This window comes from Giraffa tippelskirchi, chromosome 11 (assembly GCF_054371585.1).
Source record: "Giraffa tippelskirchi isolate mGirTip1 chromosome 11, T2T-mGirTip1v1.2.pri, whole genome shotgun sequence".
In the NCBI taxonomy this organism is placed as follows: domain Eukaryota; kingdom Metazoa; phylum Chordata; class Mammalia; order Artiodactyla; family Giraffidae; genus Giraffa; species Giraffa tippelskirchi.
In genome coordinates this window covers 93302383-93374471 of record NC_137285.1, presented here as the reverse complement: position 1 = coordinate 93374471, position 72089 = coordinate 93302383, and the positions used below count along the sequence as shown (strand labels likewise).

Sequence of the window (72089 nt, the reverse complement as noted above, 5' to 3'; positions counted from 1 at the left end):
CAGAACAGGCCTCAAAGCTGTCTGGGGAAGGCGAGGGGCTGGGATGTTTTTGGCAGGGACAAGCAGGGTGGTGGGAGGCTGGGGAATAGTAAAATGTGACTGGAAAGAGGAACGAGCCCAAGGAATTGTCATTCTCTGCTGGCGCCGCTGAGCTCCAGGTCCCTAGCAGGCAGTCTTCAGAAACGGTCAAGCACTTACTTTTCATTAAGCCAATTAAATAGAGCTCTTTAACACATTATCCTCAGTGATAATATCCAAAGACAAAGACACATACCGAGCCATACATATATCCAGTCATGGGAGATCTCATAGCTTCATTTTTCAAACTTAGTCTTGAATCAGATATCACAATATGAAACTCACTAGTTAAAAATAACAGTTGGAATGAGAAAGCAATTTTAAGGTTTTTTTTTCTCTTTTTGCTAATATTTATGGAAAACAAGTCAAGTTCAAGTTTACCCTCCTTTTAAAATTTGCATTTTAAAAAGACAGAGAAATGAGAGTTCCTGAGAAGACCAGATAGGATATTTGCATCTCAAAAATATGGGCAAGTTTCTCCTAAGATGACTTTGTTTCCCCTTTAATACTTACAAGCCTTTTAAGATAAACATGGAAGGTTTTGGGAGTGGTAAAAGGATTGGTGGGTGTAGGATTATTTTGGAACCATACTTCTGGTCCTGTAAAGACTACAACTATAAAACAAAGACAGTTTTGTTTTTCTTTTCTTTTTTTTTAAACAATTGAGTGGCTACCTCAGTCATATTTACCTATGTTGGAAAATTTTATTTTTCTTCATTTAGCCCATTTTGGTAAACTCTTTACAAATACTTTTGAGGTAATCAGTCATTTAAAATTTTCCAAGGGGCTCCCAGGTCAGGGTGGAATCTTAGAGGAAGCACTTCCCATTTTAGCTTGAGCAGTTAGTACCAGATGTCTGTATATTGCCAAAGTAACTAGATCAAACTAAAACCCCATCATCAGAAAGTCACACTCAAAGTCAAATGGCAAAAAGGCCTCACACATGACTTCCCAGTCGCATTAGTCCTGTGACCTTTGTCCAAAGAGCTGAATAAATGGGGTTTCCCTTCAGAGGAGAACTCCCCAAATTGGAACCAAAGCTCCCCAAATGGAACTGAAGTGCCCTCAAATTGGAGCAATAGTCAAAAATGCCCTGGTGGGACACTGATGTCAAACTCTTCTGGCAAAGACATTATTTGAGCATTTAATTTACAAAGGAGAGTGGTGTCAGAGAGTTAGTCATCTTATTTCCCACTGTCAAAGTTACCCGGGGCTCCTGTGGTGAAATTAGAATCAGACACCTCAAGTCTAGGGGAGACACCTGGCCTCATGCAGGATATCAGCACAAGAGAAATTGTCCTGTCATGGAAGTGGCTTCTGGTCCAAAGTGGGTGCCCTCTGACTTCTTTTCCTCCAGATGCAATAGCATAAATGTTTCTATGTATGAGATCTCATTTCCTTTTCCGGTTCTTTTGCAAAGCACTTCTAACTGTAAGATTGTATAATAACTGAGTAAGCCATTCAGGAGCCATTGTTCTTCTGATCTTAACATATGTAACATATGCCCCAAAGAGCTTTCCTTCAGGAGAGATGAAATATTTCCCATTTTTATAAGTTTGGTAACACCAAAATACAAAAGACACAAACAAATTCCAATACAAAAGGCACACATTTCAGCACTGATGCACACAAAACCAAGACAAAAACCAATGAACTAATTCCCAAATCAGTTTTGTAGGCTTACCCTATTAAAACCAATGAATTAGTTCCCAGTGAACCGGTTCCAACTCAGGTAGAGTCCAACAACAATTCCACTCTCCAACAGGGTGAGTGAGTGTGTGAGTAAAAGTTGCTCAGTTGGTCATGTCCAACTCTTTGTGACCCCATGGGCTATACAGGCCAGAATACTGGAGTGGGTAGCCTTTCCCTTCTCCAGGGAATCTTCTCAACCCAGGGACTGAACTCAGGTCTCCTGCATTATAGGTGGATTCTTTACCAGCTGAGCCACAAAAGAAGCCCCTCCAACAGGGTACGGCCAACTAAATTGGCTTGTTCCATAAAAAAAAAAAGTCCAAACTGAGGGACGAATATGTTCCTGGTATCCACTGGAGTGACTTATGCTACAAAATTGGGTCCATTGATTCACAAACCAAGACATAACACCAACAAACTGGCTGCTGAATTGGGTAGACATACTCTACAAAATTGAGTCCATTGACTTGCCAAAGTTTGTTGGTTCTTTGCTTCAACTGCCAAGTGCTGGGGCAGACAGTGCTGCTTTAGGGAATTTTGAAGGGGAGATCCACAGGACAAGTTGTTCCAGTACCTACTAGGGCCTTGTCCTAATACTCCCTGACTGCGGCTGGCTAGCCACAAGCAGCAAGTCTCCTGGTTGGCTCATCAGATTTGTTACTGATTTCAAACTTGCTCTGCTTGCTGCACGACAAGCCAGTGAATAAAAAACGAGGTGTTGAGGCAAGGAATACAACTTTATCTGGAAAGCCAGCAGTCCGAGAGAATGGCCAACTAGTGTCTTGAAAAAAACCCACCTTACTGGGGTCTGGATGCCACATTCTTTTACAGAACAGAGAGGGGGAGGAGATGCTCCTCTGTCCATAGAATTTTCCAGGCAAGAATATTGGAGTGGGTTGCCATTTCCTTCTCCAGGGAATCTTCCTGTCCCAGGGATCGAACCCAGGTCTCTTGCATCTCCTCCATTGGCAGGCAGATTCTTTACCAGCTGAGCCACCAGTGAAGCCCAACAAGATCATAAGTCTTGCAAATATCTCCTGGAATGACCAGCCTCAGGGAGGGAATGTGTTAATTTCTTCCTTCCTGTAGCCATCCACAGGTGGACAGGTTCCTGAACAAAGGCACTTTGGTTTAACATTGAGGCAGAGGCGCAGGGTTCTCTGCGGCAGGACATTATGTACAAACAGTATCCTATTAGTGAACAAAAGCAATGGCAAGTAAAGGTTAAAGTAAAAGAAACAGACCCAACATGGAGTCAGATTTTGTTCTTCCCTGAAACAGAAGCCATGTCCCCTGCATTGGCAGGGGGATTCTTAACCACTGGACCAGCAGGGTCCATCCTTTTTTCATGACTCCCTGAAGACTCACAAGTGGCTGTCTCATTTACCTGTGATAAGGCCAGACATAGACACTCAAAATTCACATGCTTGGTCTCATAAATGATAAGCTGAACTATTAGTCCTCTGTTGAAACTGTCTCTAGACACAGAGATAAACATTTTTTGTTTAGCTGACTGGCAGAGATTCCCAGATTATAAAAGCAACTCTAACTGTAAAATAGTTACTGAACCAAACTTGGGTCTGCTCACGCACACAGTCAAGACAATCTACTCACATCAGGTTGTGATGAAAGAAAGAGCAGCATTTATTGGGTTGGCAAAAAAAATTCATTTGAGCTTTCCAAAAGAGCTTTTTGGCCAACCCAGTATTTCAGGGCACCAAGCAAAGTGATAGGGACAGCCAGTGCTCAAAAAGCCCAAACTCCTGGATGAGTTTCAGCAAAGCATTTTTAAAGACAAAGTGGGGGAGGGGAATCCTAGGGTACGTGATCAGCTTATGCACAGCTCTCTCATTGGTTGATGGTAATGGGGTGGTGTCACAGGGGTTAATATTATCAATCCATAGCCACCAGTTGGTCTGGAGGCTACAGGCTCATAGTCATCAAATAGTTAACTTCTTCCACTTGGTGATGGTTTAGCATCTGTTAAACAACTCAGGAAATATGCATCGGACACTATTATCTACGTACTTCAGAGAGGAGCTAAAGCAGAGGATATGGGGGGAGAGGTCTCTTCTGGGAAGGTCTGATAGGGTTCTTCTTAGTTACAAAATCACCTCACGTATAGTTTGGCTGCTCTTTCAGGCAAAATCAACCTAAGAAACTACCTTAATCTTCGGGTTTGCAGTGCTCCCCGCATTGCAGTGGCCCCAGTAAAATCAACTACCTTATGTGGTCTTTTCACCTTGACAATATGGAAAATATAACTTCCAATCTTCTTTCTTCTCTAACAGCCATTACTATAACTTTTACTGGTCTATTTGTGTTTCTCTCTCATCTCCCCAAGGCTTTCCCATCTCAATTTATTTATTTTTATTTTTTTCAATTGAAGAATAATTGCTTTACAATGTTATATTGGTTTCTGTTGTACAACAACATGAATCAGGGGTATATATATATACCCCTTCCACCTGCCCACCTCACTCCCCTAGGTCATCACAGAGCACCAGGCTAAGTTCCCTGTGCTATACAGCTGCTTTCAGGTGGCTATTTTACATATGGTAGCATATATATGTCAATGTTACTCTCAGTTTGTCCCCTCCATCCTTCACCTGGTGTATTCACAAGTCCATTCTCTATGTCTGTGCCTCTATTCCTGCCCTGGAAATAGGTTCATCAGTACCATTTTTCTTGATTTCATATATATGTCATAATATGCAATATTTGTTTTTCTCTTTCTGACTTACTTCACTCTGTAAAATAGACTCTAGGTTCATCCACATCAGTTCAAATGACACAGATCCATTCCTTTTTATGGCTGAGTAATATTCCATTGTATATGTGTACCACAACTTCTTTATCTATTCATCTATCGATAGACACCTAGATTTCTTCCATGTCGTAACTATTGTAAATAGCGCTGCAATGAACATTGGAGGTACATGTGTCTTTTTGAATTATGATTTTCCAGGTTATATGCCCAGTAGTGGGATTGCTGGGTCATATGGCAGATTTATTCCTGTTTTTTTCAAGAATCTCCATACTGTTTTCCATAGTGGCTGTATCAATTTATATTCCCATCAACAATGCAAGAAGATTCCCTTTTCTCCACATCCTCATCAGCATTTATTGTTTATAGATTTTTTGATGATGGGCATTTTGACTGGTGTGAAGTGATACCTCATTGTGGTTTGGTTTGCATTCTCTAATAATGAACAAAGTTGAGCATCTTTTCATGTGTTTATTGGCCATCTGTATGTTTTCTTTGGAGAAATCTCTGTTTAGGTCTTCCACCTATTTGTTGATTGGATTGTTTGCTTTTCTGATATTGAGCTACATGAGCTGTTTGTGTATTTTGGAGATTAATCCTTTGTCAGTTGCTCCATTTTCGATTATTTTCTCCCATTCTGAGAGTTGTCTTTTCATTTTGTTTGGTTTCCTTCACTGTGCAAAAGCTTTTAAGTTTAATTAGGTCTCATTTGTTTATTTTTGTTTTTATTTCCATTACTCTAGGAGGTTGGTCAAAGAGGATCTTGCTGCGAATTAAGTGAAAGAATGTTCTCCTCTAAGAGTTTTATAGTGTCTGGTCTTACATTTAGGTATTTAGTCCATTTTGAGTTTATTTTTGTGTATGGTGTTAGGAAGTGTTCTAATTTCATTCTTTTACACAGAGATGTCCAGTTTTTCCAGCACCACTTATTGAAGATGCTGTCTTTTCTCCAATTGTATATTCTTGCCTCGTTTTTCAAAGATAAGATGCCCATAGGTGCATGGGTTTATCTTTGGGCTTTCTATCCTGTTATATTGATCTATATTTCTATTTTTGCGTCAGTATGACTTAGCAGCAGCAGCAGCAGCAGCAGCAGCAGCAGCAGCAGCAACCATACTGTCGTGATTACTGTAGCTTTGTAGTATAGTCTGAAGTCAGGAAGATTGATCCCCTAGCTCCATTTTCCTTTCTTAAGATTGCATTGGCTATTTGGGATCTCTTGTGTTTCCATTCAAATTGTAAAGTTTTTTTGTTTTAGTTCTATGAAAAATTCCATTGGTAATTTGATAAGGATTGCATAGAATCTGCGGATTGCTTTGGGTAGTAAAGTCCTTTTTCACAACATTGAATCTTCCAATCCAAGAACATGGTATATCTCTCAATGTTTGTGTCATCCTTATACCCTGAGAAAATGATAATTCAAAAAGATACATGTACCCAAATGTTCATTGCAATAACCAGGACATGGAAGCAACCTAGATGTCCATCAACAGATGAATGGATGAAGAAGTGGTACATATATATATTACAAAATTGTGTCATTGTGATGTGGATGAACCTGGAGTCTGTTTTACAGAGTGAAGTAAGTCAGAAAGAGAAAAACAAATATTGTGTATTAATACATATATATATGGAATCTAGGAAAATGGTACTGATGAACCTAATTCCAGGGCAGGAATGGAGGCACAGACGCAGAGAATGGACTTGTGGACATGGGTGGGATGAACTGAGAGACTAGCAGTGGAGCATATACACTACCATGTGCGAAATGGGCAGCTAGTGTGAAGCTGCTGTATATCACAGGTGGCCAGCTTGGCACTCTGTGATGAAGCTGCTGTATGTCACAGGTGACTCAGCTTGGCGCTCTGTGATGAAGCTGCTGTATATCACAGGTAGCTCAGCTTGGTGTTCTGTGATGACTTAGGGTGGGGTGGGAGAGAGGTTCAAGAGGGAGCAGATATATGTATACATATAGCTGATTCACTTTGTTGTACAGCAGAAACTAACACAACATTGTAAAGCATTTATACTCCAATTAAAAATAAAATTTAAAAACTCATAGAAGGCTAATTACATGAGAAAATTCTCAAACTATACATGAAAATAGAAGATGCAAAATTCCACATATGTACTATGATTCTAACATAAAAAGAACTATAATTTTATCTCCTACTCTGAATAGGGGGAAACTGTAAGAACATCTTAAATATGTTATCAATGCTTAGATGTGTTTGGTAGAAAATGAAATAATTTTTATGTTTTATTCATTTAAAATATTTTGAAAATAACCTTCTCATTGAAGATCTAATTGTTGTTGTTGTTCAGCAACTAACTTGTGTCTAATGCTTTGTGACCGCATGAACTGCAGTACTGCCGAGCTTCCCTGTCCTTCACTATCTCCTGGAGTTTGCTCAAACTCATGTGTATTGAGTCAATGATGTTATCTAACCATCTCATCCTCTGCCACCCCCTTCTCTTTTTGCCTTCAATCTTGCCCAGCACCAGGGTCTTTTCCAGTGAGTTGGCTCTTTGCATCAGGTGGCCAATGTATTAAAGCTTTATATTTAGCATCAGTCCTTCCAGTGAATATTCAGGGTTGATTTCCTTTAAGATTGACTGGTTTGATCTCCTTGCAGTCCGACGGACTCTCAAGAGTCTTCTCCAGTACCACAGTTCAAAAGCATCAATTATTCAATGCTCAGCTTTCTTTATGGTCCAATTCTCACATCCATACATACAAACTACTGGAAAAATCATAGCTTTGACTATACAGACCTTTGTTGGCAAAGGGATGTCTCTGCTTTTTGATATGCTGCCTAGGTTAGAAAATGAAAGTTTTTTATAATCTCTTCTCTCTCCCACCTCCTAAGAAATCAATCCACTGTCAACTTTTTGTTTTATTCTCATTTGTTCTCTGTGTATTCATTAAGTATATATAAAGGAGTTTCTTAAATGTGGTGAATATATCAGTTACAATCAAAATAACCTAGTTCAGTTCAGTCGCTCAGTCATGTCCAACTCTTTGTGACCCAATGGACTGCAGCATGCCAGGCTTCCCTGTCTATCACCAACTCTCAGAGTTTGTTCAGACTCATGTCCATCGAGTCAGTGATGCCATCCAACCATCTCATCCTCTGTCATCTCCTTCTCCTTGTGCCTTCAATCCTTCCCAGCATCAGGGTCTTTTCAAACGAGTCAGTTCTTCTCATCAGGTGGCCAAATTACTGGAGCTTCAACATCAGTCCTTCCAGTGAATATTCAGGACTGATTTCCTTTAGGATGGACTGGTTGGATCTCTTTGCAGTCCCAGGGACTCTCAAGAGTCTTCTCCAACACCACAGTTCAAAAGCATCAATTCTTCAGTGCTCAGCTTTCTTTATAGTCCAACTCTCACATCCATACATGACCACTGGAAAAACCATAGCCTTGACTAGATGGACCTTTGTTGGCAAAGTAATGTCTCTGCTTTTTAATATGCTGTCTAGATTGGTCATAGCTTTTCTTCCAAGGAGCAAGCGTCTTTAATTAATTTCATGGCTGCAGCGCATCATCTTCAGTGATTTTGGAACCCAAGAAAATTAAGTCTGTCACTGTTTCCATTGTTCCCCCATCTATGTGCCATGAAGTGATGGGACTGGATGCTATGATCTTTGTTTTTTGAATGTTGAGTTTTAAGCCAGCTTTTTCACTCTCCTCTTACACTTTCATCAAGAGGTTCTTTAGTTCCTCTTTGCTTTCTGCCATAAGGGTGGTGTCATCTGCATATCTGAAGTTATTGATATTTCTCCTGGCAATCTTGATTCCAGCTTGTGCTTCATCCAGCCCAGCATATCACATGATGCACTCTGCATATAACTTAAATAAGCAAGGTGACAATATACAGCCTTGTCATACTCCTTTCCCAATTTTGAACCAGTCTGTTGTTCCATGTCCGGTTCTAACTGTTGCTTCTTGACTTGCATACAAATTTCTCAGGAAGCAGGTAAGGTGGTCTAGTATTTCCATCTCTTGAAGAATTTTCCACAGTTTGTTGTGATCCACACAGTCAAAGGCTTTGGCATAGTCAATAAAGCAGAAGTAGATGTTTTTCTGGAATTCTCTTGCTTTTTCTATGATCCGACAGATGTTGGCAATTTGATCTCTCTCTGGTTCCTCTGCCTTTTCTAAATCCAGCTTGAACATCTCAGTTCACGAAGTTCTCAGTTCAGGTACTGTTGAAGCCTAGCTTGGAGAGTTTTGAGCATTACTTTGCTAGTGTGTGAGATGAGTGCAATTGTGTGGTAGTTTGAACATTTTTTGGCATTGCCTTTCTTTGGGGTTGGAATGAAAACTGACCTTTTCCAGCCCTGTGCCACTGCTGAGTTTTCCAGATTTGCTGGAAAATAACCTAGAGTGTTTATTAAAAAGGCAGACCTCCAGGCTTCATCCTGTGAACTTTCCGATTTCATAGGCCACGAATTAGGCCCCAAATCAGCCTATTCCAAGTATCCCAGGTGATTTTCATATGTACTAATGATGAGAACCATTAAGAACATGTGCTTTAGAACCCAACAGGTCTGACCATATACAAGCTGTGAGAGACTTTGGTTGCGTTACTAACCTTGATGAGTCTTAGTTTCCTTATCTATAAAATTAGGATAGAAATAGCATCTGCATCATAGTTACTGCAGAGATCAAATATGATAATATGTGTAAAGTGTAATGTATTATTATATATTGTGCATGTAAGCCCTCAGTAAGTGTAATAAGACCTAATACGTATATAATGCTTACTGTATGTCAGACACTGCTCTGTGTACTTTGCATAGATAAATACCACAGAACGGCCAAGGAATTCCCTGGAGAACAGATTTTACCGACTAGTTTGGGGCTAGTCTTCTCAAAGCAACTGGTGAATAGTCACCTGTTCTTTCAAGGTCCTTCATTAACAATTGCTAATGCCTAAAGCTTATGCCTCAATTATATTCATAATTAAATAATTAAATAATCTGGGGTATATAATTTTCAGCAACATGGATGGACATAGAGATTGTCACACTGACTGAAGTAAGCCAGACAGAGAAGGAGAAATATCCTATGACATCCCTTATATGTGGAATCTAAAAAGAAATGATACAAATGAACTTGTTTACAAAACAGAAACAGACTCACAGACTTAGGAAAACAAAATTATGGTTGCCAGGGGTGGGGTGGGGAGGAGAATGAGGGGAAGGGATATTTAGGGGATCTGGGTTGGAAAACATATACACACTGCTATATTTAAAAACCAACAAGGACCTACTGTATAGCACAGAAAATTCTGCTCAATGTTAGGTGGCAGCCTGGATAGGAGAGAAGTTTGGGGGAGAATGGATACATGTATGTGTATGACTGAGTCCCTTGGCTGTCCACCTGAAACTATTGCAACATTGTTAATTGGCTATACTCCAACATAAAATAAAAAGTTTAAAAAATAACATGGGGATTACAATAGTCTCTTTTTGTAACCGAAAATTCACCAAATGTTGAAAAATAGCAAAAGCATACAAAGGTTAAAAATATTGTTTAAAAACTACTGTAAGTCTTCACAATTATCAATTCTTGAAAAACCAGCAGTTAGGTATGATTTCTAGAATAAATAGATATTTTAACCAACTTGTTTGGTTGACTAACTTGTTTCCTATGAACTTGCTTGGGTCACATTCAGTTCAGTTCAGTTCAGTCCAGTCACTCAGTCGTGTCTGATTCTGTGATCCCACGGACTGCAGCCCACCAGGCCTCTCTGTCCATCACCAACACCCAGAGTTTACTCAAACTCATGTCCATCAAGTCGGTGATGCCATCCAACCTTCTTATCGTCCGTCATCCCCTTCTCTTCCTGCCTTCAATCTTTCCCAGCATCAGGGTCTTTTCAAATGAGTTGGTTCTTTGCATCAGGTGGCCAAAGTATTGGAGTTTCAGCTTTAGCATCAGTCCTTCCAATGAATATTCAGGACTGATCTCCTTTAGGATGGACTGGTTGGATCTCCTTGCAGTCCAAGAGACTCTCAAGAGTCTTCTCCAACACCATAGTTCAAAAGCATCAATTCTTCGGCTCTCAGCTTTCTTTATAGTCCAAGTCTCACATCTATACATGACTACTGGAAAAACCATAGCTTTGACTAGATGGACCTTTGTTGTCAAAGTAATGTCTCTGCTTTTTAATATGCTGTCTAGGTTGTTCATAACTTTTCTTCTAAGGAGCAAGTGTCTTTTAATTTCATGGCTGCAGTCACCATCTTCAGTGATTTTGGAGCCCCCCAAAATAAAGTCTGTCACTGTTTTCATTGCTTCTCCATCTATTTGCCATGAAGTGATGGGACCAGATGTCATGATCTTAGTTTTCTGAATGTTGAGTTTTAAGCCAACTTTTTCACTGTCCTCTTTCACTTTCATCGAGAGGCTCTTTAGTTCTTCGCTTTCTGTCATAAAGGTGGTGTCATCTACGTATCTAAGGTTATTGATATTTCCCCTGGCAATCTTGATTCCAGCTTGTGCTTCATCCAGCCTGGTATTTTCCATGAACCACCATATCAGCTGGTTTTGTTGACTGACAGAACTGGGACTATATCCAAGTCTTCAGATTTGTGATTTAATGTTTTTTTGTCTGAAGGATGATTTCAATAAAAAACAAAACAGACAAATACTCAAGGCATGTTTTGCTTGTCCTGTGAGGCTGAACTTTCACTCCTGGACCTGATTCTTAGCTCCTCTGCAGTTGCTTCACAGAAGGCTTGAACTCTAGTTCCTCTTTGCCCTCTGCCCACAGCAGTGAATCTCCCCCGCCCTAATCTAATGTACTCTAACTCTCTTCACATAGGAGAGGATGGGCTAATGCAGAGATGGGTGCAAGGTTTTGAACTTTTTTGCTGGACCTGTTTTCTTATCATCTGGACCTCTTTACTCCAGCGCACAAGTCAAGCTTATCCATTCTCTCTTATTCTCCCAATAAGTAGATGCACCAGTAGCTACAAACTCTCCTCCGTGAAAAGAGAAGACAAGTCAGAGATTTTAACTCTGGGATCCTTAACTTTGCCTAACCTTGCCTTCTGGAGCCCTCAAGAAACCACTGTTGGGCTTGTGGCAGCTGTGATGGAAAGTGTTCAAAATAGCGTCTCCTGCTTTCCTGGTGCTCCAGTGGTTAAGACTTTATGCTTCCAATACAGGGGTCATGTGTTCCATCCCTGGGTGGGGAACTCAGATCCCACATGCCATGTGGTGTGGCACAAACAAACAAACCTAAAACAAACTGCATCTCACTATCTCTCCACTAGTGGTACGTCAGTAAGCTACAATGGCAGGAGCTGCCATAGGAGGTCACGTTAACTTTTCATCTTAAAGGATTTGTGAAAGACTCTGGAAGAAACACTCAGTGGCATCCCAGCACTTCTATTACTTGTTTCATTAGACAGTTATCATTACACAGTTATTCACTTAACCAATACCAGGAAAAAAATTTATGTTGTCTAATCAAATGCTAGGTAGAACAAAAATTAGCAGATGTTGGCCAGTTATAACACTTTATTAATGCTATCACTTGGATACTTAATCTAATCTAAATTTTATTTTTTAAAGTTTTATTTATTTTAAAAATGCCTTTGGCCATGCCATGTGGCATGCAGAATTCTAGTTCCCTGACCAGGGATTGAACCTGCAACCCCTACACAGGAGTCTCAACCACTGGACTGCCAGGGAAGTCTCAGAATTTTATTTTTTAATTATATAATATTTTTAATTCAAGCAACTATCTTTTAAAATCCTTATTTTTAAATTCTCAGTTTAGACAGTTTACAAGATAAGAATGGACTATGAAAGTAATATTTTAGTAATCAAAATTAGAAAGTTACCTTCTACATGAAACTCTATTTTTTAATTGAATTATATATGAAGTAAATTGTCAGAGTATTTTTGCTGTGCCAAAGCAACCTAGTAACTACAGTACAATAGATGGGTCCTGCTGTATTTTTGGTTAGTAACTTATTTCTTATAAAACTAAAATTCCCAGGCATCACAAGTCTAAGCAATGAGAGCACACCAATATTAATATCTAAATTTTGCCATTTCTTCCAATGGCCTTCACTTCTTCCCCCTCAGTTTTGTTTGTTTATTTTGTTTTGGTTCAAAATGTTCGGAATCAATTCTGCTTGTGTTCTTAAGGTCCATTCAGGTCCATCATTTAGTTGACTACTTACAATGTATTGGTGATTTCAGAGAATATATGTGCTTAGAAATACTAATTAGGAGCCAACTGAGAACAAATATAAGGGGACAAACAGATCTTAAAATATTTAAATCGTGGTGGTAAAGCTATATTGGAAAATAAGTCTTGAAAGGAAGGTAAGTACTATTTTTTTCTCTCTCCCTCTCTTCTCTCTGAATAGAACTTGCTCACTTAATTGTATTTGGGGCAGTTAGAGAACTCCAGACCTCCCTTAACTCCTGCAACTTAGAAGAGATGATGGCCTGGAATATACAAGAATCTGCTTGTACTAGCAGGGACATCCTGTTATATCTATCTTTTATGTGATTTTCCACAAGTTAATTTCTATATTCAATAAAATTATAATGAAATACATAATTTTTATAGAAACCTGACAAGCCAATTAAAATGTGTTTGAGAGATAAAAATGTGGAAGAACAACAAAAACTAATTTAAAAAAGCAAAAGAGGACTTGTCCAACTATATATCAAATGATATGTTACTTTTTCAATGCTGGTTTTTCTTTTTAAAAAAAAACTTTATTAAAGAAAATTTCAGGAACTCCCCTTGTGGTCCAGTGACTAAGACTCCATGCGCCCAGTGAGGGGTGAGCAGATTCAACCCCTGGGTCAGGTAACTAGATCCCACATGCTACAACTAAGAATTTGCATGCTGTAACTAAAAGGTCCTGCCTGCTACAACTGAAAGATCCTGCATGATGCAACTAAAGATCTCGCATGCTGCAATGAAGACAGATGATCCTGTGTGCCACAGCTAAGACCTGGTGCAGCCAAATAAATCAATAAAGAGAAAAATATCATAAGAGTAGGAAAAAGCACAATGAAACTCCTTGTGCGTACTTTATTAGATTCCTATTGCTGTTGTAACAAATTACCATGAATTTAGTGGCTTATAATGACTTAAAACAATACAAATTTATTTTCTTACAGTTCTGGAGGTCAGAAGTCTAAAATCCAGGTGTTAGAAAGGCTGAATTTCTTCTAAAGTTCTCAAGAAAGAAACTGTTCCTTATATTACTGAACACAAGTTTGTGTGCCTGACACACAGTGAGGCCAGCCAAAGTGTCAGAGTTTGGAGCAGAGAAAGGTTCATTGCTGGGCCAAGCAAGGAGAACAGTTGGTTCATGCTCAAAAGCCCTGAACTCCCTGATGGTTTTCAGGGAAGAGTTTTCACTGGCAAAACATGGAATGAAAGCTTCAGAGTGTGTGCCTTTCTGCTGATTGGCTGGTGGTGAGCAGTGTTCCAGGAATCTTTTGCTCAGTCTGAAGTTGCCATCTTCCAACTGGATGGGGGCCTTAGTGCCTGCAAAAGAACTCAAAGACATTGTTATGTATACAGTATTCCTTGAGGAGAAGCGGAGACCTTTCCCCAAAGTTGCACTATTGTTTCTTTTTTATAAATGTCTTTTAAAAAATATTTATTTACTTATTTTATTTACTTAGCTGTGTTGCAGTTAGCTGCAGCATGTGAGACCTTTCATTGCAGTGCGTGGGCTTCTCTAGTTGTGGTGTGCAGGCTTCGTTGTCCTGTAGCATGTGGGATCTTAGTTCCCCACCCAGGGATTGAACCTGTGTCCCCTGCAATGGAAGGTGAGCTCCTAACCACTAGACCACCACTACTGTTTTTGGACCACTCTTCCCTTGTTTCTGCATTCCCTCCCTTCCCTGATTAGCAACTGTTTGACTCTGCCCTTTGGAACTCAGAGAAGGTCAAGGAAGCTGAATGAAGCCTATTTCTTACAACAAGAAATGGGGGACGCAGAAAGGATTCGTCCCAGGTAGGTCCTACCATTTGTACCATAGAGTCTTACTCAGCTTCTCTTAGCTTTTCAATCTTCTAGTGGCTGCTCGCCTTCCCTGGCTGGTGGCTCTTCCCTCCATCTTCCAAGCCAGCAACATGGCGTCTTCTCCCTTTGACTCTGCTCTCTCTGCTTCCATGACCACATGCTCTTCTTTTTGTTTTGACTTTGACCCTCTTGCTTTCCTCTTATGACTCTTGTGATTATAATAGGGCCTTACATGGATAGTGCAGGATAATCTTTCCTTCTCAAGATCCTTAACCTAATCCTTGGCCTGCAAAATTCTGCTTGCCAAGTAAGATAGTCTATTCACAGGTTCTGGAGATTGAAACCTTGCATCTCAGATTGGGACTTGAACCCATGTGCTGGGACTTGAACCTGGCCAAAACTCTGATTGGGACCTGAATCCCCAGTCTTGATTAGAATCACTCACCTGGTGTCTGGACTTACTGAGGTTCAGGTTCTTTGTATCTCAGTACAGAAGGAATTCAGCAAGAGGCAAAGTGATAGGCAAGAAGTAGATTTCTTAATATAGGACGTGTGTGAGAGGTGGGCTTCCCCGGTGGTTCATATGGTAACTAATCTGCCTGCAATGCAGGAGACCCAGGTTTGATCCATTGGTCGGGAAGATCCCCTGGAGAAGGAAGTGGCTGCCCACTCCAGTATCTTACCTGAAAAATTCTGTGGATGGAGGAGCCTGGTGGGCTGCAGTCCATCAGGTTGCAAAGAGTTGGACACGACTGAGGGATGAACAGACTTGTGAGAGGTGCAAGCCGACAGGTGAAGGGGCTTTGCCCGGAGGATTAAGTGGGCTACAATTTCATAATCAAGGGAAAGTGGGGAAGAGGGAAAAGACCGCCTTCTTTGGGTAGATGTCAGGCTTATATCACTAGCTCCTCCTTTGCATCGGGTAGGAAATTGTCTAATCCTATGAGGTCAAACTAGGATTATCATAGTGCTTATAGTAGAAGGGTGGTAACATTTTTCTTTCACCTAATGACCTGGGGCACATCTTGTGCTTTTATTTATGGTTTTATAGTTAAGCAAGCCTGCTTTGTTCCACAACATTTTGATAGCTTTCTTGAGCAGTCATAACTTAAGTGGTCCTCCAAAGTTTCTTAGGTTTCCCTCTCCATCCACAGTTCCCTACTGGGATTTCTACAATTACCTGTATACCTATCTTATTCTACCCCTATCACTCCCCGTACCCCCGCCAGGCATTTTACCCCTTTATGCTTAAAGGGGAGAATGGGGTGATGACCATTCATTAACTACTTTCTGCTGAGACTGGACATTGGCCTGACTAGGAAAGCAGAAAAACACCTGGCTAACTATCCCTTCTCTTTTGGGAGGGAAGTAGGTGGCACTAGTGGTAAAGAATCCACCTGCCAATGCAGGAGCTATTAGAGACACAGGTCCGGTCCGTGGGTCAGGAAGATTCCCTGGAGGAGGGCATGGCAAGCCACTCCAGTATTTTTTCCTGGAGAGTCCCATGGACAAAGGATCCTGGTGGGCTATCGTCCATAAGGTTGCAAAGAGTCAGATACGACTGAGGCAACTTAGCACACTTGCCAGGCGATGCTGCTCCGGTTAGCATTATTCTTACAGCTGTCATAGAGGTTAAATAGTGTAGGATAAGTCTATAAAAAACACAGATCAAGAGAAACACGACAATGACCATCGAAGGAGTCATTAAGAGAGATTGTAATCATGATCTTGGGGACTCAAACCATTTTCCCAAAATAGTTCCTAAATCAGGGAGAGGGTCATTTAGGGCCTCTGTCTGAGCAGGTGACTCAGTAATTGAGATACGTTAGCAGATTCGTCTGGAATAAATCATCCTGGTGGAAGCCATAGCCACGTATTTCTGCCGTATATTCATTGGGTGCCATTAGGAGCTCTCCAGTGTATTCCTGGTCTCTTCCCTCAATCTAGTCCTAACCAATGTCTCTAAGGATCCTAATGCGGTGACAAGAGACTCGAGATAACCATCCCATGTCTCTAGTCCTGTTTTCCCAGAGCACTCAAGAATGGTTTCTCTGTTCCAACATAACAGAGCTCTGTCACTTGGTCGACCACATTCTGGAATGAACCAAATGAATCCATCCCAAATTTGAATCAAATTGTATTCCCACAATCTTGTGTTCTTATCCTTGACCATGGAATACGCTATGTGATGGGCTTGGGTGACCATTTTATTATGTGAGAATTTCAAAGAATGCCCATGATTTTGTACTACAGAGGCTATATGCCAATTAAGGGGGTGTCCAGCATAGTAATGGGCCTCTCCTTCAAAGTCATGCGTGCATTCCTCTCTTCTACGCTTAAATCTCTTAATCCTAGCCGGTCAGCCCCCTGGAATGGGGAAATCCACCATGGCAATCCAGAGGCACTGGAGAGGGGAAGTTGACCGCATAGCCAACAACTGGAATTATTAGTAAAATCCACATAAGCTTTAGCCAAAGTCAGGAAAACATGAGAACTCGCCTTGGCCTTGCCAAAGGAACACTGTATAAACAACCATGCAGTGTAGTATAGCTTTTGATATAGAAATTCTTGCTGAGCACTTATCTGTTTTGAAGGTGGTAATGTGGTCTCTTCTGGTTCTCATCCAGCAATAGTAATAGATCAGTGTATCCAGGTAAGTGAAAAGATCACAGAGCAAGGAACAGGAGAATCTTTCCCATCCATATTGGTACTCCAGAAGTAATCTGCATATCTTATCTAAGGCTGTCTTTGAACAAGAATTTAAAATCTTAGGTTTACAAGAGTAAATGGGTTCATTTCGAAAGAGTTACATGGTTTAACCCTTGAGATGTGTATTCAATTGGGATGCCCCTCTATTTTCATTGTAGTGGGAGTTGACAATATCACTTTGTAAGAACCCTTCCTTCTTGGTTCTAACTGATCATCTACTGAACTCTTTGCAGCTTTTGATTAAAACCCAATCTCCAGGGTTGTTGCTAACAGTATTTTGTTGAGTCGTTTTACACTTAATCTATGAGAGTCAGTTGTACTTGTCCAAAATTTGCAGCATAATCTCTAATAACAGTTATTTCTTTATCTAATAAAAAGTCATTCATTAAGAAGGGTTTCCTATACATTAATTCATAGGGACTGAGTCTTAGCTTTTCTTTGCGGACATGCCCTTATTCTCATTAGAGCAGTTGTTAGTATTTGGACCCAGTTTTCCTGAGTCTCTTGGCATAACATGACTATAGTTTGCTTCAAAGTATCATTCATTTTTTCCACTTTCCCTGAGGACTGGGGTCTCCATGCTGCATGAAGGGAATAGTTTATGCCCAAGGTTTTGGCTACCTGAAGGGTAATTTTAGAGGAAAAGCCTGGTCCATTATCACTTTGTATAGATTGAGATATTCTGAAATGTGGGGTTATCTTGAGATATTCTGAAATGTGGGATTATCTCCTTAATCAAGTTCTTTGTTACCTCTTCTGTCCATGTGGGGAAAGCCTCTACCCATCCAGTGAATGTGTCTACCATTACAAAGAAATATTTGTATCCTCTGGACTTGGGTATCTGTGTAAAATAAATTTGCCCAATTGTCCCCTGGGTAGCTTCCCTGGCATTGAACAGGTTTAATCAACAGAGTAGGGAGTGGTGCTGTTTTAGGATTATTTTGCAAACATGTGTCACATGATTTGGTTACCTGGGCCACCACCATTTTTATTCCTTTACCCACAAACAAACTTTGCAGTAAATTCCAAAGAGCTTCGCATTCATAGTGGATGGTATCATGTAAAGCCTTGGTTGCTTGCCATTGCTGAACTTGTGGAATCATGATTTTTTCATTTAAACATGTACCATCCCCTTTGATTTATTAGCCATACATGCAAATTGGGCAGAAAAGTTGCAGGGTTTAAGGTTTGATGTGCATTCAAATCTACCTCTGGCTATCTAGAAGAAGGGCCTGATACTTAATGATGACTCGTCTGGTCATCCAGTGGTTTCCCTTTGCTTGTAAACCAGAAACCACCCGATGGGGTGTGAGCACTGTCATCCTTTGGCCCAGCATCAGCTTAACAGTCTCTAATAACTAACAAGGCAGTTGCTGCCATTGCTCGTAGGCAAAGTGGCCATCATGTTGCTGTATGGTCCAGGCTCTTAGATATGCAACAGGCAATATTCAGTTACCCCTCAAAAAGGCCCTAAGCTGTTTTACTGTTTTTGGTGACCTTAATCTCTGAATTAACACCATTCTATCAGCAGATATAGACCTCTTCCCTGGGGTAAACATGCATTCCAGATAATGAACGCTCTGTTTAGAAATGTGTATCTTAGACACTCCATAACCCTTTTTCCATAAATGAGTTAGAATCTTAACAGTGTTCTCATCTAATGCCTTCTTTGAAAAATTTGCTATTAAAATATCATCTACAGAACATTTATAAATGGTGAGTGAATCTTATTAAGAATAGTTTACAATAAAGTATGCATTATTTATAGTAAAGTATTACAACATTACATCTTATTTATTTTAGCAAATCAGTATATTTTCTGTATTTATAAAATGTTAACTTAGTTTTTGAAGTTTATTTGCAAATATACTTTTTCCATTTGGCCTATGGTTTGTTGCCTACTTAGCTGAATATATAATGTCAGCTTATCCTAAGTCTGTCCACATATTTAATTTACTTAAGAATTCATTGTAATATAGTTCATATTTTGGAGGTGCTTGATCTATCTACAAAGAAAAATTAGGAATTACTTTGTTGTAGAATGCTCCTCCTTGAAGTCTTTCCCCTAGAAGCCTTAATTGTGTTCATTTAAAAAAAACAAACAAACTGTAATGTTAGACTTGTGTTCATGGAAGTAATTAAGGTACAACATTATTATAGTTTCAAAGTTGTACATGATAAGCCATATTTTGTTTTTACTCTGTGGTTTTACTGAATGATCTATTCCCCATCCCAAGGAAAGCATAAAAAAAAAATTAGGTTAACTGTAGCATGTGGCATTCCAGTCTATATTTCATCTATTTTATTTTATTGAACACTGTCTGGATCTTTGGTTATCCTGTTTGAAGACAAAGGACAAATAAAACATAGTCAGCAAAAAAAAAAAAAAGATCATTTACATATTGCAGAATAACACCATCTGTTAATTTTAATTCTCTCAGGTCTTGTGCCAAGACATTCCCCAAAATATGTCGGCTCTCCCTAAATCCTTGGGGGAGTCAAGCCCAAGGATATTGTTGGGTTTCTTTTTATCTGGGTCTGTCCAGTTCAGTTCAGTCACTCAGTCGTGTCCGACTCTCTGCGACCCCATGAATTGCAGCACGCCAGGCCTCTCTGTCCATCACCAACTCCTGGAGTCTACCCAAACCCATGTTCATCGAGTCGGTGATGCCATCCAACCATCTCATCCTCTGTCGTCCCCTTCTCCTCCCGCCCCCAATCCTACCCAGCATTAGGGTCTTTTCCAATGAGTCAACCCTTCGCATGAGGTGGCCAAAGTATTGGAGCTTCAGCTTCAACATCAGACCTTCCAATGAACACCCAGGATTGATCTCTTTTAGGATGGATTGATTGGATCTCCTTGCAGTCCAAGAAACTCTCAAGAGTCTTCTCCAACACCACAGTTCAAAAGCATCAATTCTGCGGCACTCAGCTTTCTTCACCGTCCAACTCTCACATCCATACATGACCACTGGAAAAACCATAGTCTTGACTAGACGGACTTTTGTTGGCAAAGTAATGTCTCTGCTTTTAAACATGCTATCTAGGTTGGCCATAACCTTCCTTCCAAGGAGTAAGCGTCTTTTAATTTCATGGCTGCAGTCACCATCAGCAGTGATTCTGGAGCCCAAAAAAGTAAAGTCTGACACTGTTTCCACTGTTTCCCCATCTATTTCCCATGGAGTGATGGGACCAGATGCCATGATCTTAGTTTTCTGAACGTTGAGCCTTAAGCCAACTTTTTCACTCTCCTCCTTCACCTTCATCAAGAGGCTCTTTAGTTCTTCTTCACTTTCTGCCATAAGGGTGGTGTCATCCGCATATCTGAGGTTATTGATATTTCTCCCGGCAATCTTGATTCCAGCCTGTGTTTCTTCCAGCCCAGCGTTTCTCATGATGTGCTCTGCATATAAGTTAAATAAGCAGGGTGACAATATACAGCCTTGACGTACTCCTTTTCCTATTTGGAACCAGTCTGTTGTTCCATGTCCAGTTCTAACTGTTGCTTCCTGACCTGCATACAGGTTTCTCAAGAGACAGGTCAGGTGGTCTGGTATTCCCATCTCTTTCAGAATTTTCCACAGTTTATTGTGATCCACACAGTCAAAGGCTTTGGCATAGTCAATAAAGCAGAAATAGATGTTTTTCTGGAACTCTCTTGCTTTTTCGATGATCCAGCGGATATTGGCAATTTGATCTCTGGTTCCTCTGCCTTTTCTAAAACCAGCTTGAACATCTGGAAGTTCACGGTTCACGTATTGCTGAAGCCTGGCTTAGAGAATTTTGAGCATTACTTTACTAGCATGCGAGATGAGTGCAATTGTGCGGTAGTTTGAGCATTCTTTGGCATTGCCTTTCTTTGGGATTGGAACGAAGACTGACCTCTTCCAGTCCTGTGGCCACTGCTGAGTTTTCCAAATTTGCTGGCATATCGAGTGCAGCACTTTCACAGCATCACCTTTGAGGATTTGAAATAGCTCAACTGGAATTCCATCACCTCCACTAGCTTTGTTCGTAGTGATGCTTTCTAAGGCCCACTTGACTTCACATTCCAAGATGTCTGGCTCTAGGTGAGTGATCACACCATCGTGATTATCTGTGTCATGAAGATCTTTTTTGTACAGTTCTTCTGTGTATTCTTGCCACCTCTTCTTAATATCTTCTGCTTCTGTTAGGTCCATACCATTTCTGTCCTTTATCGAGCCTATCTTTGCATGAAATATTCCCTTGGTATCTCTAATTTTCTTGAAGAGGTCTCTAGTCTTTCCCAATCTGTTGTTTTCCTCTATTTGTTTGCACTGATCGCTGAGGAAGGCTTTCTTATCTCTCCTTGCTATTCTTTGGAACTCTGCATTCAGATGAGAATATCTTTCCTTTTCTCCTTTGCTTTTCGCTTCTCTTCTCTTCCCAGCTATCTGTAAGGCCTCTTCAGACAGCCATTTTGCTTTTTTGCATTTCTTTTCCATGGGGATTTTCTTGATCCCTGTCTCCTGTACAATGTCACGAACCTCTGTCCATAGTTCATCAGGCATTCTGTCTATCAGGTCTAGTCCCTTAAATCTATTTGTCACTTCCACTGTATACTCATAAGGGATTTGATCTAGGTCATACCTGAATGGTCTAGTGGTTTTCCCTACTTTCTTCAATTTAAGTCTGAATTTGGCAATAAGCAGTTCATGATCTGAGCCACAGTCTGCTCCGGGTCTTGTTTTTGCTGACTGTATAGAGCTTCTCCATCTTTGGCTGCAAAGAATATAATCAATCTGATTTCGGTGTTGACCATCTGGTGATGTCCACGTGTAGAGTCTTCTCTTGTGTTGTTGGAATAGGGTGTTTGCTATTACCAGTGCGTTCTCGTGGCAAAACTCTATTAGCCTTTGCCCTGCTTCATTCTGTATGCCAAGGCCAAACTTGCCTGTTACGCCAGGTGTTTCTTGACTTCCTACTTTTGCATTTCAGTCCCCTATAATGAAAAGGACATCTTTTTTGGGTGTTAGTTCTAGAAGGTCTTGTAGGTCTTCATAGAATCGTTCAACTTCAGCTTCTTCGGCGTTACTGGTCGGGGCATAGACTTGGATTACCGTGATATTGAATGGTTTGCCAATGGGTCTGTCCATTGGAGGGCAAAAAGAAACTAAGATTCTTTGGATAATGGAATGCAGAAGGTATCCTTTAAGTCTAGTGTAGTAAAGCACTTGGTTTCTCCTGGGATCTAAGTCAGGACGGTGTAAGGACTAGGCACAATAGGATAGAGGGGTTCCACTGCTTCATTAACAATCTTAGATCTTGTACAAGTAGATATTCCTCAGTAGGTCTAAGAATGGGTAATATCAGTGTATTGGGGCTTCCCAGGTGGCCCATAGGTAAAGAATCTACCTGCCAATGCAGGAGATGAAAGAGATGTGGGTTTGATCCCTGGGTTAGGAAGATCCCCTGGAGAAGGAAATGGCAACCCATTCCAGTATTCTTGCCTGGAAAATTCCATGGATAGAGGAGCCTGGTAGGTTACAGGCCATGGGTACAGTCCACTCAGACATGATTGAGTGACTAAGTGCATGCACACACACACAATATCAGTGTGACTGACAGAGTACCAATACAACATGCAAAACCAGAAAACCATTCCAGAGTCTACTAAGGCTTCTATCTCAGCTTCAGATTCAATCTATTCCTTTCTGCTTTCTGTTAGAACGATTTGGTGATGAGGGTGGTTCCTTGCCCCTTGAGAAACAGAGTGGCCCCTAGCTTAGTTAATAAATCTTTTCCCATTAAAGAGATGGGACAATCAGGCACAAACATAAAGGATGTAAAAACAGCTAACCATTGATGTTACACAAAAGGGGCTCCAGGAAAGTGTGCCCTTGTCCCTTGCCTGACAACCCTATTAAGTATTCCTTATGAATGCTAAGGTTTCCAGTCCTTTGGGTTAAGGCTAAATATGTTGCACCAGGGTCTATAAGAAATTCTATTAAGTGGTCTGCCACATCAATGACCACCTGAGGCTTCACATTAGTTATGTAGATGGTATCTCTAGGCAGAGCCACTTTCAACCATAGGCCCTGTCAGTCTTCTGATTGCAAAACCATCAATGGCTGAGGGGTCCCTGCCACTCTCTGTCATCTGGGGCTTTCCCTCTGCCAATGCCCTGGCTGTTTGCAAAGGGTGCATCAATCACAATCCTCCCTCCAGTGCCCCTTTGTCCACACGGAGTACACTGGCCTTGTATAGGTACCCATGGGGCTTGTGGGCCAGACTGGCCTGGAAAAGCTAGCCTCCCAGTTGGTGGTCTCTGAGCAGACAAAGCCATTGCAATCGTTTGGGCCTTTTGCATATTTCCTTGGGTGCATTAGGCCTTTTCAGCCATATCCCTATTATTGAAAACCAAATAAGTTCATTGAAGCAAATTGTTCATTGGAATCTGAGGACCAGCCATTGCTTTCTGAATTTTGCGTCTGATGTCTGGGATAGACTGGGATACGAAATGCATAGCCAAAACGTCCTGTCCTTTGAGGGAGGAGGGATCCAGGTTTATATACTTCTTAAAAGCCTCTACTAGCCTCATTTGGAAGACTGCAGGATTTTCATCCTGTCCTTGTTGGACCTCTTTCACCTTTTCATCATTAACAGGTTTTACTCTAAGTTTCTTCATGCTCTCTATTAAACAGATAATCATATGGTCACGTCTATCTCTATCAATAGAATTCACCTGATAATTCCACTGGGGATCTGCCTCAGGGACAGCATCATTTCCCACTGGATACACTGCATAGTCTTATCGGGCTTGAGCTGCCAGTTGGTCTGCATGGGATCTGGCCTCTAGTATTACATGATGCTTTTCCTAGGGGTGCAGCAGTGGGAGAGTAAGATCTGTAAATCCTCCAAGGTGAGATCAAAAGATCTCACTAGTCAGGTAAACCCCTTTGTAAGAAGTTCAGGATCCTCAGAAAAAGTTCCCAACCTGTCCTCTGCCATACTTAGAACATGCATTGAGAAAGGTACAGGGATTCTTATTGTTCCTTGATTTTCATCGGGAACTTCTCTCAGAGGCAAAACTGTAGGGGCAGTCAGTTGGTAACTTACACCGCTACAAGAGCTAGCTGGGCTAAGGATTGGCCCTTGGGAAACTCAGGGTAAGAAGAGGAGGATCCTGAATATCGGGAAACGTCTTTTCATTCCTAGCTGTGTCTTCCCCTGGGGCAACAGCCTCGGCTGGAGGAGGGGCTCCCACCTGAGGTGTGGCCCTTGTTGGAGCCACTGCTGCTTCTGGTACAGTGGCTCCACCTGGTGATTGCGGAGTAGCTCTAGCTGGAGGAGCAGCTCCTCCTTGTGGAGGGTTTGATGATCTGATGGCCCTGTGGTGTAGATCAGTTAAAATGTCTTCTATGTCCTTACTAGAATTATCCCCCAAGATACATGTGCCTTAAATTCCTTTTCAGTCTCAATGTCTAAATACAAGGCCATGAAAATTTGAACACTCAGAAGCTCGTTTCATTTAAATTCCTTCTACAATATAAAAGAAAGTGTTAGTTGCTCAGTCATGTCTGACTCTTTGCAACCCCATGGACTGTGGCCTGTCCATGGGATTCTCCAGGCAAGAATACTGGAGTGGGTTGCCGTTTCCTTTTCCAGGGAGTCTTCCTGACCCAGGGGATCTTCCTGACCCGGGCGTTGAAGCCAGGTCTCCTGCATCGCAAGCAGATTCTTTACTGTCTAAGCCACCACTGCAATACAGTGTCATAACTCAGGGACCTGTTTAGTGGCCACTTTTCTTGGCTTCGTAACTCATACTGTGCCAAACCTGATTACATAACCCCATGGACTGTAGCCTACCAGGTTCCTCTGTCTATGGAATTCTCCAGGCAAGAATACGAGAGTGGGTAGCCATTCCCTTCTCCAGGGGATCAAACCTGGGTCTCTCACATTGCAGGCAGATTCTTTACCATCTGAGCCAGCAGGGAAGCCTACATAACCTAATACGTTTCTTCTTTTTTTTTCTTTTAAATTTCTGTTGTCTGAACTTCTCCCAATCCTGGAGGATATGGCCCAGAGGGGTATTGGTTGGGGCTGATGCAGCCTGACTCATTTCAGACCCAAACCTGAGATGATGTCTCTAACTCCCATGTTATCCAAAATTCCACTCTTAAGTCAAAATCCACACAATTTGGTCAAGATTTGCACTTGTGATTTTAGATTTATCCCTTCCAATGTAGTCTCCCATCCAGGTGTTAGTGCCCAAAGAGTTGTCACAAAGAAACAACACAGCCCTGGCCGCCACCTTGGATTGCAAACCCACCTTAGCTGTGGTGCTGGAACAGCCATTCCACAGGAAGAACCCCAGTGTGAAGAGCAGGGTGCGAGGCCTCTACATGTGGCCCCCTGTGAGCACGTGAAACCTGACTAAGCACAAAGGGGGAAAAGAAGGGCGTCTGGTTCAAGATGGCAGAGTAGAAGGATGTGCGCTCATCTCCTCCTGTGAGAGCTCTAAAATCACAACTAGGTGTTGAACAACCATCAACGGGAGGTCACTGGAACCCACCAAAAAAACATAGCCTATGTACAAAGACAAAGAACAAGCCACCGCAAGATGGTAAGAGGGACACAATCATGATAAAAACAAGTCCCATTCCTGTCAGGTGGGTGATCCACAAACTGGAAAACAATAATACCAAAGAAGTTCTCCCACTGTTGTGAAGATTCTGAACCCCACATCAGGCTTCCAGCCTGGGGTTCTGACAAGGGGGCTGGAAATCCCCAGAGAATCTCTCCTTGAAGGCCAGAGGGATTTGATTATAGAACTTCCACAGGACTGGGGGAAACAGAGACTCCAGTCTTGGAGGGCACACACAAAACCTTGCATGCACCAAGACTCAGAGGAAAGGAGAAATGACCCCACAGGAGACTGAACTAAAACTACCTGCTAGTGTTGGAGGGTCTCCTGTGGAGGCGTGGGTCTGCAGGGGCTCACCACAGGGACAGGGCACTAGCAGCAGCAGTCTGGGAAGGCCCCCCTTGGCATAAACTCTCTTGGAGATCGACATTAATCCAACTATGGAGCCATCAGCAGATAACTGGATTAAAGCTTTACTGAGCAACGCCCTGCCCACCAGAGCAAGATCCTGTTTTTCCCACCACCAGTCCCTCCCAACAGGAAGCCTCCTAGCCTCCTTCATCAGAGGGCAGACAGAAGAAGCAAGAAGAACCACAGTACCATAGTGAGTAAAACAAAAACCACATTACAGTAAGTTAATCAGCATGAAAAAACAGGAAGCTATGTCCCAGATGAAGGGGCAAGATAAAACCCTAGAAAAACAACTAAATGAAGTAGAGATAGGCAACCTTCCTGAAAAAGAATTCAGAATAATGATAGTGAAGATGATTCAGGATCTCAGAAAAAGAATGGAGGCAAAGATAGAGAAGATGCAAGAAATGTTTACCAAAGAACTAGAAGAACTAAAGAACAAACAAACAGAGATGAATAATACACTAGAAGGAATCAATAGCAGGCAGAAGAACGAATAAATGACCTAGAGGACAGAATGGTGGAAATCACTGCTGCAGAACAGACTATAGAAAAAAGAATGAAAAGAAATGAAGACAGCTGAATTTTATAATCAAAGGAAAGTGGGAAAGGGGGAACAGATTGCCTTCTTTGAGTAGATGTTACTAGGATTATCACAATACTTATTCAAATTAGGAGAAGTGTGGCAACATTTTTCTTTCACCTGATGACCCACAGCATATCTTGTACTTTTATTTATGGTTTTATAGTTAAGCAAGTGTGCTTTAGTCCATGACGTTCTGATAGCTTTCTTGAGCAATCATAACTTACAGTGGTCTGCCAAATTTCCCTCTCTCCATAGTCTCCTACTGGGACTTCTACAACTACCTGTATAACTATCTTTGTCTACCCCTATCAAAGTTAGGACATGAACATCTGAGGCATTATTTTGTCTTCAATTCACAGCAACAACTCATAGTCACTCTTGTCCCATTTATACTCCAATCCACTTCTAATCTATTATTTTGAAGCAAATTCCTGACAGCCTCTTATCTCATCCATAAGCATTTTAGTATGTATCTCTAAAACACTAAGAGCTCATTTAAAAACCATTATAATACTGTTGCAGGAAGGGGTCTCCTTCCCAGGGCCCGAGAGTGGGCTCTTGTCTAATATTCAGAAATTAATTGTTCAAGGAGACACCCATTCTGACAAAGCCAGAGACTTTATTGAGAAGAGGCACCCAGGCAGACAGCAGCAGGACAAGGAAATGCAGGAGAACTGCTCTGCCATGTGACTCGCAGTCCCAGGTTTTATGGTAGTGGGGTCAGTTTCCAGTTTGTCTCTGGCCAATCATTCTGACTCAGGGTCCTACTTGCTGGTGCACGCATCTCTCAGCCAAGATGAATTCCAGCGAGGATTCTGGAAGGTTAGTAGGACATATGGACTGAAGACTCCTCTCTCCTTTGGATCTTTCCCAAATTCTTCTGGCTGGTGGTAGCTTGTTAGTTCCTCTTCCTTAGCAGGACCTCCTGTTAGAAGATAACTCATGCAAGTGGTTACTATGATGCCTGGCCAGGGTGGGTGGTTTCAGTCAGTGGTTCTACTAACAATACCATTATCACACCTAAAACTCAACATAATGTGTTAACATCACTGTTTCATATTCAGTTTTCCTTGATTGTCACAAAATGCTTCTTTACAGTTAAAACAGGCTCATGTGATCAATATAACACATATGATTGATATATCCCTTAAATCTCTTTTAACTTACAAGTTTCTATGGTGGACATTGAGATATCCCATCCTGATCCCCTCTTGTGAAGGACGTATTGCACCAGCTCTGTGTCTAACATTCCAGCAGACTACATTCAGCTGTTAGTTCCCTCAGGAATTGCCTCAGATGCAGAGCCACCTCACCCAAAGCCATACCCAAGGCCACGCCTCTTCTGGAAGGCCCATCTCTGGCAACTTATCAACAAAAAGGAATAAAGGCCTTAACATCTCAGCTTAACTGTCTCACAGTCAGCTTCCTTCCTGTCTCACAGACAGCTTCAGATTCATACATCCTGTGATAGTTGCTACCAGGAGGTTTTCAATAGAAGAGCAACTAAAATGAGGTTTTGAAATGGAATCACTTCTTACTAGTATGATAAGTACACCATCAAAGGTTAAAACTTTGCCCAGTGATGAATATATGCCAGAAGAGAATGCATCAGCTGGTGTGATATATAAGGCACTTGAGTAATGTGGGTAATTATAGTTAAGTATAAGGACAGTGGTATTGGGTGGCTATCATTTAGCACAAGACTATGAAAATGCAAAGCTGAGAGCATTAATTGCCATTTGGAAAGTAAGTATGAAATCTAGAAGGTTCTCTGTACCTTACAAAGAGGCATTCATCTCCTACAGTCGGAGGATAGAGAAAGCCAAGACTTTAATCATTAAAGTAAATGGGTTAAAGAGAGTTAAACTCCCTGTAAGGTAGGTCTTTTATGCCAAGGTCAGGCCCTGATTGAGAAAGAATGGACACATGGAATGAAGTCATCTAGTTTGATGACCTAAAACATCTTGAATTACCAGATTCCCCTGAACCTTCTGAGGCTGAGACGTCCACACTTCCCTATTAAGAACTCACACATCTCCCTTGGCTTCTTGATGATCTCAATTTTTTTTTTTTTTTCCTCATAAGGCAACATGTGCCTCCCTTCTTGGCCTTAACTAGGGTTAAGTCACAATATAACCTAGTCAAGGATGTGCTGAGTCTGATAATGGAAAAAAGAGACTGTATTCCAAAAGGAACAGCAGGACTTCCAGAATGTGCTGTCACAGTCTCAGGGATAAGACATACTTTTGATGTCTAAAGGTGCTTGATCAGCAAGCGAGCATATAAGGTTGGATAAGGAAATTTTATTGATTTGGGAACATTGTCACAGATATTGTATTTGATACTCTGGCAAAGACCTCAGGAGGTGGTGCCATCCTTTCTCCCAGGCTGCCTTCTGGAAACATAGAAAAAGTAACATCCAACACTTGCCATGACTGATAGTAGAGAAAGGGATAAAAGTCTCAGAAAAAAGAGCATGCTGAAGTAGATATACTTTGTAAAGGGGAAAATTCTCCAGATGAATGTCCTGGTAAAAAGGGCACCTATGTCACTAAGTTCAGTTGTAACTCTTCTCTGCAGGCCAGAGCTTATGGTAGGGAGGTCATTACAGAACTAGTGTTCCCAACAGGAATAGGGATGATAGTATACCACTGTCCCCCTTTGCCTGAAAAAGCAATGAAGCTGTTCTTTTCTATTTCACCCAAAACTCTGTCCCTGAGATTTGATTTGGCACCAGTTCGCAGAGGCAGTTTTCCACATCACACTCTGCAACATCTCAGCAAATGTATATAGTGATGGCTTCTCCTTCCCTTCCTCCTCAAAACATTCAGCTATTTGTTTGGGTGACTACGACCTGGGGAAAAGGGAATACTTGTATATTTCAAGACCATTGGCCATGGAGGATATAACATAGACGACTGTGCTTTGGAAGATCTGCTTACAAGGTTGGCCTTGGTTGGCATCTGAAAACTTGGATTTCAGGAAGGTTCTCATTATCCCCAGAACTGATAAGAGTGGCTTATGATGCCAAAACTGTACAAATAAGTGGTTTATGCTAAATATGTGCCAGACAGAGGTTGCCGTGTGAGCAGCCCCAATAAAAACTCTGGGAGCCGAGTCTCGATGAGCTCCCATCATGGACATTTCGTAAGTGTTGTCACAAATTTTTGCTGGGGGGATTAAGCACATCCTATGTGATTTCACCAGGAAAAGACCCTTGGAGTCTTGTGACTGTTTTTCCCCAGACTTATTTCCATGAACCTTTTTCCCTTGGCTGATTTTGCTTTATATCCTTTGCTATAATAAATCACAGCCATGAGTAGATTATCTGCTGAGTTCTGTGACTCTTTCTGTGAATTACTGAAACTGGGTATAGTCTTGAAGGTCCCCTTTGCCAGGGACCGATCACTTATTGAAGGATAATCATACTGGACCTTTACAGTCATGAAACTTATGGAGATTTGTCCACATCAGAATAGGTACATATTCTGGATATGGTTTCACCTTCAATGTCTGCAATGCTATTGGCTTCATAGCCATGCTTGAACTCAAAAGATTCCCTTATACCTTTGGGTCTGATCAAGGAACTAACATCATAGCAAAGGAAGTACAGCACTGGTTCATGCTTATGGAATTATTCGGTCTTCCTGCTTACCTCATTACCCAGAAGAAGTTGGCCTAATTGAAAGGTAAAATGGCTTCCTGAAGACTCAGTTACAGAGTCATACAGTAGATAAAATCTAAAAGGATGAGGTTCAATATTAAAGAATGTAGTATGCACTTTGAATCAGTTCAGTTCAGTTGCTCAGTCGTGTCCTACTCTTTGCGACCGCATGGACTGCAGCACGCCAGATCAGAGATCATTATATGCTATAGTTTCCCTATATCCTGAATACATGGGTCTGGGAATCACAAAATAGAAGTATGAGTGACTCCTTTCATTATACATTGAGTTTTTCTATCCATTTAATTCACAGATTTTAAAATATTTTACTGCACTATTGTTCATTGTGATGCTCTTATTGTCCCAGTTTTAGCCTCTTCAGATTTGCTTCTAAGTCCCTTTGCTATGTCCACAGTATTCTTTGATAGTTTTTTTAATTTCTGATGTGACAAGATACCCAGGGTCATTTTGTTCATTCCCCACTCCAGACCAAGAATCAGGCATGTCATAAAAGAGCCCTGGTTCTTTTCAGTGCAAAATAGTACTTAGACACCAGAGTCTGGATGTTGGTGGATGTGGGAAGGACTGAGAGCAACTGATTTAGTCATTGTGACACCTATATTTTAAAAATTCAGTAAATGAAAATGTGGTATTAACTCAACAATAGAACAATAATCAATGGAACTGAAGTCTAGAAACAACTTTTGCATAGAAACAGACAGTGCTAAAATATAGAAACGTAAATCTATATGATAAAGATGGCAATTCAAATGTTTGGACAAAGGAAGGAATGACATTGGAACAATGGATTATTTAGACTAGATATTCAGAAATAAATTCCTATGTCATACCATCATGTATAGGTAAGTTCTGATACGTAAAAGAATAAACATCAAAAGCAAAATGTAGGAAAGCATTTTATAATCTGGGGTCAGGGAAGAAATTCCTATCCAAGACAGAAATTCTAGAAAACACAAAAGAGAACAAAAATTTTACAACAAAAGATACCATAAGCAAGTAGTAACTGGTTGGAAGAAAGTAATTTCAACATACAAAACAAAGGACTTCCCTGGTGGTCCAGGATAAGGGTCTGTGCTCCCAATGCAGGGCGTTCAGGTTCCAGCCCTGGTTGGGGAACTAAGATCCCACATACTGTAGCTAAGCCCATGCACTGCAACTGGAGAAGTCTGTGTGCCACAGTGAAGACCCAGAGCAGCCAAAATCAATTAAAAACAAATAATTTCTATCTGTACTATAGAAAGCTTTACTTAAAAAACAGTAAGAAAAATTCTAATAATCCAATTGAAAAGGAATATCACTAGGCAATTCACCGAAGAAAAAATCAATGATCAATAAACTAATGAAGGCTGTTCAGCCTCAGGACAGAAAAATGCAAATTAAAATGAGAAAAAAAATTTTTCCAGTATTTAGTATTAATGAAGATGTGAAGGGAACAAATGTTTTTGGCTGTGTCATGCAGCTTGTGGGATCTTAGTTCCCCAACCAGGTATTGAACCCGGGCCCTTGCAGCGGAAGTGCTGAGTCCTAACCGCTGGACTTCCAGGGAATTACCATCAGATGTTGTTTTATCTTCTTTTTTGAGACTATCATTGACTTCTTTTTAAATGAAATTTAGCAACAGCTACTGAAAAATGTGCAATGCCCTTTGACCCAGCAAGGACACTTTTAGGAATCTATCATATAAATTATCCACACATTTGCACCAAAATATGTTCACTAATATGTTCATTGTAACATTTATAGTAGAAAAATTGGAAGTAATATAAATTTCTACTGTTAAAAGTAGATAAGATATTTCCCTTTATATTGTGGTACCTTATGAAACTGTCAAAGAGAAAAATCAATGTATGTCAACAGAAAGAGAGTTCCAAGATTCTCATTATGTGTAAAAAGCAAGTTACAGAATAACATTATAAGCGAATTTCATTTATGTAGTCCCTCCTCCACTGTATATGTGTGTAGAGCATGGGTAAATACATAAGAAAATGACATGAAGGATACACGTAAAACTGTGAACAGTTATTTTCTCTCCAAGGAGAATGCAACTGGCTTAGGATAAAAGGAGTCTTTCACTTTCTACTCTATGTATCTCCCTTCTCATGTATATATTTTTGTTTTTACATTACTGCTGCTGCTGCTGCCAAGTCGCTTCAGTCGTGTCCATTACTAAGAGGAAATATATTCAATATTGACATAATTATTTTCAGAGATGAGTCTAATGGTGATTCTTCTGTCACCACTCTATTTTTCTATATTTTCCAAATTTTGTACAATTAGCTAGTAGTCATTACATAATGGGAACACTTCTGTTAAAATGAATGTGTGTGTTTGTGTGGGTTTGTTGCTTAGTCATGTCTGTCTGACTCTTTGCAACCCCACAGCCTGCCAGGCTTCTCTGTCCTTGGGATTCTCCAGGCAGGAATACTGGAGTGGGTTGCCATTTCCTTCTCCAGGGGATCTTCTTGACTCAGGGATCAAACCCAGGTTTCCTGCACTGCAGACAGATTCTTCACAGTCTGAGCAATCAGGGAAGCCCCAAATGATGGTACTACCTTAGAAACATTATGCTAATTGAAAGCAGTCAGTCATCAAAGACCACATATGATATGATTCCATTTATATGAAATGTGCAATATAGGCAAATATAAGGACACAAAGTAGATTAGTGTTTGTTTAGGACGCTGGTGGTGTGGGGAGGGGAGGGTATTGGGAGGGACAGCTAGAGAGTACAGAACTTCCTTTTTGAGGTGACACAAATGTTCTGAAACTGATTGCGGTGATGACTGCACAACTTTGAGTGTACTAAAAACCCTTTAACTGTACATCTTAAGTGGGTGTTGTATGTATATTATATCAATAAAGCTGTTACCAAAATATCTTTTAAAAAACAATGCTGATAACCGTTTTATATACAACCAAGAAGTCCAAGCCTTTGACCTACAGTTCTTAGCACAGAGTGAATGTGCACTAACTGTTACTGGTGATGACTTCCCAGAATTGCTATGGAGACAGGCTGGCCTATGCTCATTCAAGCACCGGTCCATCTGGTCAGGTGCTGCTAGGGATCGCCAACAGCCCCTGAGCTATATCATAACCTGTTAAAGTGTTCTTCCCTGACTCCAAGAATCAGACCAGTAAGATAGCCATTATTAACAATTAGTTCTTGGCACATCACAGGGATTAAAACTGGCATCATGGCAAGTTTGTAGTTAAAAGAATTATCCTAAAAATAAAATAAAAATTATAGATGACATTTATCAAGTGCTTACTATGTGCCAATCATTGTTGTAAATATTTTACATGTATAACTGTTTATGTATGCTGAGGTTAAGAAAATTTTGTGTGGTGTAACAGCTCAATTCAAAATCTAATAAGTTCCTACTATGTGCAAGGCTGAAGCATGACAAAGATGAACCGAGTACAAAAAAGTCACAAATTCTGAAATATCTGTTAAAGCAAGGTAGATGATCATGTTCCCTTTTTTGCAATTCTGAAATCCAAAAAGCTCTGAAAATCTGAAATTCTTTTGATAACTCATTTGGCAGCAAAAATTTGACCTGATCCGGTTATTGATAAACTTGTCTTTGTAGTGTGAATATTCATACATTTTGCTGCATATATGTTAATGCTTGATTATATTGTTCTGCCCCACACTCCACCAAGGTATTATGTAATATATTAGAGATTTCAGATCTCAGATTCATACTTCACTTGTGAATAAATACACACATGTATTTAGTAGTTGCTTCTGCCTCAAAAGCACCACTAAAGATGGCACACTAAAAATAAATAATGTAACAATCATGTGACAATGAGTTCTCATTCTCATTCTTTTCATTCATTATTTAAAATCAAATAACATACTTCAAAAACTTTATGCCATATCTTTCTTCCATTGGCTGTCATTCTGAAAAAATTGCAAGAGAAATTGTAGCAAAACATGTTTGTTCCTCCATGGAATATATAAACTAAAACTAAATATATGGAACCCACATTGAATAAGATTAACTCAGCATAATAATCATCAATTAGTAGTCACTGAATGTCACATAATGTTTTAGGCACTATTTAAAAAATGATGAAAAATTTACCCAGAGACAAAACAACAAGGAACACCAGTTTTTTAATATCTTTAAAATTTTTCTTTTTATTTATTCTATATCATAATGATGTGAACTAGATTGTATAGTAATTGATTAGATTGTCACAGCTCATCACTCATACGTTATTAAGATTTTGGAAATACCAAGTCATGTAGCAGTTCATTCAGGTTCAGGAGAACAGTTTGTTAGTTATTTTAAGATCAGTTGCTCAGTAAAGTTTAGTGAGAAAACTGGAAATTAGGAAGATTCTGAAGCAGAGATGGTTGTTTATCAGTTGTGGAATATCCAAAAGTAGGTTCTGTTAAACCTACTTTTTATGCATTCTACTATTTTAAAATACTAACAATCGAACTTTAAAGCCTTCATAGTCTTTCATTATTTTTTCTTAATGATTTCCTTTGCATTTCCAACTGAATCTCTCCAGGCAGTTACTGGGAAACAAATGAGTTAGCTTATCTAACAGGTCTTTAGTCTTTTGAATGCTTCTCTGTCATAACTAAGGAAATAGAGTGTACTCTTTTAAGTTGTAAAAGAAACACTATTCAGTCGACCTAAGAAAGAATTGGAAAACTTTATTCGAGCCGAATTTGAGAAATAAAACCTGGGAAGAGGATCTCAGAAAGCTCTGAGAACTATTCCACCTGTTATAAGTCAAGGCACAGTTTATATAAGTTTTCTGAGACAGAAGGCTGTACATCAAATGACATATTATTAGTGAGTTTACATAATCCAGGTCTAAGTGTCATTGTGGTGGGTTATGTGATAACAAGACCAAGAAGGAGTGTTATCTTTTAAGGAGTTGTCTTTTTGATGCTAGGCCAATGGTGCTCTTAATGATTGAGCAAGTATTCCTGCTGATGAGAGCGATTTGGCTGATGCACAGAGGGGGAGAGAGAGGCCAAAGGGCAGAGAAGAATTCTTTTGTTTAGATTTTTTCTTATCTTGCCATAACTGTGAATTTTATTTCATAAAGTCAAAGGAAACTGTGTCTTCTTTTTATAGTTTCATTTACGTATTTATTTTTGGCTTTGCTAGGCCTTCATTAGCACGCACGAAGCCTTCTCCAGTTGCGGTGAGCAGGGGCTACCCTCTAGCTGTTGTGTGCGGGCTTCTCATGTTGGTGGCTCTTGTGGAGCACAGGCTCTAGGACGCAAGGGCTTCAGAAGTTGAGGAGCTTGTGCTCAGTAATCGCAGCTCGCAGGTCCTAGAGCGTGGGTTCAGTAGTTGTGGCACATGGGCTTAGTTGCCCTGCGGCATGCGATCTTCCCAGATCAGAGATGGAACCCGGTGTCCCCTGCAGTCCAAGGCAGACTTTTAACCCAGCTAGACCACCAAGGAAGCCTGAAGTTTTGTTCTTAATTTAACCAATGGCAGTTAGAACTGGACATGGAACAACAGACTGGTTCCAAATAGGAAAAGGAGTACGTCAAGGCTGTATATTGTCACCCTGCTTATTTAACTTATATGCAGAGTACATCATGAGAAACGCTGGGCTGGAGGAAGCACAAGCTGGAATCAAGATTGCCGGGAGAAATATCAATAACCTCAGATATGCAGATGACACCATCCGTATGGCAGAAAGTGAAGAACTAAAGAGCCTCTTGATGAAAGTGAAAGAAGAGAGTGAAAATGTTGGCTTAAAACTCAACATTCAGAAAACTAAGATCATGGCATCCGGTCCCATCACTTCATGGCAGATAGATGGGGTAACAGTGGCAACAGTGGCTGACTTTATTTTTCTGGGCTCCCAAATCACTGCAGATGGTGACTGCAGTCATGAAATTAAAAGACGCTTACTCCTTGGAAGGAAAGTTATGACCAACCTAGATAGCATATTTAAAAGCAGACACATTACTTTGCCAACAAAGGTACGTCTAGTCAAGGCTATGGTTTTTCCAGTGGTCATGTATGGATGTGAGAGTTGGACTATAAAGAAAGCTGAGCGCTGAAGAATTGATGCTTTTGAACTGTGGTGTTGGAGAAGACTCTTGAGAGTTCCTTGGACTGCAAGGAGATCCAACCAGTCCATCCTAAATGAGATCAGTCCTGGGTGTTCATTGGAAGGACTGATGTTGAAGCTGAAACTCCACTACTTTGGCCACCTGATGTGAAGTGCTGACTCATTGGAAAAGACCCTGATTCTGGGAAAGATTGAGGGCAGGAGGAGAAGGGAACGTCAGAGCATGAGATGGTTGGATGGCATCACCGACCCGATGGACATGAGCTTGGATGGGCTCTGGGAGTTGGTGATGGACGGGGAGGCTTGGTGTGCTGCTGTTCATGGGGTTGCAAAGAGTCAGACACGACTGAGCGACTGAACCGAACTGAACTGAATATAAAATCTGACAAAAGCAGGACTAAGATGATTTTATTAATCCATAGATTCAGTTTTTTCATGATGTAAAGTTGGATAAAAAGACTGCCGAAGTTATCTTAACAATAATAGAAATGACTGCTTTGGTTGCTATCAAACCAAACCAACTAACCAACCAACCAAACAAACTGAAACTGCTTTGAAGCTTTGGGAAACCTAGAGTAAACTCTCAAGTTTTCAGGATCAAAAACTCTTGTTTGCTACTACCGTGTATATAAAGGCCACATTTACACACTCCACATTCCAATTACATAATCGTTTTGGCTTAAGTTTACCATTTAATGAAACATATCACAGCATGCACTGAAAGTGTTAATAATACTCAAGATAAGCAATTTCTGTCAGGGACAAATTTGTTATATGATTGGATAGTTTTTCATTTCTTTTTAATCACATTTAAAATATTTAATAATTAGCTAATTATTAAATTAGCTACATTGTTCATTTAAAAATTTTTAATTTAAGTAAGGTTTAAATTAAATATTAAATTATATAATTCTAATGTAAAATCAAGTATTTTTGATTTCTAAGAACCTTAGTCAAAATATTTTGCCTGGAGCTAATATCTTTACTACATTGGCATTATTATCCATATGCTACATAATGATGTGTAAGCAAATAGGTCAGTTACTTATATGTATAGGGACATAGGCAGATAAATAGATAAAGATATCTGGCTAAGGTTAGAAAGACATTTGGCAATCTAGTATTAGAACTCAAAAATTTCAGCTCCTCTATAATACAACAATTTAGCCCCATTTTAGACTTTGTGGATTCAGTTAGATAACATTTCCCCTTTTATTCAACACACACACACACACACACACACACACACACACACACACACACACCCTGACACAGCATGATTATGGAAAGAATACCAACCAATATAGAAGAATTACACTTTGATGCTTGTTTCTGCTCATGTGTGATTCTGCTAAATATCAGCTTTATGGGGCCCTGCATTCCCATTTGTTTCTTTTGATTTCTTAATTTGATTCTAAATCTTGGAACACATCATACCCTTTGACCAAACATGAGTGCTATTCCAACGTTAGTATTACAGAGGGTATCCACTGAAAGTTAAATCACATTTTATATTTTAGCTGTTTAACTTTACAAGTAGCCACAAATAACTGTACTTTAAACTACTGTTAAGTATTCACTATGTGAGTTTATGCTACTTTGAACTGATGGAAAATTATAAGATTTTAAATTATAACAATAAAAATAGACTACTTCACATTTGGGGTGACAGTATTGTCTTATCTGACCAGTTATACTTTGAACTTACTCAAGTAAAATTAATCCAAGGATATCAAGAAAACATTGACAATATATTCAAAAAAATTATAGTGATGGTATAATTTATAGTCTCTACAGGCACTATAAAAATACTTACATTAACCTAGAAAGGTACTAGTATTTAAACATTCAAAGAGGCACAAAAACCACATTCAAACATGACTTTTGACTGAATTAAATCTCGTGGGATTTTCTTGTCTATCATTTCCACTTTAGAGGAGTGGAGTTTCAGGGTAACAGTCTAGAGGAATACATCAAACTAAAAGCTGCGCCAGGTCCAGGAAAGCATATACCTTCTTTGCTCCTTCTGTGTGGGAGTGAAGGAAAAGAACATGGGAAAAATTCTCATCCATTGGAAAAATTCTCATCCATTGTAAATATAATAGTATGCCCATCAGCAGTTGATATTGATCTCACATTTGTATAATTCTTTCTCCATTTACAAAGCTTTTCTACATGATTCACTGGATTCCCAAAATAATTCCATGAAATAAATTAATGAGGTCATTAGCCTTGTTTTACAGATGAGAAAACTAACAGAGGTTAAGTTACTTACTCATGTATGAATACTGGAAAGCAAAGGCAAACTTAGAACCAGGTTTTCTGATTTCTCATTAAATATTCTTTCTACTATACAAATTTGGTTTTCAAACAAATGAAGCAACTATAGTTAAACAGTAAAGACCTTATAATTCCAAAAAGCAGTTTCTTTGTGATCAAGAATGGTTTACGGAACAGAAAACAAATGTATATTATAAAATATTTGACATTCTCATAAAAACATCCCTTCCAGGAGGGGAATTTAATCAACAAGTTAAAAATTAGGAAACCCAAACATTATCTTATAGCCTTAACTCATTATTTTATTTTTACTTTTACTGATGATATTTTAAAATAAAATTTGAATGCTATATCAAACATCTAGCCAATTTTCCTTGCCCAGAAAAATATTTTCTACACTTTCCTTGTATTGAAAATGGGGAAATTTGGAAATTCACTTGAACATAAAAAGCAATTATTAAAAATATTCTACACTTACCCATATTCATAATTTTGACAATAGCTCAAGGTAGATTGGATTTACTTTCTTTGAAAATGTCGTCAGCATATAAATTCATTTTTCTTATCTTATTAAGGATGGTATACTATAAAAACAAAACATTTGCTGATAGTGATCCTTCATTTTGATTTTTTCAAATATTTATAATAAAATATTTTGCTGAGATCCTAAGATGTCTCTATAAAACATAAAATTTTCAGGAGCAATCAGAGAACAAAAATTAATATAAAACTTATCTTTTCATGTTCAGGCAAAATTAAGGGAGGATATTTCAGAGAATGGTTACAAACCTGCTACCTTAAGCAAGAAATTGTTATTTTAGGCCTAGTTAATAATTCTGAGATTGTTTACTTTGTAAATGAACAGTGCACTTTTAAATCCACTTTACTATTTAATATTAATTAATGCTAGAGAATGTAATTCCTGATAAAATCTTTTCAATAGATTATATGTGTGCAGAAAACATCCATTTCAAACTATCAAGAAAGACGAGTAATATTGACATATTTGGATATTATGGTCAGTTATATGCTAACAAAATGAGAATGAAGGCAATTATGTAGACACTCCAGTTTCCAGAAAATGTTGTCTGCTTTGCTTGATAATTTAGCAAAATGCCAATCTGGTAGTTTAACAAGTAAGCATATTGCTCTGAATTAAATACCTTACAAAACAGCATTAGCATGGGTTTATAACTTTTTAAAATGCTTTCATCATATCATTCTGTTGTTAATGTTGGTATTTTTCCTGAAATGACACCCAATCTGTTCTTAATTCTTTGGCATGTTTGAAGTCAGCAGAAGCACTCTTTCCTGGGCTTTACTGCTTCCTCAGAAGAATGCACAGTATTTGGAACGAAACCACTTTTAACCCCTTCCCAGCCATCTTGAATACAAATCTCTCCCCTTTTAATAAGTTCATATATGTCTCTTGTCAAGATAGTGAAGGATTCCTCCACATTCGTAGCATCTTTTGCTGAGGTTTCTATATACTTCATACCACAGTCTGCTGACAGTTTTTCAGCTTCTTCCCTTGTAACTTGACGTTGTGAAGCTAAATCACATTTATGTCCCACTAGCAGAAATACAATCTGAAATGGCTGTACGTGCATTTTTGCTTCTTCCAGCCAATCTTTCACGTGTTCAAAAGATCGTCGGTTAGTAATGTCAAATACTAAAAATCCACCAACCGAGTTGCGGTAATAAGATCGAGTTATTGATCTGAAAAATAAATAGAAAAAAAGGTTGTAAAAGGACAACTTATTCTATTTCAAACAACGTAGCACCATAATAAAATTGTAAGATACTTTAATGTGATTTAACTAGAGTTTATAAATCAAATATGAAGTGTCTTAAGTGAACAAAAAAATTCTATGAAGCTAATACACAAGCCAGTTTCATCCACTGACAATATTAAAGTAGATATTTTTAGATAGACAAATAAGCACTTATATGTCATCTCACACTCAGGATTACTTTTATTTTTAAATATCTGATAGAATAATTATCACATTACTGTGATTAAAAGTATGTACACAGAAAGTTTTTGTTCAGGGCAGAAGTTGCAATGATCTTAAGAATCTTTTCCTATCATTTAGGTCAGCCAGCTACTCCTTATGTCAGTCCAGGAAGAAGAAACGAGCGCAAACTCGTCATGAAGTGTAGAGGTTTAGTCCTGGGTTAGCTATACCTATTCAAGAAGCAGGAAATTGTTCAGACATGGGATATGAGTCTGAGATGTATGTACTAATGATTGTTTGCCTCTACGGATCTAGTCTCTGCTCTCCCGGCCTCAGAAAGCCAACCTTTACAGAAGCTTTCTCAAACCCCTTTGCCCTCTGGGCTGCGGTGGGGTTCAGCTAGCGGGAGGGGGGCCTGCTGGAGACTGGAGGAAAGGGAGGACAGGGTTTTTATCCCTCCCTTTGTCTCTGCCAGGCTGTGATTTGGCAGTGGCTGTTTCCTGCTGCTTCTGGTTGAGGTTGCTGTTGGGTCATCCCTCTCCCGTGGCTCTGCGTCTCAGCAGGTTCTGGCGGTCTCACTCCCTTTCCCTGCCCCTTCTGCCAGGTCATTATAGCTTCCCACTGGATGCTTCACCACTCTTTGTTGGAGCCCTTGACTTGGCCCACATTTCTGGAAATTGTCATCTTCATTAAACTCTTTTCAGTGAAGTGCCATTTGTTTCCTGACTAAATCAAGAGGTAAGATGGCAAGGCCATACTAGTTTATACTTTTTGCCTTTATGTTTGCTGCTTTCTCTACCTAGAATGTCTTCTACACTTTTTTTTTTGCCTAGCAAACTCCCATGTCTTCTTTAGAGAGTCAGTTAAAACATCCTATCATATAAAAAGCCTTCCCTGTCACTGTCTTCTCCTCCTCTACCTCTCTGAGGTATTTCTCTAATAACTCCATCAAACCTTTGGCATCCTGCCATTATCTATCAATTTTTATAATGTATTGATTGGATTTGTTGGTATGTCTTCTACTTAATGAAGACATAACAACAAATATGTTTCTTCTTGAGGGCTAAACATATTCCATCTATGTATCTAACAATTGCCTGACAAGTGATGGATGTACTTTAATATTTGTTATATTGGATTAATCTTATTGGAGAGGGAAAGTGTTAAATGTTGTATGAGCCAGAGATCACATAAGTGTCTCAGCTTCCAAGTTGTCAGTGATTTTTTTTTTCTTGGTCAAGCCACGTGGCTTGCAGAATCTTAGTTCGCTGGTGGTGGTGGTTTAGTCGTTGTGTCTGACTCTGCGACCCCATGGACTGTGGCTGGGTCAGGCTCCTCTGTCCATGGGATTTCCCAGGCAAGAATACTGGAGTGGGTTGCCATTTCCTTCTCCAGGGGATCTTCCTGACCCAGGGATTGACCCTGCATCTCCTGCTTGGCAGGCAGCTTCTTTACCATTGAGCCACCTGGAAAGCTCTTAGTTCCCTGACCAGGGATCAAACCTGGGACTCCTGTAGTGGAAGCAAGGAGTCCTAAACACTGCACTGTTAGGGAATTACCCAAGTTGTCAGTGATCTTAAGCATTTAGATCATTCGTAAGCAAGTGTTCCTGTTACTTGCCTGAGGCACCAAAGATATTTGTGAAGGGTCAGTAACTTTACATACCTTCTTTATCCTTATTGCTGAAATCACAGCTCAGTTCAGTGACTGGATACAACAAGTACAATTTGTTGAAGAAAGACTACCTTCCCTCTGCATGTCTCCTGCCTGCCCTTCTCCTTGGAATTCCTACTAGAGAGGCTCTTAAGTGACTGCTTAAAAAAACCTCTTTCAAGTACTACTGTACCATACAGTTGGAGACAGTAAGAAAAAACTCCCCCTATCATTGTGTGAGTGCTAAGTTGCTTCAGTCATGTCCAACTCTTTGCAACCCTATGGACTGCAGTCCACCAGGCTCCTCTGTCCATTGGATTCTCCAGGCAAGAATACTGGGGTAGGTTGCCATACCCTTCTCCAGGGGATCTTCCAGACTCAAGGATTGAACCTGAGACTTCTGCATTTACAGGTGGGCTCTTTACCACTAGCGCAACCTGGGAAGCACTCTCCTACTGCCATTGGCAGGCTATAAATAATGCAGTTCATTTAAGTTGTTGCTGTTCTTTTTTAATTTTGAGGGGTAACTAATTTGTTATTGTTCTGCTATTCACCTATATATGCTGGAATTTTGGAGAAGGCAATGGCAACCCACTCCAGTACTCTTGCCTGGAAAATCCCATGGACAGAGGAGCCTGGTAGGCTGCAGTCCATGGGGTCGCTAAGAGTCAGACATGACTGAGCGACTTCACTTTCACTTTTCACTTTCACGCATTGGAGAAGGAAATGGCAACCCACTCCAGTGTTCTTGCCTGGAGAATCCCAGGGACAGGGGAGCCTAGTGGGCTGCCGTCTATGGGGTCGCACAGAGTCGGACACGACTGAAGCGACTTAGCATGCTGGAATTTAGGCAGATATGCAGGGCTCCCCAGGTGGCACTAGTGGTAAAGAACCTACCTGCCAATGCAGGATACCTGAGAGACAGGGGTTTGATCTCTGGGTCAGGAAGATCTCCTGGAGGAGGGAATGGCTATCCACTTCAGTATTCTTGTCTGGAGAACCCCATGGACAGCGGAGCCTGGCAGGTCAAGGTCCATAGGGTCGCAAAGAGTAGAACACATCTGAAGTGACTTAGCATGCAGTGTCTTAAGAGAAACCTAAATAAGGCTGATATTAGACTGAAAGCTTTCACTTACTCAGAACCAAGTCTGTATTACTCCCCCTTCGCCAATTAATTTACTACCAGTATAATTTAAAACAATATGCCTTTTAAAAACAATTTTATTTATTTATTTTTATTATTTACTTTGGACTCTGCTGGGTTTTTGTTCCTGCAGGTGACTTTCTCTAGTTGCAGCAAGTTGGGACTGGAGCAGTACATGGGCTCCTAGTTGTGGTGGTTTATCTTGTTGCTGAGCATGGACTCTAGGGTACATGGGCTTCGGTAGTTGAGGCATGTGGGTTCAGAAGCTGCAGCTCTTGGGCTCCAGAGCACAGGCTCAATAGTTGTGGCGTGTAGGCTCAGTTGCTTTACAGCATGTGGGATCTTCCTGGGTCAGGGATCGAACCCATGTCTCCTGCATGAGCAGATGGATTCTTTATCTTTGAGCCACCAGGGAAGCCCAAACCAACATGATTTTGTGGTTAAAACCTCAACACTGTTCAGGATCGGGGGACACATGTGCACCTGTGGCTGATTCATGTTGATGTATGGCAAAAACCACCACAATATTGTAAAGTAATTAGCCTCCAATTAAAATTAATTAATTAATTTAAAAAAACCTCAACACTGAAATGCTTGTCTATTAGGCAGAGGATGTCTTACACTGTAGGAAATGCTATATATTCTAGCACTCTATTTAATTTTGAAAACATATTTGGAAGACAGTTGGCAAGTCATTCTATAAAATAAAATAATAGCAAAATATATGTAACATATTCTATAAAACAGCCCTTATTAATAATTAGTTGAAATAAAGGGCCTCAATAGGACATCTGCCTTTTTCAATACAATAACTTGATCTTCAGTTTGTATCTGGATATTAGATTTAGAATTCTGATATAGTTAGGCTTCAAATTCAGAATTAGTTGTCCTAAGAGGTAGGGTTTTCCCTAAAATAATTGGGTATCCAAGATATCAATTATTTAGGGGAAGAGACAGGCCACAAGACTGAAAAATAGAACTTGAGAGCCAGGTCTTACAGAGATGATGAGGGGGCATCTATCTTTCTTTGGAAGTTCCTCTCTTGGGTTGAGACACAAAGGTCTTCAGAATGTCTTAAAGGTGTTTTAAGGAGGCAGGGAATAGACCTTAAAAGAACTAGGTAGATAGGCCTTCCTATAAAGAATTCAAGAGTTGTAAAGAATGAAGAGTAATAACTTTGTTTAAGCAACATCTTTTGTATGTCATTTTATATCTATTTCCTTCTGGGCTTTGAAAGTCTCATTGAATGAATAAATGATTTAAAGAAGGCCTGGAGAAGGTTCCACTGGACAATTACAGGCATGACATTTTAGAATACAGACATGCCCTCTTTGTCAAGAGCTATTATGCTTTTGAGAAATCGTTCTTGGCTTAAAACCTGGCTTTAATAGAGATTAACAAAAAACAGGTGTCTGTGCAATCCGAGTGTTCATCAAAAGCTAGGTGTTCTGATTCATAGGCAGGAACTGTGTCATCAAACAGAAGTCATATATACAGGCAGCAGTAGGGGTGGAACCTGAGGGGACCTGGAGCAACACGGCTCACACATCCAGCATGTCTACTTCTGCAACACCCTCTCAACCTATGGCCTTAGGTGGATTTCCCTATAATCAAAGAGGAAAAAAATTCAAGTCTGCCTTACAGATGGCTCTAAATAATATGTTGGCACCAGTCAGTTGGCATTAGTCTATTCCATAGTCTATTCCACTATTGAGTGGAAAGGAGAAATCCTTCCATTTGTGGAACTTTTACCAAGGAAGAGATGGAGAGATGTATATTAAGGACCTACATAAATTCATGAGCAGAGGCTAAGGGTTAAGTATGTTGGAAAAAACAAAATCAGAAGATTGATAATAAGGATGTCTGGGATGTGTGGATGGGTCTTGAGTATGCAAATACTGTACCCAATGTGAACACTTACCAAAAGCCTCCTCTGTGAAGGAGTTCTTAATAATCGGCTAAACAAAATGTCCTGTCCTACAATCATCAGTCAGTATTTTTATCCTATTTTGGACTCAAAGTGATCATGGTAGCAGGCTGACTGGGCTCAACATAGACTTTCTCTTATCTCAACTTTAATAGCTTAATACCCAATTTTCTAGCAGTTAATGACATCTTGAATATGGTACTTCACCTGGGAAAACCGTCACAAAGGGGACACTGATATGTTCTCACTGTAAAAGACATTTAATGTGGATTCAAGCCATGCTAGCTCCACCATCCACTTATGGATGAACTTATGGAATGCCTTATACAAAGTCATGATATCTCACACTTTGCTACAGACCAAAGGTTTCGGTTAACAGAGGAAGATATGGGCTGATTTCCTAAGATTCAATGACCTTATGTCACTATCGCCTAGAGGCATACACCTATAAAACTGTGGAATGGCTTGTTAAGATCCAGTTATGTTAACAGATACACACACAGACACACAATATAATAGATAAACAAAAGTTTATCTGTTTGTTTAGATAAACTTCCCTGGTGGCACAGTGGATAAGAATCTGCCTGCTAATGCAAGGGACACGGGTTCGATCCCTGGTCCAGGAAGATTCCACATGCCGAGGAGCAACCAAGCCCATGTGCCACAACTACTGAGCCCATGTGCTACAACCACTGAAGCCCATGTACCTAGAGCCTGTGCTCGGCAACAAGAGAAGCCACTGCAATGAGGAGCTCGTGAGCTGCAACGGAGAGTAGCCCCTGCTTGCCACGACTAGGGAAAGTCTGAGCAAAGCAACGAAGGCCCAGCACAGCCAAAAATAAATAAAATATTCAATATATATCACAATAACCTAAGTGGAAAAGAATCTGAAAAAGAACACATACACAACCCCCCCACACACACACACATATAAAAAAACGGAATCACCTTGCTGTACACCTGAAACGAACACAACACAGTAAATCAACTATACTTTAATTTAAAAAAAAGATTCAGTTATGCTCATGCCCAGGAATTGACATCCTGTAAGATTTCAGCGTGATCCTTCAGGATGTATATGTTCTAAGCTAGTGAGGAATATAGTAGGTGGTGACTTTTTCCCCATAAAAAGGTTCTGTGGTCTGGGAAACAAAGGGTAAAAGTGGGGTGATGGTACCTTTCACAATTACACTTAATGAGTCACTAAAATTTTTTGTTGCTTCTAATCTCTGTGACTCTGAACTCTGCTGACATAAAGATTTTAGCATCCAAGGGAGAAACGCTTTCACTAGAGAACCCCGTGACACTTCTATTGAATTAGTAGCTGAGACTGCCAACTGTCTATTCGGGGTTTCTTATGGCAATGGGTGAATAGGCAAAAAAGGGGCAACAGTATCATGGGGACCACACTGGCCTTCTATGGTTCTCACGGGGTCTTTTGGTTCATTCCAAGCCTGGTCCCTCCAGCTATCCTGTCAAAGCTCTGTGACTCAGACGTGCTTCCTGTAGCTTTTGTTTTTTATTCAAGTCCTCAAATTGGTTTGCTGCTGGCAACCAAAGATCTAATTGACAGAGGCTACAGATATTTTGTAGGAAAGAATGAAGCTACAAACATAAATTTTCAACATAGTTTTATGAAGCTAAAATTCATTCACTAAAAAAAAAAAAATTGTGGTAAAAAACACATGAGATTTAGTCTCTTAACAACTTTAACGTATACAGTATTGTGAACTATAAGCACAATGTTGTACAACAGATTCTCTAGAACATTTTCATCCTGCATGACTGATACTTCCATTCTCATTGAATAGCAATTCCTCATTTCCTACCTTCTCCCCCACGCCCAGCCCCTAACAACCACCATTCCACTTTCTGCATTTGTGAGTCTGACTACTGCAGATACCTCATATAAGTGGAATCATGCAGTATTTGTCCCTCTGTGACTGGCTTATTTTGCTGCAGAAAAATGGGGAGCAAGAGGACAGCCATGTCCCAAGTCTCAGGTGAGTCCCTGAGATAGGCCACCAAGTAAGGGTCCTTGGCAGGGAAGAATTCAAGAGCAAGCCATAGTAAAGTGAAAACAAGTTTATTCTGGCAGATACACACTACAGAGATGAAGTGTGGGCCATCTAAAAGTTAAGAGGCCCTGATAAATGGAGTGGTTAGTTTTTATGGGCTGGGTAATTACATATGCTAACAAGTAGGAGGATTACTCCAATTCTTTCAGGGAAGGGACAAGGATTTCCAGGAGTTGGACCACTGCCCACTTTTTGGTCTTTTATGCTCAGTTTGGGAATTTTCATGGCACCTGTGGGTACGTCATTTAGCATGCTAATATATAACAATGAGCATATAATGAGACTTAGTCTACTGGAAGTCAAGTCTTCTGCAATCTTGGGCCTAGCTGGTTCTAACCAGTTTATGTCATCTCCTCAATGACTATGTCATTCTTTTAAAGAGTGTGACCTGCCCACTTCCCTCCTGTCTCAATTTCGTTTATTAATACATAATGCTCCCAAGATTCACCCGCATTGTAGCATATGACAGGGTTTCTTTTTCTTTTTTATGGCTGAATGATTTTCAATTGTATGTATATAGCACATTTTCTTTATCCATTCATCTCAAAATTTATTCCTACATGTATATTTACTTTAGAATAGAAAAGGAAAAAGGTTGTCTTATTTATGTAAACATTTTAAACTGTTTAATCATTCTCTCTAAATTCTTTTCCTGAAATATATATAGACAAATGAAATTGAGAGCACTGGAGTTTGCTTACATTTACAAAGAGTTATTTAATATATGGGCAATGCAACCCAGTGTGAATGAGATCTTATATGTTATTATTATGAACTTTATAGGATGTGCACTAGCCTCTTACAAAAGCAACAAAACATAGAACACTTGCTGACATTACTTGGGTAAAATGAGCCAGTTGTTCCATTCTGGAAATGCCCTTCCTGTGGCTTTGCCAACTGCCAAATAGGCATTTGGAAGATGGAAGTACTTTGATGTCAAAAGGCTGTTGGCAGCACTTCAGTTCAGTTCAGTTGCTCAGTCGTGTCCAACTCTTTGCGACCCCATGAATCACAGCATGCCAGGCCTCCCTGTCTATCACCAACTCTCTGAGTCCACCCAAACCCATGTCCATCGAGTTGATGATGCCATCCAGCCATCTCATCCTCTGTCGTCCCCTTCTCCTCCCACCCTCAATCTTTCCCAGCATCAGCGTCTTTTCCAATGAGTCAACTCTTCGCATGAGGTGGCCAAAGTATTGGAGTTTCAGCTTCAACATCAGTCCTTCCAATGGACACCCAGGACTGATCTCCTTTAGGATGGACTGCTTGGATCTCCTTGCAGTCCAAGGGACTCTCAAGAGGCTTCTCCAACACCACAGTTCAAAAGCATCAATTCTTTGGTGGTCAGCTTTCTTTATAGTCCAAATTTCACATCCATACATGACTACTGGAAAAACCATAGCCTTGACTAGACGGACCTTTGTTGGCAAAGTAATGTCTCTGCTTTTTAATATGCTGTCTAGGTTGTTCATAATTTTCCTTCCAAGGAGTAAGCGTCTTTTAATTTCATGGGTGCAGTCACCATCTGCAGTGATTTGGGAGCCCAGAAAAATAAAGTCAGCCACTGTTTCCACTGTTTCCCCATCTGTCTGCCATGAAGTGATGGGACCGGATGCCATGATCTTAGTTTTCTGAATGTTGAGCTTTAAGCCAACTTTTTCACTCTCCACTTTCACTTTCATCAAGCAGCTCTTTAGTTCTTCTTCACTTTCTGCCATAAGGGTGGTGTCATCTGCATATCTGAGGTTATTGATATTTCTCCCGGCAATCTTGATTCCAGCTTGTGCTTCCTTCAGCCCAGCGTTTCTCATGATGTACTCTGCATATAAGTTAAATAAGCAGCATGACAATATAAAGCCTTGACATACTCCTTTTCCTATTTGGAACCAGTCTGTTGTGCCATGTCCAGTTCTAACTGTTGCTTCCTGACCGGCATACAGGTTTCTCAAGAGGCAGGTCAGGTTGGCAGCAAGCAGCCTACAAATGCAATAGCTTTGTGAGTGGTTTTTTTCACCATGACATTACATTCCTATTGCCCTTCTGGGAATAGTCATTGTGTTGATGCTTTACTTACCTGCTTCCCTTGCCTTGTAATCCAGGCCCTTAGGACTGCTTTCAAGAGACCAAAAGTCTCCCCATCTCCTCTTATTATGGACTTTAATAGTCCCTGCTCTTGCCTTCTGAAATGTGTTAAGTCGCTTCAGTAGTATCCAACTCTTTGCAACCCCATGGACTGTAGCCCGCCAGGCTCCTCTGTCCATGGAATTCTCCAGGCAAGAATACTGGAGTGGGCAGCCATTCCCTTCTCCAGGGGATCTTCCTGACCCAGGGATCGAACCAGGGTCTCCTGCATTACAGGAAGATTCTTTACCATCTGAGTCATCAGGGATGACTTCTGAAACTTGGGGCTTATAACTTAGGATATCTTTTTTCATATATATAAATATTAAAATTCTCTTTCTTTGTATAATTCCAAGGTCTTTTCATCAAATATCAAATTTGTGGTTTGGAGGCTATATGTAATATTGACAATACCCAATGGCCACATTCTCTCTTTGGATATGGGAATTAATTCCCCTGTGACCATCTTTTTTTTTCCTTTTAGCACAGATCATCATTTTATGATCGCGAGGCCTTGTTATCACCCCCCGCCCCCAGCATGCTCTATTCACCTTGTATCCTCTCTTTTCCTCTGTAGTAATTAACCCATTCTAATGTCTATATAATTTTTCCAACTTATTTGGTTATAGCCTGTCTCCCCTCATTAGAAGATAAGCTACACAAGAGCAAAGATGTTTTTCATTTTTTGATAACATTGTATCCTAGTGTCTAAAACAAAATTGGGCATGTGTGAGGCCTACTGCGAGCTATAAATAAATAAACAACTGAATTAATAAGTTCAGACTCTGTAAGGCTATCCCCAGGCAGCATGCAAATGATAAGCAAATGGGAGAATAACAGAGGCAAATATAAAAGAACTTATCTCCTTTTGATATTTATAATGGGGATTCATGAAATAGGCTGAATAACAAAAAGAGGAGAAGAGGGCTGAATAGCAGCGCACAGTATAAACATACAGGTGAAATCACTCACCTTTTCTAAAGAACTACTGCATTTAAATTGGTAGTAATTCAAATTGTCCTCTGTAGTGGATTCTAGATGGCAGACATGTCATGTGAAAATCCAAATAATTTATTCAGAAATTAATGAGAAATGTTTCTAGCTTCACCATGTGTCTGTAAGGTAGTAATGAAAGATGCATATTTTCCATTTGGTATGGTACCAGAAAGTGTAGAAAAGACTAGCACTTATTCTGACACTTTCTGGCATCTTTTTGCAGAACAAAAATGAGATGATGACAGCTTCTCATGATATTTGATCTTCTGTGTAACATAATGCATTATGTGATTTAATGTAAGTAAGGAACATTTTCTCTTGTGTTATAATCCTACCGTTTTATGACTTCTGTTTCCATGTGACTCCCTCAATACTGCTTCATTTCATGTGGCTTTGTATATCTCCCCACATTTTAAAATTTATGTTGGTGTTTATCCTTTTCTCATTTCATTCTATATCTGAAATTATGCAGCTTTTATTTTCAAGAAATTAGAATAGGTTGTTCTTTTCTATTCTTTTTCTAAATTCATGTTTTCATCAAAGTTAACTGTGTGCTTATAGAACATCCTTATTTTTCCCATTCCCCAAACCTGCCAATACTGTATTGTTATATCATAATTGTAGAAAGATCATTTCTTGGCATTTGGTTATTCTGACCATGTAAACTTTTCAATGCTGAGCCCCAAAATAAACTATGATTTCTTTTCTTTAGAGTTGATAATTATCTTGCATATTAATCAAGATAGACCAGGCTATGGTACAGTAAGAAATGACCCATCTCTTGATAGGAACAAAGTTAAAAAAAATCTGGGCTGTATTTTAAAACTACTGCATGTGAGTTCTGCTCAAATCCACCGGCCACAAATATCATGATTCTAAGTGCAAGAGGGAAAGGAAATATATTCCTCCATTTGTCCAGAGGAAAAGAAGCATTGGATAATGAGTGAGCCCTCTTTACCACATTTTTTTCTTTCCTTTCTTTTTTTTTTTTTGCTAAGTTTTCCATGCAGTCCTCGGCAGAAAGTGAAGAAGAACTAAAGGGCCGCTTGATGAAAGTGAAAGAGGGGAGTGAAAAAGTTGGCTTAAAGCTCAACATTCAGAAAACTAAGATCATGGCATCCGGTCCCATCACTTCATGGCAGACAGATGGGGAAACAGTGGAAACAGTGGCTGACTTTATTTTTCTGGGCTCCCAAATCACTGCAGATGGTGACTGCACCCATGAAATTAAAAGACGCTTATTCCTTGGAAGGAAAGTTATGAACAACCTAGACAGCATATTAAAAAGCAGAGACTTACTTTGCCAACAAAGGTCCGTCTAGTCAAGGCTATGGTTTTTCCAGTGGTCATGTATGGATGTGAGAGTTGGACTATAAAGAAAGCTGAGTGCTGAAGAATTGATGCTTTTGAACTGTGGTGTTGGAGAAGACTTTTGAGAGTCCCCCGGACTGCAAGGAGATCCAACCAGTCCATCCTAAAGGAGATCAGTCCTGGGTGTTAATTGGAAGGACTGATGTTGAAGCTGAAACTCCAATACTCTGGCCACCTGATGCGAAGAGCTGACTCATTGGAAAAGACGCTGATGCTGGGAAAGATTGAGGGTGGGAGGAGAAGGGGACGACAGAGGATGAGATGGCTGGATGGCATCATCAGCTCGATGGACATGGGTTTGGGTGGACTCAGGGAGTTGGTGATGGCCTGGCGTGCTGTGGTTCATGGGGTTGCAAAGAGCTAGACACGACTGAGTGACTGAACTGAACTGAACCATGCAGTCCTCAATAATCCAACCCCAAACTCTGCCAGTTGCCATCTTTTAGAAAGTTCATTCCTGTTAGCTTATCTGTCAACTTCACACTCTTGAGAATTCTCTCCTACAATCTTCTGCCCTGCTCCAATCAATAAGGCCTGGTTGTCCTTGGTATCTGGGGCAGAGATAGCATCCTGGATCTCCCTTCACCATCTTCTAGGGCATTTCCTTTGCTTTTCTTTAGAAGTAAATCTCCTGTTCCTCGTAGGCCATGTCTTCATTCATAGTTTATTCTTTTATATGCATGTGTGTGCTTGTCTGTGCTTATATACAGAGAGAGATATAGAGCACATCTTCAAGTATCTTCCTAAAAAAGATGCGTGAGGGAGACTGGTTCAAGATGGCAGAGTAGAAGGATGGGTGCTCATGTCCTACTGTGAGTGCACTAAAATTGCAGCTAGCTGTTGACCAACCATCAACAGGAAGATCCTGGAACCCACCAAAAAAGATATCCCACGACCAAAGACAAAGGAGAAGCCACAACGAGATGGTAGGAGGGGCACAATCATGATAAAATCAAATCCCATACCCACAAGGTGGGAAACCCACAAACTGGAGAACAATATTACCAAAGAAGTTCCGCCAGTGTTGTGAAGGTTCTGAGCCCTATGTCAGGCTTCCCACCCTGGGTATCCAGCAAAGGGACTAGGAGTCTCCAGGGAAGCTGACTTTGAAGGCCAGCAGGATTTGATTTCAGGACTCCCACAGGACCAGGGGAAACAGAGACTCCACTCTAGGAGGGCACACACACAAAAATCTTGTGTGCCCCAGGACCCAGGGGAAAGGAGCAGTGACCCCACGGGAGACTGAACCACATCTACTTGTTAGTGTTTGAGGGTCTCCTGCAAAAGCGTGGATCAGCAGTGGCTCGCTGCAGGGATGGGGGCACTGGCAACAGTAGTCCTAGGAGGTGCCCCTTGGTACGAGCCTCCTTGGCGGTCGCCATCAGTCCTACCATGGCAGCTTCTCAGGTGGCTTTACGGTTAAGAGCCTGCCTGCCAATGAGAGAGACATAAGAGATGTGGGGTTGATCCCTGGGTAGGGAAGATCTCCTAGAGGAGGATATGGCAACCCACTCCAGTATTCTTACCTGGAGAATCCCATGGACAGAGGAGCCTGGCAGGCTACAGACCATGGGGTTGCAAAGAGTAGGACACAACTGAAGCAACTTAGCATGCAGGCATGGATGCAGGGACTTTAGACTCTAGGGCTGGGTAACCTCAGGCCAAACTAACAAGGGGGGAGTGCAGCCCCACCCAGCAGCAGATAATTGGATTAAAGTCTTACTGAGCACAGCCCAGTCCATTAGAGCAAGACCCAGTTTTTCCCACCATCAGTTCTCCCATCAGGAAGCTTGCACAAGCGTTAGCATCATCCACCAGAGGACAGACAGAAGAAGCAAGAATAACCATGATCTCACAATGGTTAGAACAAAAACCACATTTTAGAAAGTTAATCAGGGTGAAAAAGCAGAGAGTTATGTCCCACATGAAGCGACAAAACCCCAGAAAAACAACTAAATGAAGTGGAGATAAGCGATCTTCCAGAAAAAGAATTTAGAATAATGATAGTGAAGATGATCCATGATCTCAGGAAAAGAATGCAAAGAATTCAAGAAATGTTTGCCAAAAACCTAGAAGAACTATAAAGAACAAACAGAGATGCATATTACACTAGAAGGAAGTAATACCAGAATAACTGAGGCAGAGGAACAGATAAGTGACTTGGAAGACAAAATGACAGAAATCACAGCCACAAAACAGAATATTACAAAACAAAACAAAAAAAGAGATGAAGACAGCGTAAGAGACCTCTGAGACAACATTAAACGCACCAACATTCATATTTATAGGGGTCCCAGAAGGAGAAGAGAGAGAGAGAAAGGACCTGAGAAAATATTTGATGAGATAATCAGCTGAAAACTCCCCCAGCATAGGAAATGAAATAATCAGCCAAGACCAGGAAGTGCAGAAAGTACCAGGAAGGATATACCCAAGAAGGAACATGCTGAGACACATAGTGATCAAACTGATAAAAATTAAAGACAAAGGTAAACTATTAAAAGAAATAAGGGAAAAATGACAAATAACATATAAGCCAACTCCCATAACTTTCAGCTGATTTTTCAATAGAAACTCTCTAAGCTGGAAACGAATAGCATGATATATTTAAAGTGATGAAAGGGAAGAACTTACAATCAAGAATACTCTACCCAGCAAGACTTTCCTTCAGATTTGATGGAGAAATCAAAAGGTTTCCAGACAAACAAAAGTTAAGAGAATTCAGCACCACCAAAACAGCTTTACAATAAATGTTAAAGGCACTTCTCCAGGCAGGAAACACAAAAGAAGGAAAAGAAAAAATAAACTCCAAACAATTAAGAAAATGGTAATAGGATCATACATATCAATAATTACCTTAAATGTAAATGAATTAAATGCACCAACCAAAAGACACAGACTGGCTGACTGGATACAAAAACAAGACCCTATATATGCTGTCTATAAGACACCCACCTCAGACCTAGGGTCACTTACAGACTGAAAGTAAGGAGATGGGAGAAAGTATTTCATGCAAATGGTAATCAAAAGAAAGCTAGAATAGCAATACTCATATCAGACAAAATAGACTTTAAAACAAAGACTGTTATAAGAGAAAAGAAGGACACTACATAATGATCAAGGGATCAATCCAAGAAGATATAACCATTATAAATATATATGCACCCAACACAGGAGCACTTCAATATGTAAGGCAAATACTAACAACCATAAAGGGAGAAAGCAACAGTAATAAAATAATAGTGGACCACTTTCATCAATGGACACATCATCCAGACAGAAAATTAATAGGGAAACACAGGCCTTATATAGCACTTTACCCTTGATGAACTTAATTGGTATTTATAGAGCATTCCACCCAAAAATAGCAGACTACATAGCAGAGTACAGATTTTTCTCAAGTCCACATGAAAGGTTCTCCAGGACTGACCACATGCTGGGCCACAAGGTGAGCCTTGGTTAGTTTAAGAAAACTGAAATCATATCAAGCATCTTTTCCAATCACAATGCTATGAAATTAGAAATAGAATGGCTGATGCTAAAGCTACAATACTTTAGCCACCTATAACCGAAGAATCCCACTCTTGGGCATATACCTGGAGAAAACATGGTCCAAAAGGATACATGCTCCCCAATGATCACTGCAGCACCATTTACCACAGCCAAAACATGGATGCAGCCTAGATGCCCATCAACAGAGCGATGGATAAAGATGCGGTGCATATACACAATGGAATATTACACAGTCGTGAAAAAGAATGAAATAATGCTATTTGCAGCAACATGGGTGGACCTAGAGATTGTCATACTGAGTGAAGTTAAGTCAGACAGAGAAGGAGAAACATCATATGACATCCCTTAATGTCGAATCTGAAAAGAAATAATACAAATGAACATATTTACAAAACAGAAACAGACTCACAGACTTAGAGAATGAACTGTGGCTGCCAGGGGGAACGATGAGGGAAAGGGATAGTTAAGGAGTTTGGGATGGACATGTACACACTGCTATATTTAAAATGGATTACCAGTAGGGACATACTGTCCAGTACAGGGAACTCTGCTCAGTGTTATGTGGCAGCCTGGATGGGAGGGGAGTTTCGGGGAGAATGGATACACACGTATGTATGGCTGAGTCACTTTCCTGTTCACCTGAATCACAACATTGTTAAATCGGCTATACCCTAAAACAAAATAAAAAGCTTAAAAAAAAAAAAGATGCATGAGGTAATATTTTGAAGTTTTGCATGTTTTTATTCTGTTTTCACAGTTGAATGGTCAGATACAGAATTCTTTCAGAATTTTGAAGTCTTTCCATTGCCTTCTAGGTTCAATTGTTGTTTACAGGAAGTGTGACGTCAATCTGATTCCTGATCTTTTTAATGTGACCTATTACCTATTATCCATGTCCCTTCCCTCCCCTACTCGAGAAGTTTGTAGGAACTTTTCTGTGGTCCCGCGGTTTAGAATTTCATGATAATGTCCCTTAGAACGTGTCTACTTTCATCTGCTGTGCCTGACCCTTCTAATCTGAAAACTCAGGTCCCTACATCTTGGAAAAATTTTTTTAATTGCTTCATGATCATTTCTTTCCTGTTTTCTCTGTTCCGTTTTTCTGGAATGCCTGTTGCGTTTTTATTGAACCTACTGGAACAGTCCTCTAACTAAAAAAAAAAAAAAAAAAATATATATATATATACACACATATATATTTTCCTATTTTCTAAGTCTTTGTTCTTTTGTCCTATTTTTTGAGAGACTTCCCCAACTTTATATTAAGTGTTTTATTTTTTCTATTATGTTTCCAAAAGCTCTTTTTTTTCCTCAGAATATTTTTTTGAAAAAACAATATCTATTCTTCTTTTATGATTTCATTATTTTCCTATTTTCCCTCGGAGAGGGTTTTTTTTGGGGGGGGAGGGGATGTACTTCTTAAACATTCCCTTCTCCCTTATTAAATTTGTTTTTCTGGTTGCTTTTGGCTTCAGTTTATTTCAGTCTCTAGATTTCATAATATTTTGGATTTCCTAATATTTCTTGTAATCTTTCATTGAGATTAAAAGCCTAACTCATAGGATGATCAGGATGGATTATTTAGTTGAGGAATTGCTAATGTTGGTATCTTAAGTCTTTCTTCTTGGCCTGGTCAAATTCTTCTGAAATGATTTCACCAATATTCTGTTTGAAGGGTGAAGGTATGATTGCCAGCATTCTGGAAGCTAAGACAGGGAAGAAGACTAGATAGTCTTAGCATACATGTACACACTCACTTAAAGTCCTTACTTTTAATAAGGGATCCCTGATCATTTCAGCAAGAGATTCTATGTTTAACTCTTTTTCAAAGAATAAATTTCTAGTTTTTTGCCAGTGTGCGGAAAGAGGAAGTCAACTGTTACATGGAATGATGGAGGGGATGTGAGGACCCAATCTTTCTTAAACAAATTGACAATCAATGATCCTTATTTTAGCATCCCTAATTCAGGAGTATCTTGTGTCACCATTTCCTGGGTCTTTAGAGGACTCAATGATATATACTGGTTTGGCTTTTCACTTTTCCCACCCCCTAGCTTAGAAGCTAATTTTCTTTAAATTGCTAATTCATGTACCATTCCTCCATCTGCTTCCTTACTTCAAATTTTTTTTTGCTGTTGTCTTGTTACCTGTTCTTGCTAGGATCTATGGTTAAAAAACAAAACTACTGTCACTTTAGTGAGGTTTCAGGAAAAAAAAAGCTAAAAAAGGCATAGGTATTCAATCTGCTGTCATTATTGGAAGCCACTTCTTCCAGTTTATTGTTATTGCTTCCTATTGTTATTTCTCTTACTACTGACATGTCCTTCATGTCCCAGCAGCAAGGACCACATTCTTTCAGATACATCCTCTGAAACAAGCCCTCACCCTACACACAGAAGACAATTTCTCGCTTTGTTCTGCCACCAGAACTTATTTTAGTACTTACCAGCTTTTATTTCAATTATTTATTATCTTTCTTTGCTATGAGCCTGTGAGAAAGATCTCTAGTTGTCCCCCAGGGTCTATTCTCCCTGTCTTCTTTTAGTAATAGAACTCCATGAGTTTTTGCTTGCACATAGCAACTCATATAGAAACTATATATTTCCCCAGTTTTCTTACAGTTAGTTTTGGCATATCACTAAGTTTGGGTCAATGGAACATGATAAATTACATGTGCAGTCTGAGGTTCATTTGCTTAAAGGAACCGTCTGCCCTAGGCTGTTTCTTTCTCCTTCTTGCTTGTTAGGAATGGCAATAACTGGAAAACCCTGGAAACTGATGCTGAGGCATAGTCACCTAGATAGTCCAAAACTGCTCAGGCTGGACTATTAACACAGGGGAGAGAGAAACAAAATTCTGTATCATTTAAAGTACCATATTTGGCCAGTTTCTGGACTGCAATATAGTCTGTACTCTATCCAGTATAGAGACAGCATGGACCTTGAACATGAGACTATATCTTATTTATTTTTACATCTATTTTTGTATCTAGTGCCTCGTACCCAGTTACTTAAATAAATGCATAGATTTCCACAGGTAAATCATGATCCTGATGTATTTCAGTTCTCTCAAAAAAAATAGAAAGCTAGTTCATAGTACTTTTGAAATTTTAGGACACCATAGCCAGTATTTGCTTGTAGCTTTGCTTAATACCCAGTATCTTTCCTTGTTTATCAAGGCAAAAAACTTCATATAAATTCTTCTGTTGCAGTGGGTTGGGTTCATTCCTGTTACTAAGTGTGGCAGTACAGTCACTGAGTACTGCATGCTGATTGTCATTGCAGCCACAAGTGTTTGCTGTCAGTTGTCAGTACCACTTCTATTGTGTAAAGCTATTTCTCCTTTTGTTTCTGAATATAGCAGAAAAATAATGGCTTGAGGAGACACAGTAATTAACGTGGATCTACAGAGATGGGAGTGGGGCGGGGTTGTACACAAACAAACTATTTTTCAAGGTAGAAACTACACGGAGGTGAGGTGAAAGTCACTCACTCGTGTCCGACTCTTTGTGACCCATGGGCTACCCAGCCCACGGACTTCTCCAGGAGAGAATACTGGAGTGGGGGGCCTTTCCCTTCTCCAGGGGATCTTCTCAACCCAGGGATGGAACCGGGGTCTCCGGCATTGCAGGCGGATTCTTTACCAACTCAGTTCTCCAGGAAGCCTAAAAGTGAAAGTGAAAGTCGCTCAGCCGTGTGTGACTCTTTGCCACCCCATGGACTATACAGTCCACGGAATTTTCTTGGATTTTATTTTCAATTCAACTCTCAGTAATTTACCTTGCCTCCAATAGTTCTCTCCTACACAATTAGTTATATCTTCTCTTCTACTTCTAATTCTCTTTTCAGAGTCTAATCTCTAGTCCTATCAAATATGTCTTAAATTTCTTCTTATATTTGCTTCACTAACTTTTGATTTCCTACTCCCATAACCTTTCTGTAGCCCTTAAAACAAGTGAGGGAACCTTTTAATTTTGAAAGGGAGACCTGAAGAAGTCATCTAGCAGCACCAGCCAAAGAGAGAGGGCTTCCCTGGTGGCTCAGCGTTAAAGAATTCGCCTGTCAATTCAAGAGACATAGGATCAATCCCTGACCCAGGAAGATCCCACATGCCATGGAACAACTAAGCCCATGTGCCACAAGTACTGAGCCTGTGCTCTAGAGCTTGGGAGCTGCAACTACTGAGCCCAGGTGCCTCAACTACTGAAGTCTGCGCACCCAAGACCCTGTGCTCTGCAACAAGAGAATCCACTGCAGTGAGAAGCCTGTGCACCACAACTAGAGAGTAGCCACTGCTGATTGCAATTAGAGAAAAACCTGTGCAGCAACAAAGACCTTGCACAGTCAAAACTAAAATAATAAATAATTTTAAAAAAGAGACAATGAATCAAATGAGAGAAGAAACCATGAGAGGTTCTCAAATATATCCTAAAATTTAAGGAATTGCCTACACTTTTTCTTTGAAGTGTTCTAATCTCTCTATTGATTCTCAAAATCAGTTCAGTTCAGTTCAGTCAATCAGTCGTGTCTGACTCTTTACAACCCCATGGACTGCAGCACGCCAGGCCTCCCTGTCCATCACCAATTCCCTGGAGTTTACTTAAACTCATGTCCATCATGTGAGTTATGCCATCCAACCATCTCATCCTCTGTTGTTCCCTTCTCCTCCTGCCTTCAATCTTTCTCAGCATCAGGGTCTTTTCCAATGAGTCAGTTCTTCCCATCAGATGGCCAAAGTATTGGAACTTCAGCTTCAGCATCAGTCCTTACAATGAATATTCAGGACTGATTTCCTTTAGGATGGACTGGTTGGATCTCCTTGCAGTCCAAGGGATTCTCAAGAGTCTTCTCCAACACCACAGTTCGAAAGCATCAATTCTTTGGCAGTCAGCTTTCTTTATGGTCCAACTCTCACATCTATACATGACTACTGGAAAAACCATAGCTTTGACTAGACGGACCTTTGCCGGCAAAGTAATGTCTCTGCTTTTTAATATGCTGTCTAGGTTGGTCATAGTTTTTCTTCCAAGGAGCAAACATCTTTTAATTTCATGGCTGCAGTCACCATCTGCAGTGATTTTGGAGCCCAAGAAAATAAAGTCTGTCACTGTTTCCGTTTTTTCCCCATCTATTTGCCATGAATTGATGGGACCAGATGCCATGATCGTAGTTTTCTGAATGTTGAGTTTTAAGACAACTTTTTCACTCTTCTCTTTCATTTTCATGAAGAGGCTCTTTAGTTCTTCACTTTCTGCCATAACGGTGGTGTCATCTGCATAGCTGAGGTCATTGATATTTCTCCCGGCAATCTTGATTCCAGCTTATGCTTCATCCAGGCTGGCATTTCTCATGATATAACTCTGCATGTAAGTTAAATAAGCAGGGTGACAATATACAGCCTTGATGTACTCCTTTCCCGATTTGGAACCAGTCTGTTGTTCCATGTCCAGTTCTAACTGTTGCTTCTTGACCTGCATACAGATTTCTCAGGAGGCAGGTAAAGTGGTCTGGTATTCCCATCGCTTGAAGAATTTTCCACAGTTTGTTGTAATCCACACAGTCAAACACTTTAGTGTAGTCAATGAAACAGAAGTAGATGTGTTTCTGGAATTCTCTTGCTTTTTCAATGATCCAGTGGATGTTGGCAATTTGATCTCTTGTTCCCTCGCCTTTTCTAAATCCAGCTTGAACATCTGGAAGTTCTTGGTTCATGTACTGTTGAAACCTGGCTTGGGAGAATTGAGCATTACTTTGCTAACATGTGAAATGAGCACAATTGTGCGGTAGTTTGAACATTCTTTGGCATTGCCTTTCTTTGGGATTGGAATGAAAACTGACCTCTTCCGGTCCTGTGGCCACTGCTGAGTTTTCCAGATTTGCTGGTGTATTGAGTGCAGCACTTTCACAGCATCATCTTAGGATTTGAAATAGTGCAACTGGAATTCCATCACCTCCACTAGCTTTGTTTGTAGTGATGCTTCCTAAGGCCCATTTGACTTCACATTCCAGGATGTCTGGCTCTAGGTGAGTGATCACACCATTGTAGTTATCTGGGTCATGAAGATCTTTTTTGTATAGTTCTTCTGTGTATTCTTGCCACCTCTTCTTAATATCTTCTGCTTCTGTTAGGTCCGTACCATTTCTGTCTTTTATTGTGCTCATCTTTGCATGAAATGTTCCCTTGGTGTCTCTGATTTTCTTGAGGAGATCGCTACTCTTTCCCATTTTATGTAATGGGACTCTGGGTTGGGAAACACCATGTATGTCTTGGGTGTTTACAAAGTATATTAGAATATTAATATTATAATAAAAGCTCTGAGAAATCTTGCAAACCCCCAGCATTTCTAAAAGTATTTGATCAAGGAAACTTTTACTCAAATTATACCTATTACTTTGAAAAATGCTACTCTGAAGAAAAATGATAAGCAATGCCTAGAATTTGAGAATCTTTTTTAATGTCTTCTCTTATAGCCAAGAAGTTCATAATATCTAACTCCCATTTGCAGTATTCTCTCTTGACCTCTCCTCAGAGAAGAGGCTTCAGTTCGGGCCACACATTATTCTTTTGTGTTTCTGAGGCAGGAATCTGTTATTAAGGCTGTCCTTTAGCCTTATCTGTTTCACGCCATATCACACTAAGTCCTACAAAACAGAAATACACTTGGAAAGGCTGAAGAATCAGATGAAAAACCACTTTAATGATAATTTAATGATAAGATAATTTAGACAGAGATTCTCACCAATTACACAAAAAGTAGGGGAAGAAATAGGCATACACATGCATGCTAAATACCTTCAGTTGTGTGCAACTCTTTGTGACCCTAGACATTGTAGCCCACCAGACTCCTCTGTCCATGGAAATATCTCCAGGTAAGAATACTGGAGTGGGTAGCCATTCCCTTCTCTAGGGGATTTTTCCCAACCCAAATATTGAACCCAGGTCTATCTGTACTGCAGGGAGATTCTTTATGGTCTGGGCCACCATGGAAGGATAATATTTTGCCAAGAAAAGTCATTGATAACTTTCGGGGCCTGGCTTGCTAAAGACTTTTCTCAGGTGACTCTAATGCACTCATTATATGCGCTCAGTGAAGTGAAAATAAACCTAAGAGAAAAGTCTCTGTTACCTTACCAATTCTTTTGGCATTGTGACATTTTTGATGGTTTATTTTTATCCTAGATAGTGGTATGAGTGGATGGTCTTAAAGACTTACTACCAGTAAAAAAATAATTTTATTTAGCATGTTGTTCCTCAATTAAAAATGAATCATTACCATAGGAAGCAAATAGAAAAAACAAAATTCAGTACATTTTAAGAATGTTTTAAAGAACACTAAGATTTTAAGCCAAAATAAAATAATATGCCACCAAGCCATTGACAGTTACTCAGTCATGCTTATGTACAGAACTGCTGCTGCTGCTGCTAAGTCACTTCAGTCGTGTCCAACTCTGTGTGACCCCATAGATGGCAGCCCACCAGGCTCCCTTGTCCCTGGGATTCTCCAGGCAAGAACACTGGAGTGGGTTGCCATTTCCTTCTCCAATGCATGAAAGTGAAAAGTGAAAGTGAAGTCGCTCAGTCGTGTTCGACTCTTAGTGACCCCATGGACTGCAGCCTACCAGGCTCCTCTGTCCATGGGATTTTCCAGGCAAGAGTACTGGAGTGGGGTGCCACTGGCTTCTCTGGAGGTTATAGCTACATAGGCGAAATCAATTGATTCACTGAAGAAAAAGGAAATTAAGAAAACTAATCACAGGTTTTTGACATTAATGGCTAGCTTCTTAACTGTACTGACTATGCAATCACTCAAAATGGTCTGAATGTTCTGAATGGACAGCAAAAATAAATTTCAGCATATAAAAATACACTTGGCTGCAAGGGTCATCTTTCCACATTCTGCTACACTTGTTAGAAATGATGCTGGCTTCTTTTTACATACCATTTTACTCTGAAACATGAGAAAGTATACTTTTTGGGGTGACTGCTCACTTTTTTCTTCTGTGAATTTCTCTTTCCCAAAAAGTAGACTCCTACAGATTCATTTGCTTTGTATGACTCATAAAACATATCTTGATATTTGTATAATTCCTTTGTATTTTATGTGTATATTATCTTAATAAACCAACGCTAGGGGAGCTGACTCACTGGCCAATCAAAAATCAATGATATTTTTTCTTTTAAGAATTTGAATAAGAGGCTCAGAGACGAGACAGTCGGGAGCTGACAGCACTGAATAATGGAAATAGACTAGAGAGAAAATCCACAAATACATGTTAGAACACCTGTATGTTCACTGAGATTTTGCTTCTCATGAAATCGGTATCATTTATAATTTATCCCTTATATCTAATCTAATTTGGCTTCATTTCTGTTACTTACAACACAAATAATTTTAATCGAAACCTGCATTATCTGATCACTCAATACAAATAGAGCCCAGCTTTCTATTGTTTCTAATAACTTGGAACTACAGCAGACTGCAATGATTACAGCACTTAATTGCAGACAGTCTTTGTTCTGTTGCTGCTGTTGCTGCTAAGTTGCTTCAGTCGTGGCCAACTCTGTGCAGCCCCATAGACAGCAGCCCACCAGGCTCCGCCGTCCCTGGGATTCTCCAGGCAAGAATACTGGAGTGGGTTGCCATTTCCTTCTCCAGTGCACGAAAGGGAAAAGGGAAAGTGAATTTGCTCAGTCATGTCCGACTCTTAGCGACCCCATGGACTGCAGCCTACCAGGCTCCTCCGTCTATGGGATTTTCCAGGCAAGAGTACTGGAGTGGGGTGCCATTGCTTGTTACCTATGTAATTATGAGCCCACCAATCCCCTATCAGAAAATCTCTGCTGACGATCATGAACCACAGTAAAGAGGGTGGAGATCAAATAAAGATTCCTTAAAAAACAAAAACAGTACTTCCAGGGTGGTGCAGTGGTAAAGAATCTGCCTGCCAAGGCAGGGAACATGGGGCTGATCCCTGGTCCGGGAAGATTCCACATGCTGCAGAGCAACTAAGGTCATGCCGCCACAACTACTGAGCCCAGGCACCCTAGAGCCGGTGCACCCTACAGCCTGCATGCAGCAACTTCTGGGCTGGAGTGGTACAACTACTGAAGCGCACGCACCTAGAGCCTATGCTCCTGCAACAAGAGAAGCCAGCACAACGAGAAGCACGTGCTCTGCAATGAAGAGCAGCCCCCACTTGCTGCAATGAGAGAAAGGCGGCGCAGAGCAATGGAGACCAAGTGCAGCCAAACATAAATAATTAATTAACAACAAAAGAAAAACCTGTTTAGTTTAGGAATCTTCAATGATCTCTTAGGGAAAAAGAGAAAATGTTCATGATGCTTACTTTTAAAATTATGAACAGAAGACAAACCACTTTTAAATATTTACTTCATATGAATGTTTTGAAGTGACAAAGGAAAAAACAGAGACATAAGGGAGGGAGAGGGATAAATAAGGAGAACTAAGCTAAAAAGAAATGAGATCATAAAAGACACATTAAAATGAAATGAAAGAAGAGAAGGTGGAAGGAAACTATGAGTAGAAACTGACAGATGAAGAGGGTAAAGGAAAATTTAAAAATATGGAGTTTAAGGAAAGGTAAGACACCTAAGGAAGAGAAAGATACACAGGAGAAGAGGGGCTAGAGGAAAAGGTTAACTAATACCTGCAGGTTTTCCATTGCTCCAAACTTCAACAGTTTACTTGGTTCTGCTCAATGAATGTGACTAAAGCAATTCATCAAAGGAGTTTTCCCCAAATTATACTACTTAGAACACTACTAATCATAGATTTTCATATTTTAAGATTAGCCCCTCAACTAAATGATGAAATGCTAGTTTAATCAAAGGTAAACAGTTTTCTTTACTTAAGACTTCTTGGAGTCTTTGATATGAATTTTGTAAGAGAGAAATGGAGTACAAGGATTTTAAAACTTATTTGATAAGAGAACCCATCCTTTAAAAAGCATCACATGGTGTGAGTGTTCTGTAGAACACATTTTGAGAAGCACTGGACTAGGAGGACATTATTCTCCAAGCTTTACAACCGCTGGCTGTAACTGTAATGCCCAAAAGGCCACACAACATGAAATAAAAGGCCAAATCTGGCTCAAAGCTTCAGATTTTCTATCCCCACAGCTAATGTTGCTGTGTTTCATTTTATCTTCATATTGCCTTAAATGCTTTTCATGAGAAAAATTCAAAATTTATATTCTTACATTTGGTGCTTTCTGTATGTCTAGTCATATTTACAATTATTTATCCCTATTAATACTGTTAAACAATATTTTTGTTTCCTTTCCTGCTACCCGTCTTCCACTATGATGATTAAAAATAGAAGTGGTGATTGTTAGTTTCCACCCAGTGCCTACAATGCCAAATCCATCTTCCCTTTTCCCTGAGCACATGGTAGCTCTGCATAAGTGTGGCCTTATAACCTATGTCTCCTCAATGAAGTGAGAGCTGAAGTAATCTGCACCACACTGGCCTCACCTGCTTAAAAGAAATATTGCTTGATTTAGATCCTTTCTTTCCCCTCTCCCTGAACAGGCACACAGTGTGCCTACAACCCAGCTTTGTCCACAGAGATGATGATAATGTTCTAGGGATGGTAGGAAAGTAAGAGAGAAGGCATCTGAATGATGGTCCTGAATGACTGACCACTCACCTTGAGACTGTTACACAAGAGAGAAATAAACTATCGTTAATAAAGACACTGTAATATTAAGTATCCTTAATACAGCAATTTAACATTTATTCTGACTAAAACAGTGTTAATAATAAAAACTAACAATTGAGTATTATGCTACAATTTACAGATGCTCACATATTCATCATTTTTCTAAACTTTCTTCACTTTGATTTTATTCTTTTTTATTTTTTGTAACTAGTTACTGGCTACAAGCATATTAATATATGCTCTGAATTTTAAAAACTAAGGCTTTATCAATTATACTTCAATAAAGTTCGGTAAAAAAAAAAAGATGAAAAGTGAAAGTCGCTCAGTCATGTCTGACTCTTTGCAACCCCATGGACTATACAGTCTACGGAATTTTCCAGGCCAGAATACTGGAGTGGGTGGCCTTTCCCTTCTCCAGGGGATCTTCCCAACCCAGGGATCGAGCCCAGGTCTCCCGCATTGCAGGCAGATTCTTTACCAGCTGAACCACAAGGGAAGCCCCCCCTCCCCAAAAAAAGATAACTGAAGGCTATTTATGTCATAATCATCAGCTTACTATTTTGTTGTTCTGTAACATATGTGTTCATGCTTTTAAGCTATCTCCTGAACTATCTAAAACTGATTTGTTTTTGTTTATATCTGATCACCAATAAACCTCCAAACAGAATGTAATTGGAATGTTTCCCACAAATTCCTATGATTACAGTTAAACAATATGATTATAACTAATGACAGGACTATACATTCATGAACTATACAGTACCTTTCTATGAAACAAATGCGCTTACTCAAAACAAGTATCTGTATTTTCTTAGAGGAAGGTACAGAATGATTTAACAATAATTGTTTAATGCAATTTTATGGAGAAATGTTCTGCTAAATGAGAGAAAAGCAAGTATTTGGAGGCAGCTACTGGAATATATATGTATTTAGGAATACATCTTTGGTAGAGAGCCAAACAAAATATAGTATGACTCACTGTCAGTAAATGTTCCCTAAATGTCCTTGCATTATTATGAGTGTTACTGTCTGATTTAAATGTGTGTGTGTGTGCTCAGTCATGTCCGACTCCTTGTGACCCCATGGACTATAGCCCTCCAGTCTCCTGCGTCCATGAAATTTTCCAGGCAAGAATACTGGAGTGAGTTGCCATTTCTTACTCCAGGGGAATCTTCCCTACCCAGAGATCAAACACTTATCTCCTGCATTGGCAGGAGGATTCTTTACCACTGGGCCACCTGGGAAGCCAGTTTAAATAGTATATATAAAATAAATGTACATTCTTCTTAAAGGCAATAAAAAACAATGATGTATTTAGCAGAGAAGATCTTTAAAATCTAACAATTCAACCATCCCTTACAATTAGTTTAAGAGCTACTTTTATGGATTAAAGACCTTAATGTAAGACCAGAAACTATAAAACTCTTAGAAGAAAACAAAGGCAGAACATTCTCTGATGTAAATCACAACAACATCCTCTATGGCCCACCTCCCAGAGTAATGGAAATAAAAACAAAAATAAACAAATGGGACCTAGTTAAACTTAAAAGCTTTTGTACAAGGAAGGAAACTAAGCAAGGTGAAAAGGCAGCCTTCAGAATGGGAGAAAATAGCAACAAACAAAACAACTGACAAAGAATTAATCTCCAGAATATATAAGCAGCTCATGCAGCTCAATACCAGAAAAATGACCCAATCAAAAAGTGGGCCAAAGAACTAAATAGACATTTCTCCAAAGAAGACACACAGATGGCTACTAAAAACATGAAAAGATGCTCAACATCACTCATTATTAGAGAAATGCAAATCAAAACCACAATGAGGTATCATCTCACATAGGTCAGAATGGCTGCCATCAAAAAGTCTACAAACAATAAATGCTGGAGAGGGTATGGAGAAAAGGGAACTGTCTCACACTGTTGGTGGGAAAGCAAACTGGTACAGCCACTATGGAGAACAGTGTGGAGATTCCTTAAACAACTGGGACGAGAACTGCCTTAAATAACTGGGAATAGAACTGCCATACAACCCAGCAATCCCACTGCTGGGCATACACACTGAGGAAACCAAAACTGAAAGAGACACATGTACCTCAATGTTCATTGCAGCACTCTTTAAAATAAATAAGACATGGAAGCAACCTAGATGTCCATCAGCAGATGAATGGATAAGGAAGTTGTGGTACATATATACAATGGAATATTACTCAGATATAAAAAAAAGAATGCATCTGAGTTAGTTCTAATGAGGTGGATGAAACTGGAGCCTATTATACAGAATGAAGTAAGTCAGAAAGAGAAACACCAACAGAGTATATTAACATATATATATGGAATTTAGAAAGACGGTAATGATAATCCTATGTGCAGGGCAGAAAAAGAGACACAGATGTAAAGAACAGACTTTTACACTATGTGGGAGAAGGTGAGGGTGGGATGATTTGAGAGAATAGCACTGAAACATGTATGTTACCATATGTAAAACAGATGACCAGTGCAAGTTCGATGCATGAAACAGGGTACTCAAAGCCAGTGCTGTGGGACAACGCAGAAGGATGGGGTGGGGAGGGAAGTGGGAGGGGGGTTCAGGATGGGGGGACACATGTGCACCCATGGCTGATTCATGTCAATGTATGGCGAAAACCATCACAATACTGTAAAGTAATTATCCTCCAATTAAAAGAAATTAATTAATTTTTAAAAAAAATTTAAAAAGAGTTATTTTTAAGGAAAGCATTTTAGACTCAAGAAGATTTTACTACCTGTACTTCCTGTGGCTGTAATTATCAGTAGTTGCTAGAAGTTTAAGGTATAAAGTTAAGGTAGAGAAGTTAAGGTATAAAGAACATGTTTTTATTATATTCATTTTAGTGGCTCAGAGGGTAAGGAGTCTGCCTGCAATGCGGGAGAGCCGGGTTCGATCTCTGGGTTGGGAAGATCCCTGGAGAAAGAAATGGCAACCCACTCCAGTATTCTTGTCTGGAAAATCCCATGGATGGAGGAGCCTGGCAGGCTACAGTCCATGGGGTCGCAAAGAGTAGGACATGACTGAGCAACTTTACTTCACTTTAGAGGGTAGAACAAGAGCTATAGTAAATGCTTTTTACTGACCATGAAATATCTTAATGTTCATCTCTGATTGAGATCACAAGTGAATGAATTTGTTCTCAACCTTACAATGGTAAAACTGTAATGAATCTTAGAGATCATAATGACTCCATTTTACAGATGAGGAATTAGAGTTTGAAAAATTATTTTAAAGGAGGCTTTTTCTCTTTTTCTCAGAGAAGTAGGCTGATCTCACTCAGAATGGATGTTGGATGGGGTGAGGGGGAGCCATGTTTGGGAAGTATGGTTAATAAGTACTGATTTCAAAAGCAGAAGACTACAAAATGTTTGCTATAATGAGTTCCAGTTGATAACAGAACCTTTAGAAAGTCCCAAACACTACAATATATCAGATCCCTTACCCTCCTCTAAAAAAAAGTTCTCGAATCCTAAAAATTTAAAAATGTGCTTCATATCTGATTCCATCTTAAATATTTAGGAAATGCATACAATTTACATTTAGTTTTTATTTGGCAGTCACTTTTGTGAAATCCTTCAGGGTTTCAATGAGCATGTAGAATGAGACTATTTATTTGTATTCCTCCTCCACGTAGAAAGTATTTTCTGTTTTATTATCACCCTGGAACGTTAAGTACCTATTATAAATAAAATAAAGGAAAAGTTCCTAACAAATCTCAGTATGCACATCTCTTTTCTCCATCAAAGCACCACTGATGACAAACTTCTAAAGACAACTCAATCCTTAAGAAACAATAACAATCACACAAACAAAAACTCCTCAGCTGTGTCTGTGTCCTTGGTTGCTGTACAAGACACATTCTTACGGGTCCTCGCCCTGTATTTCTGATGACCACATTCGGTGCTGTGAGATGTTCAGACCATTACCGCATTCATCTCCGTCTGCACGGTGCCCAATGAGCTCATGCCGTAATCTGGGCTGGAGCACTGCTTGCTGTGAAGCTAAACGGATCAATCACGAATCTGGGAATCCTTCTATGCAGTTCTCCGCATAGATGGGAAGCTGCTCGGTCAGAGGAGGAAAAGCGGAGCTTGGAGAAGGGTGGCCAGGTCAGGGCGTGCGCAGCGAGGGACGCTGAGTTGGGGGAGAAAGCAGCGGGGGAGCCGAAGAGTTGGGGATAAAAATGCCAGCAGGGCCAGAGCGTTGGGTAAGAGGGGCGGGTGAGGGCAACCAGGGTTCAGGCGGGAAAGAAAAAACGCAAAGAGGGCGCAGGAAATGGGAGCCAAAGAAAGAAGTGAGAAATTGCGGAGGAGGAAGTCGTCCCTGGAAGAGGAGGGGCAAAGGGGAAGCGAGAATGGAGTGTTTGCACTTTCGAGAGGGAAGGGCCAGAGCTCCTCCCGACTCGGGCCGGTGCGGCCAACGCTTAGGGAGGGGGCCCCAGGCGGACGGAGGGGGCGGCGCGATCCCTGGGGGGGTCCCAGCGCCAGGGATCCTACCTGAACCGCTCCTGTCCCGCCGTGTCCCAGAGCTGCAGCTTTATCCTCTTGCCGGGCTCGATCTCCAGCAGGCGGGAGAAGAAGTCCACGCCGACGGTGGGATCGCAGGCTGGGGAGCGCAGCCCAGGAAAGCGGCCCTGAGTGAAGCGGTGCAGGAGGCACGACTTTCCCACGGTGGAGTCGCCGATGACGATGAGGCGGAACTGGTAGATCCAGATGGTCTCCATCGCTCACGTGCCCAGCGGACTCTAAGGCCGCCCCACCCTCCAACCCGCCGCCGGGCAAATAAAGCGGCGGGAACTGTCCGTTCAGCACCTCCCCAGCGCCCGCCAGCCGGCTTCCAGCATATTCCTGCGGCTGCGGCCGCCACTAGGTCCCCGCCCTCTCTGGAGGGAGAGGCGGGGCCCGGCCGGGGAAGGGGCGTGGCTTCAGGCCAGGGGGCGGGGCAGGGCCGTGAGGAGGAAGCGGCGGGGCGGGGGGCGCGGAATAGTCTAGCGGCTCGCGAACTCCCGCCCCCGACCTCTGTAAATCACTTTTCCCCAAAGCTCACTGGGCGCTTTGGGTGTGGTGAGAGGACGTGACAGCAGCAATGACCAATGAAAATGAAACAAGGTCTCGACTCTGGGAGGGTCGGCCAATGAAAAGTGAAAATCGTTTTCTTTTCCAGGCGTCAGGGAGGGCTCGTCAGATTCTGGCTCTGATTTTTGAAAATGTGGCTTCCACTTTCATCGGGTTTGACCAGCTCTGTGACCACTGTTGCTGAACCAGATTTCTTTTCGCGGCTTTCTGCTCTCTATCCTTGTTGACTGCCGTCTCCCAGGTGTTCTGAGGTGAAGGAGTTGAGAGCAAAGTTGAAATAAATTTGTAGAGCAAGTTCTGGATGCTTCAAGCAAAGGACTTTGGCCATTGCTCATGCCACCACCGTCTCTTCCTCACTGCTTTCATTACTACAGAAGAATGAGAAAAATGCCAGTCGCTTCCATCGTCTCTAGGGCCCTTCAGTTTGGGGAAGGAAGAAGGAAAGAAAATGAAGTGGTGAGATGTTCATAAAAGCTCCCATTCTTCTCAGTCTCTGTTCTACATGTCTTAAAAATCCCATAGTGGTCTCTACTTAGCTTGTTTCTGGTCAGGAATCTTAAGTAAACAAAGCACACCTGAATTCTGGCGAGATTCTCATGCCTTTCTTCAAACTGGTTAATAATGAATTCAAGATTTATCTTTTA

The 72089-nt window shown here is 40.3% G+C and overlaps 1 protein-coding gene across 2 annotated transcripts; it reads right to left on the bottom strand.

Moving 5' to 3' along the window:
- Positions 1–38195: 38195 nt before the first annotated feature.
- Positions 38196–71258, bottom strand: RAB39A (RAB39A, member RAS oncogene family). Of its 2 annotated transcripts, none has more exons than XM_081545340.1 (2): positions 70867–71254; positions 38196–40623 (listed from the first exon to the last, which is right to left on the bottom strand). In XM_081545340.1, the coding sequence occupies exons 1-2, from the start codon at positions 71091–71093 to the stop codon at positions 40197–40199; spliced, it is 654 nt and encodes a 217-aa protein (XP_081401466.1). In that variant the 5' UTR covers positions 71094–71254; the 3' UTR covers positions 38196–40196. The 2 variants fall into 2 exon arrangements, with proteins under 2 accessions (XP_081401466.1, XP_081401465.1); XM_081545339.1 differs by lacking the exon at positions 38196–40623 and adding an exon at positions 47205–49641 and having other exon boundaries at positions 70867–71258.
- Between the last annotated feature and the right edge of the window lie 831 nt (positions 71259–72089).

Bases quoted from the DNA above. Each gene is read 5' to 3' on its own strand.
- RAB39A (XM_081545339.1), bottom strand. From the start codon at position 71,093: ATGGAGACCATCTGGATCTACCAGTTCCGCCTCATCGTCATCGGCGAC. The intron at 49,642-70,866 runs GTAGGATCCCTG...TTGCATTTGTAG, and splicing joins GCGGGACAGGAGCGGTTCAG to GCTGCTTGCTGCCAACCTGA.